At 41.9% G+C, this 72,089-nt stretch overlaps 1 protein-coding gene and 1 pseudogene across 1 annotated transcript; both read left to right on the plus strand.

Annotated features, from left to right (window-relative positions):
• Positions 1–16,039: 16,039 nt before the first annotated feature.
• On the plus strand, positions 16,040–45,669 carry Dbx2 (developing brain homeobox 2). Its single transcript, XM_028869299.2, has 4 exons — positions 16,040–16,601; positions 31,132–31,227; positions 37,987–38,174; positions 44,206–45,669. Exons 1-4 carry the CDS (start codon positions 16,271–16,273, stop codon positions 44,530–44,532), a joined length of 942 nt encoding a protein of 313 aa, XP_028725132.1. The 5' UTR covers positions 16,040–16,270; the 3' UTR covers positions 44,533–45,669.
• A 13,216-nt stretch (positions 45,670–58,885) lies between these two features.
• LOC114693093 lies at positions 58,886–58,973 on the plus strand (annotated as a pseudogene).
• The last annotated feature ends 13,116 nt before the right edge of the window (positions 58,974–72,089 follow it).

Genomic DNA, 72,089 nt, shown 5'->3' on the forward strand with positions numbered 1-72,089 from the left:
ATTTTACCCAGAACCCCCAGTGGCCACAACTATCAGGATCCCAGAAGAATCCCCTACCCGCACAGCCACCACACTCTCCCAAGAACAGAGTGGGCAAAGGAAACCAAGGAACAAAACACCCACCCAACAAAGACAAGACCAAATATCGGCACCTCGATTTACAATCTTCCCAAGCCCAGATGTCTAGATGCAGGAGTAAAAACACAATAACAACCAGGACAATATGTCTCCACTAGAGCCCAGCAACCCTACCACAGCAGGCCCTGAGAATTTATTAGTGTTTTTTTTTTTTTTTTCTTTTTTGGTTTTCTGAGACAGGGTTTCTCTGTGTAGCTTTGCACCTTTCCTGGAACTCGCTTTGTAGACCAGGCTAGCCTCGAACTCACAGAGATCCTCCTGCCTCTGCCTCCCAAGTGCTGGGATTAAAGGTGTGCGCCACCACCGCCCGGCAAATTTATTAGTATTCTTAAGTCTAACCTTAAACACTTACATTAGAAAGAAAGAAAAAAAAATTATTTAGCTAAGTATTTAATCCTATAATTGGAGAAAAGTATAACTAGGAGCTATACACCATAATCGATAATAATAATAATTAATGATTTCCAGCCATTAGGAAATACACATGAAAGAATCATGAAAGCTAAAATTAGGATCTTGGAAATGGAGCTCGGTGGCAGAGACAAACAAACAAAGACATAAACAAACAACAAAGCCCCCAGAATTTATGGCAATAAATTTGAAATTAATTCAGTTTAAATAAATTGAACCAGTGAGTGCAAATCTCTGCCCAGGAAACAGCTGATCTATTTACTTCTACAGAAACACACCTACAAATGTTCCTGAAGGCAGCCTCTCGAATCTTCTCTGGAGACTAGCACAAGTAACCATCAAAAAGCAGAGGAACACTGTGGTGGTATTGTGCTCCCCAAAATATTGTGCACGCTAATAAACTTATCTGGGGTCAGAGACAGAGCAGCCACAATATTAAACATAGAGGTTAGGCAGTGGTAGCACACGCCTTTAATCCTAGCATTCCAGAGGCAGAAATCCATCTGTTCAAGGATACAGCTAAGCATGGTGACTCACGCCTTTAATCCCAGGGAGTGATGGTAGAAAGCAGAAAGGTATATAAGCCGGAAGACCAGAAACTAAAGGCATTTTGGCTGGTTAAGCATTTGGCTGGTTAAGCTTTCAGGCTTCTAGCAGCACAGTTCAGCTGAGAGCCATTCAGATATGAGGACACAGAGGCTTCCAGTCTGAGGAAACAAGATCAGCTGAGAAGTTGGCCAGGTGAGGTTAGCTGTGGCTTGTTCTGCCTCTCTGACCATCCAGCATTTCACCCCAATAACTGGCCCCAGGTTTGATTTTATTAATAAGAACTTTTAAGATTCCTGCTACAGAACACAAAATTATTGCTAACTTGACTCATGAAGATACATTTTAAAAAATCCTAGGCAAAAATTTCGTAAACTAAATACAGCAATGTGCAGGACAAAGTTGCTTTTATTTTAGAAACTGGGTTTGTCTTTGTCTTAACAGACCTTTTGATTGGTCTATTAAAGCTTGTGCACTTTTCAGGATATCATTTCTAAATAAAATAAAATAGAGGATTCAAAAGGAAATCAGCTATACTGCAAAACAGCTACCAACACCAAAACGTAAAAATGCAGTCAGTGGTTCTGGTGAGAGGGCTGGGGGGGGGGGGGGAGCAAAGGTGCCTGTCGCCAATCCTGATGACTCAAGTTCAGTTCCAGGAACCCAGATGGTAGCGGTTGAGCATGACTCATGCAACTTGTCCTCTGGCTTCCACATGTTGCACTGTTGCATGTGTGTCCCCCAATCAACCAACCAACCAACCATTCAATAAATCCATCAGTCCATCAGTGTAAAAAAAATGTGAAAGTCTATTTGTGTTATAGCAGTATAGTAAACAAGGGATTTAATAGTAGATCTGGATGAATATCAACATTCTGAAACAGTTATGGATGTAAATAATGCATGAGATATTTACAGTTATTTACAATTTACAAGACATTTACAGCTCTTATAAAATTGAATTTTTCTATTTTATGGAACAAACCTACTACAAAATTTCAGTGTCTTAAAGCACACTTTGCTCTGGCCTCTCCTGTTTTTCCTGTTGACTGCACAGTCCTCTTGGGAACTCACACTCCCGTCAGATAGGAGCTGTGATTGGAGCCAGAATAAGGCTACACATAATTGAACACCCCAGATTGCTGCATTCAAATTCCTGGTGCCTTGTTGTGTGTGTCTGTGTGTCTGTCTGTCTGTCTGTCTGTCTCTCCATCTGTCCTCAACCACCACCACTCATCAACTGGTAGCTGGTCACCCTGGCAAGACTCCCATGAGAGCTCTTCAGTCATCATCTTGTGTTTCCTCTTGGAACTCTTCTTTAGTCCGATCACCTCAGCCTGGCCCTGGGCTGTACTTTCCCACTTGACCATACTCTACAGGAGTCTTCTCCCTCTTTCCAGGGCCAGCTGTCATCCTAATACTTGACAGTCCTAAATACCATTTTCCTTCTCATGCTTTATCAAGTCACCGTGAACACATTTTTAACAATACATTATTGTAATTTCAGAACAAATGAAAAGCGTTGGTGTTCCACTTAGCAAGTTTATGGCCAGTGACACATTTAGGTTACGAGAAGGATGTGTAGTTGATGGAGAGATAGTGGAGTGGATTGTGGAAGGTCAGTGGGTAGAATCATGAAGGAAGAGTGGAATAATCTCTGAGTATGAAAAAAAAGGAGGGCACTTGACTATTATAAGGATGGTCACTGTAGTTTAAATGGCTATCAGATGATGCTCACTTCAGAAGTTTGTGGTACACTGTGGTTTGCATATAATGGAGTTTCCTAATAAATCAAAGCTGAGAAACTCAACAGAAGAGTACTGGCAGGCTAGAAATAGATGTTGGAGGTTGTATATACGTCTACAATGTCTATTATATAGTGTGACACATGCTTACCAGCAAAATGATAGCCTGAAGCAGTGGTTCTCAACCTGTGGGTCATATGGCCCTTTCATAGGGGTAGCGTAAGATTATCAGAAAACACAGCTATTTATAGTTCGTAACAGTAGCAAAATTACAGTTATGAAGTGGCAAGGAAAACAGTTTCATGATTGGTGGTCATTGCAACATGAGGCACTGTATTAAAGTGTCCCAGCATTAGGAAGGTTGAGAACCCCTGCTCTAAAGCAAGAGGAACCCAAATACATTTGGAGAGCCTCCACCTTAGAACTGCCCCACATAGGATTAGCTTTTGCATAATTTATTTATTTATTTGCAGTAAATATAAAACAACATTCATCTGAAGAGACTATTTTTGTAAATCTAATGAAATTCATAATCCATCCACCCGGTATCCCTGCTTTTTTTTTCCCTAAGTAGTATTTCAGGGCAGATTAGAACATTTGGTGAGATTTCCATTTGAATGAGAGGCACCTGTGACTGAGGACAGCCTGGTGAAAAGCGGTCACAGCCTTCTGCTCGCAGCATCCCCAGTCGCTTCCTCAAAACCCTGCAGGCGCCTCCCACACCCCACTTCGGGCCAAGAGGCAGGAGTGGAAAAACTGGTTCGAATTGATCAATGAGCAAGTGATGCCAGGAGAACTGAATGGCCTGGAAAGAAACTGGGAAGACTCCCAGTTACAGAGAAGACTCGGCAAAGAGAGTTTGCAGGGCACAGCAAAATGACGCACAGAAAGGCACACAGGGCCAGCCAGAAAGGACATGTGCAGGAAAAGGAGGACAATCGGAGTAGGAGTCCTGCCAGGTCAAATCGGGAAGCATTTGCAAACGCCTTTCAGGGCTGATCCAGCTTGCTAGGATTTATTCCAGACACAAGACTATTTGGGGGGCGGGAGGGGGGAGAAACTGGAGAACATTTAGTATAGAATTGTGTAATTTAGCGGATGACTACTGACACTCAGTGTGCCACTGCCCTTGTGTTTGAAGTACCTCTCTCTCTCTCTCTCTGGTTTTTCGAGACAGGGTTTCTCTGTGTAGCTTTGCTCCTTTCCTGGAACTCGCTTTGTAGACCAGCCTGGCCTGGCCTTGAACTCACAGAGATCCACCTGGCTCTGCCTCCCGAGTGCTGGGATTAAAGGCGTGTGCCACCTCTGCCCAGCCGTTTTCCTCTCTTTGGAGGGAAAAGAACTTGAGAATGAAAAGTATTCTGCCCAAGGGTCTCAGTTGTAGGTGCTGGGCTGTTTAGAGAATCTACCGCTAGGAGTTACTGAGATGTGTAGCTCCATGAGTGGGTTACTGTGCATCAGCTAAATTTCCAGTGGGTTGCTCAAAAGGCTACTAACACGATTGCCTTAGTCACCCTTCAGTTGAGGACAGGTTCCTCATGGGCTCATCTTTTTAAAAACACATCTGATTGTTGGAGCAGGCACTCTGAGCTTGTCAGTGATAGGTCAGTAATTCAGTGTTAGGGTTCCCTAAGCAGATTCCATGTGACAGGGGCAGTGAGGAGGCTTTGCTCTCTTCCAAGCACAGTCTCGGGTAACTTGGGGAACATGAAAGACGCCTTCAGATGTCCTTACTGTAATGGTTAGCTTTAGTTGTTAACTTGACACAATGTAGAGTCACCCGGGGAAAGAATCTCAATGAAAAATTGCCTACATTGCCTTGGTTTATGGGCATGTCTGTGGGGGATTGCCTTAATTAAATTAATTGATGTGGGAGGGCTCATTATGGGTGGCACCATTCCCTGGGCTGGGGTGGTGGTGGATCCTGGGCTGTGTAAGAGGATAAAGCAAACAAGAACGCATGCTCTTGTTCTGCTCATGGGTGGGAGATGACTAGCTGCTGCGAATTCCTGCCTTGACTTACCTGCAATGATGGATGAAAACCTGGAATTGTTGGCTAAAATACGCCTCCCTCTTTCCTCATGAGTTTATTTTTGTCCATGTATTTTATCATCATAGAAATGAAGCTTGAACAATTATTGCCGTCCTGACTTTAGTGAAACAGTCACAAACGTGTGCTGCTATAGACAACCCAAGAGACACACCATCCTGCTGTATTTCTTTATTGCTTATGGAACTCGAGGAGACACTAAATTGATAAATATAGCACAAAACCGTAAAGATAAATAAAAGACCTAAAGCCGAAAGGTGAGAGAACAGAAACAGTTGAGAAGCACAGACCAAGAATGTCCCTGGAATTGAGCACTGACGTCAGCTCAGCTAGACGGTAGCTAGAACACAGCAGGAGCCACCATGCCCGTGGTCTGATGCAGTGAAGTGCACTCATTCCTTGGGAGAGGCATGATTTTCTCAGGCTGGATTGAGAGAACAGTGGACTCTGTGCCACCGAGATAGGTGTGAAACTCCCCCGTGTCTATTGTCATTTGCTACAAACCCAGTACAGACGATCAGAATCTGCTATCCAGGTTACTTTAACAGTCTAGTCAGCATCCTTAGGCCCTAATCAGGTTCCATGTTGAACCAGGAATAGCACCTTGTACAAAGCCCCAGTGCGATTTCAATCCAGTCTGCTTCTACAGCCCAGAGATGAGATGGATTAGAAACCTGTGTGCCAAGCAGGTGTTCCCCTTCTCAGCAGCTGGCTGATGCTACCCATTGCTTGTATCCTGGCTGATGCGCAGGAGCCAGATTTTAGCACAGACCATGGAAGTTCTTCTGAGGACCCGAGTTCTATCCCGGGACCCACGTGGTGGAAGGAAAGAACCAAGTTCTCCAAATTGTCCTCTGACCTCACATTGGCATGTGTGAAACACACACACACACACACACACACACACACACACACACACACACACCACCACCACCACCACCACCACCACCACCAACAACAACAACAACAATTACTATGTAAAAAAGAAAGACAAAATGGCCTGAGTGTATTTAGTTATTCTCAACTATGGAGTTCCCTTCCTTAAGTGTCAGTAGCCTCTAATAATAAGCAAGGATGCTGCCGCACAGAGAGGCAATCCTCATAGACTGAAGGTGACGTCCATGCTGCAGTTGAACAATGTATGTGCACGTCGTCACAGAGACAGTACACACTCTTTATGAACTCCGCGACGCCTTGCCTCTCACCTGTCCAAGCCCATCCGCAGTGAGAAGCATTCTGTTGGGAACATGTGGCCCAGTTGACGATCCAGGATGATGTAACGTCCTGGGTGGGTTTAGGAGAGATGGCTTCTCTCCACAGACTAGTAACCAGGCAGCAGCCAAGGCGAGAGCACTGGTCTGCTCCAAAGGCAGATTGGACCTGCATGTTTTAAGGGCAGATGCTCTTTTTGATGGTAAGACTGGTTCAGAATTAGTCTATGGGGCTCCACTCCAGAATCTATAGGCTTTTGTATAAATGTGGGAATACATTTCTCTACTACTTTAACTATTCATAACAGTGAAAAATCACTTATAATGTCCATTGTGGTCATGAAAAACAATCTTCTGGTGTTAATTGAAGATAAAAAAAATACCTCAAGTTCTGTAGTAGCCACTTCTTGATTATTACAAATAACCAGCCCTAAGGTTTGTATAACCTGGAGCTAAATAATGAGCCTGTGCAGACCAGTTCCTTAGGCTGACGGATTTCTAATTATTCAGTACGGCGCAGATACATAGCGTTCTAGAAAGCTAGAGCGAGACTGAAGACCAACTAAAGCCGCACCACTCAGACAATAAGACGATTGTTTTCCTCAGACATACTGTCAAGTGTGGTTTCTCTTAATTACGTTCTTGTCAGAACTTAGACAGACATCATTTCAAATTCTCAATCAGATATTGTCCCATGTATGCCGAAAATGCTTCGCTTTGTGCGGAGTCGGTGGCAAGGCTGATGCTGAACTGTGAAAATCTAGAATTATTCGTGTGTTTGATTGCACAGAGCTATGTGGAGTGAGCCTTCCCCGGGGCAGCCACAGACACTTGAAAAGACTCTGCTAGTGAAGACCATGGCCGGGGCAGGGGGCTCAGACAGTTGGGCCCGGTGCATTTTAAGGGTAAATGATCTGGCTTGCCAAATTCTGTAGAAGACTGTTTTACACAATTAACTAAGTAGACATTTGGTAAAGGGTGAAAATACATCTTCAAGGCCTGTCTATCCATGACTCTAAAATACATTTTATTTTATTCATGAAAGGGTATGCATTTTTGTAGACAGTTTTTACTAATGCAAAAATCTTTGTGTGTGCTTTTTTTTATCTTAGTGAAATGTGAAATTTGACAGGCTAGATTGTAGGTACCAAATGTCCCTTCCATATTTATATACATTTATCATGTAATATTAGAGTGTTTGCTCATAGGCAAACAAATATCTGTTGGATTTACTTTATTTAATTTAACCTTGTCTTATACACGATTGCATATTTCTTTATATGGGATTTGCCATCATGTGTGATTAAGGAAATCTGGGAATATGTACAGGAAACTGTTAGTTGTACCTACTTGGGGAAAATAATTAGTAGCTGAAAAAGTCCTTTTTTATTTTTATAGTGTAATATTTAAAAATATACAAAATAAGAGAAAATAGTTGAATGGATCAATAGTACTGTCTCACTTCAACACTCATAGAATTTCCTGTTTCATTGATCTAGCCATGTGGATTAGTTTGGAACATAATTGTCCTGGCTACACACGCATTCACGCACACACACCTTCATTTGCCACAGACTCTAAAAACAATACATCACTACATCTGAAACCAAACAGTAAGTTTTTAATAGCATCAAATATTTAATCAAGGCTCAAGTGTCCTCAATTGTCTTTTTAAACATTAATTTGTTCCAGTGAGGATCCAAGCCTACCTGTTTCACATTATCAAAGATCCCAGATCTTTCTTTAATCTATAACAAGTCTCTCTCCTTTTTTTTTCCTCAGCATTTATCAAGAAATTGGCTGTTTGTTTCCCAGAAGGTGCTGCATTGTAGCCTCTGGAGACTGTCTCCCCAAGGAATGAATATGCCTTTCTGTTCTATGCATTACCTGAAGAGGTTTGGACAGATCTAAATAGTATTTAAATTTCTCCTCAAGACTACATAAGAGACTGGGATCTGGCTGGTTTAGGATGATCTCAGCTGGATCAGTTCTGTACCATGTACGTGTAACGTCTGTATTGAAGTGCCACCCCATGTTTAGGTTCAAGGATGGGAGAAGAAACTTTCTAATGCTTTCTCAAGTTCAAGCTTACTATTTCCTTGGCCAAAATAAGTCACACAACTGGGTTTAAAGTTAGAATGGAAGGGCCTGTAGACAGAAGGGCCAGTTACTGGGCCTTTGTCAGGAAACATATAAGTTAGCATTGTCTTATAAGATAAAGTTGACTCATATATCAAGTGTCATCACAAAATGCCTGATCCATCCTTCTTTTTTGTAATGATGAGACTCTAATTCTGTCATTACTTTTGCATTGTTATCGTATACAAAGGCTCTTCTGTGGAGGAGTAGTTGCCCATTATCAATTACTTGATTATGCTAAGGTACAGAATAATGTTCTAGTGTGTGTTACTGAATTAGTACCTTAGCACTCAACAATGCAAAGGAAGTGGTAAGTTTTAATATTGTTACTGTTTGTTATTATTATTATTATTATTATTATTATTAAATATCACAAACTCACAATTTTTTTTTAAACTTTTGGTGTGCTTCAGATCACTGTAGTCAATATTTGTCTTAACACAGAAGTCATTCGATCGTTCTAGTAGGAGATCCTTCGGTTTGGTCCCTGTGCCATTTTGATGTGCTCCTAGACTGGTCTCCTTTTGTCTTATGTGACTGGGTCTTCCAAGCTCACTGTGTCACAGAAGTGGACCCAGACATTTCTGAGCATGTGTCTCTATGTGTTATGGGGTGGGCCCTGAAGCCACAGCTGAGGTTCTGAACTACAGCTATCATATAGAGATGACATTATAGTCTTGCGTTTGTGGTGCATGGTGCACACAGTTGCTGTTTGTTTTAATGTACCAACCTCTATTTCATTGTTGGGAAATAAACACCATCATATCTTGGGACACTGTGGTTTTTCCTCAATAATAATTTATATCTAGTCATCACAGCCTGCCTCTCTAGGTCCCAGTGCAGACATGTTATCAAAGCTTTTGCCAACATCATTTGAACTGCAAATGGAGAAAATTAACTTGCCAACAGTCTATTGAGATCGAAGCTTTAGAGCTGTCATGGACCCCGCTTTTCCTACCACATGTAAGAAAGCTGGCTGGGCATCCCTGGTGACTCAGTTTCTACAGGGATATTTCATCTAATGCCTTGACCCCTGATGTCTCTCACTTCCGGAAACCTTAGCTGTCACTTACTCCCTTGACTATATGCTGGACAGTCTCATTAATTCAAACTGCTTTGTCTTTGGAATCTTAGCTTTTTTTTTTTTAAAAAAAATTATTCTTTGAAGATTTCATAGATGTGTAAAATGCATCTTAATTATATATGCCTCCCTTTCTTAATATATCTCCTTTTAGCTTCAAAACTTCTTTAAAAATAATAACCCACTGAGTCTCAACAGTGCTGCGCATTTGCCCATGGCTGTGGGGTTACTCAGTGGGACATTGGCAGTCTGCTATTGCCACTCCTTAAAGAAAAGAGATTCTTTTCCATAATAACCATCACCTGCATATAGCTCTTCAACTAGGGACAGGGATTTGGGAACACCTTTCGATTCCCTGCTGGAACCTTTAACTGGTTTGATCTTGTGCACAGAACCACAGTGGCTGTAAGTTCCTTTTTATAGCTCTTCTGCCCACCCTTTAACTCTTATGTTCTTTTTTTTTCTCTCTTTTTTTTTTTTTGAGACTGGGTTTCTCTGTGTAGCTTTGCGCCTTTCCTGGAACTCGCTTTGGAGACCAGGCTGGCCTCAAACTCACAGAGATCCGCCTGCCTCTGCCTCCCGAGTGCTGGGATTAAAGGCGTGCGCCACCAACGCCCGGCCTGTTCTTATATCTTAAATTAACCCATTTCTATAAATCTATACCTTGCCACGTTGCTCGTGGCTTACCTGCATCTTCACATGCTGCTTGTCATGGTGGCGGCTGGCAGTGTCTCTCACTCAGCCTTCCACTTCCCAGAATTCTTCTCCTCCTTGTCCCGCCTATACTTCCTCCTGCATTTAGAACAGTTACATGTCTCTGTGTTAACCTCTGCCCAGAAATACAAAGCTTCTCTGACCACAGTTAGGAACAGTGCAAATCTATGGATAAAACCACAAACATTGGGCTAAAGGGATGGCTCAGAGGTTAAGAGTACTGGCTGCTCTTCCAGAGGTCCTGAGTTCAATTCCCAGCAACCACATGGTGGCTCACAACCATCTGTTATGAGATCTGGTACCCTCTTCTGGCCTGCAGTCATATATGCTATATACATAATAAATAAATAAATCTTAAAAAAAATGTTAAAAAAACCCACAAACATTTAAAAGACAGTGGGACAATGTGCCCCTGTGGCCAAACAACATTAGCAAGTTCCTCTACCTTGGTTGGGCTGATGAGTCCCGAGCCACAGGTTTTGATAATCTTAGCTCTTGGTGATCATAACCATTTATTCAATAATCCTTTTTATGGTAGTTTTCCTGATACACAAAGCCTGTGTCCCATTGAGATCACTGGTCCCTGCCTCCCCAGGATGTATTCCGCCTTTCCTATTCCCCTCCCCAGTCTACACTATAAGATCCTTATCTTCAGTGACACATTGTGTTATTTAGGTCCCTTTGAAAACATAACTTACTAGAAGAACTCACCATGGGTAGTTTATCACTCCGTCTTCACCTTGTGAGGAAGATAAGACTATAATGGCTCATTGAAAAACCTCCTACAAACTCCTGTTCTCAAGCCTTAGCCAGGCTTTTCCCGCCTCTTCTCCTCACTTACACTGACTCTACCCTCTTGCTCCTCTCCTCAACAAATAACCTCATTTTGAACTTCATGCCAATCACGACTGTAATTCGATTCCACCAATAGTGGCATCACTGCGAAGATGTTTTAAAGCAGAACACCATGCAGCAGCTCTGTGAGTGAGGGATAAATACATCATTACCAATAAGAAACCGATCCCGATCCCAAGGAAGGCAAAACCACTATCCCGAGTGTTCAGTACAATTTGAATAACAGCCCACCCCCGACTTACTGGCTTAAAATCGTAATCATTTGCTGTTTCGCATGAGTTTGGGTCCATGGGCTAGATCTTTTGCTGGATCTGGGCTGTGCTGACTCATGCAACTGTCATCGGTTGGGATCTTGAGATGATCCAACTTTTCTCTCTTCTACCAGGTTTCTTCTCAAGAAAGCACAGAAACTTAAGAGAGGAAGGAGATGCTCTCGACTGCTTTTTCAAGAGTCGCTTCTCATCTGGTGAGGAAAACAGATACTGTGACTGGCCCAGAAACAGAACCGAGGAGAGTGTCTGGTGGAGAGGAAAAGGAAGCCCCATTAGTTTGGACTGTAAAGGAAACAGACCCACCACACAGAGGGAGTACCAGGAACAGGTGTTTTTCACGCACAGCTCTTAGCACATGCTCTGTCCTCTCCACAGCTCCTTTGCCAAGGAGATAGTAGACACAGGCCACAAGCAAACATCCTGGAATCCATCTACGCTTCCCCATTTTCTCTCATGTGAGTACAATATGATTCCTTCTCCCCCAATTTAAATCGTCCCACCTGAACCGTGGATACTGCTCTCTCTCAGCCTTTGGGGACAAGAGCTTTGTTCCATCAAACTCCATCTCTGCTCTACTTCAGTTCACTTCAGAATGACCTCTTTTTCCCCAATCATAGATACATATCTCTTCTTTCTACTCCACAAGTGGTGGATCGCTGTGTTGGGTCCTTGCGTGGCCACTGCCATCCTGAGATCAGCAGCTGTGATCACACACACAAGGGCCTCACAAGACTGAACCTTCTCCCATCCCCTCATGGAGGGGACACATGGCCCACAGACTCACAAAGCAAGACATGCAGGGCTCGTGAGGTGGTCCTACCGAGGGCCCCACAAGTAGCATGAAGCCCCACTCTTCCTGAGAATACACACGTAGTTAGCAGTTGTTGGCAAGAAAACAGACTTGTCTTCAACAGCCCATGCTTCTATAAGTAACTCCTAACCTGTGCCCCTGAAAGTAAACCTACGCAAACTCATCAGTTTACCCAGCTGTGCTTGGATGGAAGCGTGTTTTTGGTCTTTTGGTGGTTCTCCCCAGAAGAAGTTAATCCCATAGTCCCTTTAGCTTTTCTCCTGTTTCCTCTTCCCTTGTACTTTCCTCCCTTCTGTTAAAACCTTCAACAAAATGCTTTCTTCCTCTTGAAAAAAGTTCTTAAGTCTCTAAGGATGAAGCTTCTCCTCGTGGTCTGAGGGGCATTTGTAGGGTTGGGGTATGGATCAGAGTAGTCAAAGATACACTTAGGAAAGTGATCACTAAGTCTTGACAGTGGTACTCAATCAGTCACTCTTCACAACGGTCCTGACCCACAGGTACAGTTGTTCATTGGTCTTTGGTGGACATGGAGGGTCTCAGGCTAACTCCACCTTTGGCATCACCATTCCCTAGGGACTCATGGTCCTCAGCTGGACCTCTACATCCGAAAGTGAGTAAAGAGCTTGTGGGTTGTTAGACAAGGACGAGAGGGCAGGAAAATGAATCACTTCCACCTGGATTTCATCAGCCATGACCCAGCCTGCAAGAGAGATAGACACATTGTTTTCTGACTGTGTTTTTGATAAAGGAAAGTACTAAGCATACAGTCCTTCTTTGCCAAGGCCTCCCATCCTTCTTTGCTGAAACATCTTCAGTGACATCATTGTCTCTTCATTTCTGTCTTAGTCCATTAGACTTTACAACAGCACAACACACTGGGAAATTTGTAAAGAAAAGACATAGTTCTCCGAGTGCTGGAGGCTATGTAGGCAGAAAGGCAAAGAGAGGGTAAGGGATATATAGAGAGAATGTGAAGCCTCCAGTCTTCCCATAATAAGTACTCACATATTCATAAAGACAGAGTTCTAGCCGGGCGGTGGTGACGTACACCTTTAATCCCAGCACTTGGGAGGCAGAGCCAGGTGGATCTCTGTGAGTTGGAGGGCAGCCTGGGCTACAGAGTGAGTTCCAGGACAGGTGCAAAGCTACACAGAGAAACCCTGTCTTGAAAAACAAAACAAAACAAAACAAACAAAAGACAGAGTTCTCATGGCCCCGTTGTTTCTACTGGAGCAATTACTATCTTTAAGTCCTTGCTACTTTTCAGGCTTGCTCATAGCTGCTGTTTGGTTTTCTCTCTTTAAATGTTGGCATTCCCCTGTATTTTCTCTGTATACATTTCTCTTCTCACCTGTATTCACCCCAGAAGTCCTCACAAACACCAGAGCACTCTCTCCACATTTTTGATCACCTCCCCCATCTAAAGCCCGATCCCCATCCTACAAGTCCCCATGCTCCAAAGAGAGTTGTTTCTGAACCCTCAAACACAAGAAGCAGAAGCAACCTTGTCGATCTCTTCGTCCTCCATAATCAGGCTTTCTTGGCTGTGGCACTGGCGGGTATCAGAGCAGACGACTCTTTGCTGTGGGAGTTAGGTTGAACGTTGTAGGATGCTTAGCAGAATCCCTCACCTCTTTATGCCAGTAGACAGTTCTGTCACGTGTTCTGGCAGTCCCCCAAATCTCCAGAAACTACCAAATGTCCTTTGGGGAGTGGGCAACCGGCTCTGCGTCAGAGCTCTGTCATCATCCGGTCATAGACTGAATGTTTGCACCATTGGTCTTTTCTATTTCTTTGTTCTCGTCACTCGTTTTATGACATTCCCTGTCATTTTGTGTCTAGATTTCTCCAACAGTGGTAAGTTGGCTGATGCAACAGTCAGTCTGGACTCAGATCTTCCTTGCTATTATCCACGAAAGGAAAAGGAAGGCCTGCTTCTCATCCTCACGTGCACAAAGAAATGGTCAGGTGATGACTCAGCATGGTGCCTAGGTTCCTGAAGAGGGAGGTGATCCGACTCAATGGTTAAGAGTGAAGCTGTGGAATCGTCACTTGGGATTTAGCTTAGCCCCGGGATAATTACGTATGTCTCTGTGCGACATCAGCAACACTGGGATAAACAGCAGCGCCAACCCCATGGTAGTGTGAAGATATAAATGAGCTAACATGGGTAAAGTATTGGCTACCAAGCTTGCCTGCAAATACCAACAGGAGATGGAAGATACCGTGAAGGGACGACAGTGGCCATCTAGTTTCTGCTCCACCCCTCATCTCAACAGTCACAACTCCATATGTTCCCTTTCAAATACTACTTACTGTCATCCTTGGAGACTCAGTTCTGGGAAGACTTCCAGAAGGTTCTAGCTCTCATATTCCCTCAGGTGTGAAGTCCTTCCTGGTACATTGCTTTGCTGAGAGTTCCTATGGGACGAGGACTAGATCTTTTCTACACATTCCTAGGACCACTGCCATGCTCAAGACATATTAAATATTCAGTGAAGGCCTGTTAACTAAAATCAATAAGTGAATGTACACTGGTGATCTACCTCAGCCTTGCACATAATTTTGCTCACATTACTACTGTGATAAAACTGTCTACTACATTAGAAAGCAATGACAGCTTTATGAATTTGGCTTTTGAGGGGGATCTTTGAGGAGGGATTTTTAGAAAGTATTGTTCATATTTGGTGTCAGTAAAGCATAAAGTAACCAACTCACCAAAAGATGAAACAACAGCAAGAAATGAGTGCTTGTGATGTGTGTGTGTGTGTGTGTGTGTGTGTGTGTGTGTGTGTGTATTCCATGACAGTTGTGTGGAACTCAGAGGACAACGTTTGGAAGTCAGTTCTCTCCCACTGTGTGGATTCCGGAGATCAAACTTTGGTCATCATTTTTTATGGCAAGTGCCTTTACCCATCAGACCATCTTGACAGCTCCCAAGACATGAAATCTTAAAAGGAAAATTAGCTTTCTAACCTGGCAACTCAAGGCAAGCTTTTAAGTAAATTGAAACCAAGCCCAAATTATTTTTAGGGCAAGAAATAAAACCAGACATGTGAGTGCAAACTCTGCAGAAACTCTAATAAAGTCTTATCCTAAATAAATACATCTAAATTAGGGAAAGAGAGTAAGTGTTAATTGGAGTCACAGTTTTAACACTCCATTGACAGTTTCCAAAGTCAGAGGCTTTTGAAGTCTTGTAGTTAAAAGCCCCCCCCCCTTCTCTCTCTCTCACACACACACTCCATCTGGTCCAGTCTCCACAAACAGTTAACTAAAAATACTTAAGTTTTCAGGCAAAAAAAACAAAAAAACAAAAAACAAAAACAAAAAAACAAAAAACAAAAAAAAAAACAAAACAAAAAACCAAAACAAAAAAACAAAACCAGTGTAATTCTAAATAATATAGTACTTTTGTCTCTCTCTCTCTCTCTCTTTAGAAAAGTATCCCACTGGCAATGGATACAGAATAAGAAGATCTTTTAAAAAAAAATTTGTTTTTAGTTAGATGTCCTTTTGTGGGTATGTGCCCTTGTGTGTAGGGGCCGGCGGAGGCCCTAAGAGAGCATCCAGTCCCCTGGAGCTGGAGTTACATGGGACGCTGCGAACTGAACTCGGGGCCTCTGTTGGAGCAGCCAGCATTGAAAACCATCTCTTCAGCCCCAGGCTCTGCTTTAAATCAAAACTGATTACATCATCTCTTCTAGACTGAAGGTGTAGTCACCTCTCTCCAGAATCCTTAAAACGTATCTTACTAAAAAAGAGAGCCTGACATGAACTCATTGGAAACGAATTTTGCAAAAATATCCAGGAAAAACTATCTCCTTTCTCCTTATAACAGAGACACCCAAATGTCAACATTTTCCACTCTCCCTGATGACAACCGCGCTTCAGCGATCACATTTCGTGCCCCCTAGAAGTTCATGATAATCAATACCAGAGAGCCCAGGGCTCCAGCACCAGGGTCAAGGCTTGGCAGGCAGAGTGGCAGCGCCCCTTTCCCGTCCCCTCCACGCCCACCTCCTCAGCAAGAGTCCCCTCCCCTCGCTGGAGCCCGGACTCTCATTGCCCCCATTGTTGGCCGCATCTGTCACTTTGTGGGCAGGATGACATGAATGGATGGGCCGGACACACCTTCCGTGGTGGTGTGAAAACCCTGTCCTGATCTGCAGACTGCTCCCGGACTCTGCCAGAGGCGCCGCCGAGGGCCAGGGACGCACCTCGCCTTCCCGATCCCTTCCCAGTCCCCGTCCCCGCGCACTCGCTCCCCGCGGCTCCCGGGCAGCGGGCGCGCACCATGCTGCCCAGCGCCGTGGCTGCCCAGGCCGGAGCCTACTGGGATGTGGTGGCGTCCTCGGCACTCCTCGGCCTCCCAGCGCCGGGCTTCGGCAGCCTGGGCAAGAGTTTCCTGATTGAGAACTTGCTGCGCGCAGGGGCCGGGCCCACGCACGCACCCCCGCCCCCGCGCCCCGCGCCGGGTCCCGAGTGTCCGCAGTTGCGACCGCTGCCTGCCAGCCCAGTGCCGCTCAAGCTGTGCCCAGCCGGGCCCTACGGCGCGCGCTGGGCCTTCCAGATGCCCGGCCGGGTTTCAGGGGACCGAGACAGTGCCTTCCAACCCTCAACCCCAGGTGAGCTTTGGTCAAGGCAGAGCCTAGGAGAGCCTCAGTCCAGGGGAACCTCAGCTCTGCTGAGGTGCGAGCCTCAGTACAGGAGAGCATTAGCCCTGGGGAGCCTTGGTCCCAAGGGAACCTCGACCTAGGCGAGCCTAGATCCAGGGGGACCTCAGCCCAGGGGAGTCTTGACCCACAGGAGCCTCAATCCAGAGGAGCCTGAGCCCAGGGAAATTTCAGCCCAGGGAAGCCTCGACCCAGGGGAGCCTCGGCCCAGAGGGAACTTCAGTCTAGGGGAGCCTCAGCCCAAGAGAACGTTAGCCCGGGGAAGGGAAGCCTTGGTTCCAGGGGAGCCTCAGCTCTATGGGAACCTCAGCCCCAGGTGAGCCCTGCCGCTGGACCCTGAGCCAAAAGCCCCGTCTTGGTTGGTGAGTTTCACCCAGCTCCGGATGAGTGCTACCCGGGTGGCCCGCTGCAGCGAGCTGAGCTGGGGGTACAGATGCCACTTGTGGAGTTAGGAAGGGGACACCAGTTCTGGTATCTTTCCTCTCCACCCCATCCAGCCCTGTCATTCCAAGCCTCCTTCTTCAACAGGTGGCTGGGCTACCAGGGCAGTTTGATCTCAGCGGGGATACTCCGGGTTTGGCATTTCTAGCTGCCTGGCTCCGGTCCCCAAGGTCAGGACTGCATCTCCGGAAAGTTGTTGGCCGCACTGTGCGGTGCAGCGGGGCTTAGGGACAGGAAATCTTGCCGCTGCCTTGCTGGGGGTCGATGGCTTGAAAAGAGTTGCACAAACTTTGGACTTCTGTTCCCGTTCACAGTTTGGATCTCTTGAGGTATAAAGATCAATGCCGACCGAGGCGTGCATCGTTCTGAGCTAGCTGATAAACTGTTGACTGGCAAATCAAGTAGGAAGTTCACCCATAAACAGGAATTTACTGAAAGAAGGGCACTTTGAGCTTATTGATAATTTTTATATTTGAATATATTTTATTTATATTAATTACATATAAGTATGCATTTATTTTTATTTTTACCGAATAAAACCTAACTAATGGGATTGGATGGAAGGCTGCCGGCAGCTGAGTTAAATACTAGGTACATAAAGCTGAAGCCAGACCTTAACAAAGTCTCCAAGCCACTGGGAAACTGCGATCCAACTGGATTATTATTATTATTATTTACTACATCCTTAGAAGATCTTAACTCATTCTTTTAATTCCGGTGGGCTCGTCTGGAGTGACTAACACGCCTTTCAACAGTTTCCATTGTCCCAGCAAACTGCCAGATCAAATTTATTGCTAATGGCTTTATAGAATTTAGCGTGTTTAGAACCTGTCCTGGTCTTTCACTTGAAATGGCTACTAACAGAACGGAACAAATGAAATTATTAACACCGGTCTCGTCCACAGAGTGTAGAACCTAAGTGCTAGGAAAGCCGTTTGCAGCCTGGGAGAGGAGCAAGCTCAATTTAAGGCAGGGTCTGTGAGCCTTGGAAACGTCTGTGTGCCTAGGAGACGTGAACACAGCTCTTTTTGAAATATTACAGTTTAGAAATGTGAGAGAGAGGTTCACCTGTCCACAAATAAGTAAATAATGTCACACAAGTAACTTTTTTTTTTCAAGACAATTTGGTGATTGGCAGGTTTAGAACTGTGTTCATGGAAGTTATTTTTAAAGAATTCTGAAATGGCTGGTGATTGAGTTTCAGGCGTGCAGAATCACGTAGCTGTACCCTTTGTTGACTTCTCAGTGGTTAAACTAAGTGCAAATTAGCATGGGTAGCTCAGTAACCCACAAAATAATTTTGTACACATACCCATTTCACTCCAAATACTGTGATTAATGGAGAAGGGGTTCCCAACATTATTTATTTTACAAGAACATACTCATTTTGGTATACTTACTCAAGTGTCCAAATGCAAGAAAAGGGTGAGTTTTTAAAAAAAGTAATTAAGAGAGCATAATTTGAAATATTCTACTATAGTTTACGTTTTACTAAATGATTACTTCAATCCTCATTGAGGAGTCCATTTTTCCCCCAGGTTCATTTTAATATGAACAAGCAATCCTTTGTTTCAAAATGCATTTTTGTGAAGGAAGCATCCACATTTTCAAGCTAGAAAAGTATCTAAAGAGAGGGAGGGAAAACCTGTTGTAAATCCATGACCAAAAATATGCTGCTTCAAACTGGATCTACACTCATTTATGTGTAGAATTTAGGAGAGAATGCAGTTTTCTGAACACTGCCTTCGTTTTAAATGGTGCTGCCCTGTCTTAGTAAAGGCAGGAACTCCTTCATCTAGCACTTGTGAAGCTGTTAAGTGACAGTGGCTTTAAGGATCATCTGGGGATCAGGTGAGGGGGTGTGGCCGATGTCACTTCCACAACTGGGGGCTGATCTCAGGGTCTCATACATGCTGTGCAAGCAAATGCTGTACCAAGGAACATCGGCAGCCTGTGACTGACATTCTGTAGCGTTCTTAGAAGAGCTGTTCCCCCCTCCCCCAAAGATAACAATAACTCTCTTTGGGAAATAACCAGTGAGGTATCTGTTTGTTGTGGTTTTGATCAGTGGTGGAGACTGAATTGGGGCGTTATGCATGGTAGGCAAGCATGTTACCATCAACTCACATCTGAAACCCTTCAGTATAAGTTCTGAGCCTTTTTATATATTGACTTGGGAAAAGAATCATAAAATGTGATTTAAATAATTTTAACACATTGACTACACTTATTTTTGTCGACCTTAATTTGTTGACTACTCTCAATGAACTACTAACTGGTCAGAAATGACCACAGTTGCTTTATATAGATCACCCCGTCTAAAATTGATGATCTGTTTCATTGTTTGTATTTTCACTTTGTTATTTTGGTTATATACTATTAATTACACCATATAACTCATCCATTCAGCAAAGCGTGGGGTCCATCACGTGTCTGGCTCTGTTCTAGGTGATTGGCACAGCCATTGAAAAAGCAGTGGCTATTTCTGCCCTTGTGGAGTGACAGGTCCCTGCTCTCAGGGTCCAATCATTTTCACAATGCTGAGCTTCTTTAATCCTCATAGGAGGCCAGAAGGTAGCTGTTGGCATGGCGATTGTTTTCTATGATAAAATTATTTCACTTGCTAATTTTGGTTTTGTCCTAAGTGCCACTTTAAACGTGTATAAACTCCAGAAAGAGGAAAAAAAAATGTCCCCAATCTTCAGTCCACTGCCTTGGGTTAGTCATGTGTTGATTCTAAGGAGACCTCATAGGGAAGACTTCCACAAGAGAATAAATCAGGAAAGATTCTGTGGCTGCAAAAGGGCTTTACCTACCTTAAAAGGCTCCACTCCTCAGCTCAGGGGGGAGAGCAGAGCTTTGTTGCTCAGTCCCCAAGAACCAGCAAGTTGGAACAGTCTGGCGGAAGAGACTCTAAGCAATAAGCTGTCTGCGCCAAAAGAGCATTTCTGAAGGCCCGAGGGAGACACATTTACTGACAGCAGGTAATGAGGAGTCACCTCTGCTTTTCACCTGAAGGAAAGATGTCTCTGACCCATTACAGTTTATTAGTGGGGCTCAGGAAGCTTTGCAAGTGAAATCTAAATATTAAAGGTAATATCCCTAAAGCTCGTTATCCTCATCATTTATAAAATAGTGCGCATTTTAGAATATTCATGTCTTTGTATACTTAAAAGGGGGCTCTTGAAATTTATGAAAGAAAAAATATGAATTTTTCTTAGTTATGAGACTGTCCTGTGAATTTCCCTGTTGATGGCTGGGTCATCAATTCTCTTCAAATTGAATGTAACAGGTAACTTTGCATTTTAATGACATTTGTTTAAAATATTAAGAAAGAATTTGATACAAAAGTAGCTTACTGTTTATTAAATCCACTTGTGTGCATTTAAAAGGATTAGAAAGCAAATGTTTATTCTGGGTAAGTGAGTTAAACATTCTTTAAGTTGTGTTAACATGTATGTTCTATTGTGTAGCCCATAAAAGCAAAATTGGTGCCTTTTTTGGTTGTGGGTTTTTTTTTTTTTCTGTAACTAATCTGGGGTTGCTTTTTACTGTCAACATTTTAACATATTTTCTGACTATTCCATCCATCTGTCATCCAGAAAATCGTTGGCCTACTAATTCTTGACTCTGTCTAACTTCCTTGTATTTGTGTCCTGCATTCAGAATGGCATTTTATTTTCCCTTCATTGAGACACACCAACACCGTGACTGTAAAACTGTTTTAGGCTTTTGGCAAAGCATGGTTCTGAAATCTTTATTGATAAACTGTACTCTAGCTTTGTTTTTGGCAAATTGAAACCTTGGACCCTGGAATGTTAATGATGCTGAACGGAACCAGGGCAACAAGAATGTGGGATTCAGAACGGGACTGATGGCCCCCGTGAAGCAGTCCCTTGCTCTGGCCATTGCCTCTGCCGTCTTCTGCTGGGAATAGCAGAACCATATTCTTAGTATACCTGCATATTTTATAACCTGATTAGCATGTCTTTGTAGTTAACATATACATGCATGACTTAACACAACCCATGAAAAATTCTGAGCAAATTTGGTTGCATAGTCTCTAAGTTAAGCAACGCCTTTAGGTTCAAGAAGCAGTCTTTATCATGAGTAGTACTCACAGATCCTTCACTTTAATGGGGATGGAGACAAGCCACACTATTTACAAAATAGCATCTGACTTGGAAACGGTCCTCCAACCTCAGCGCCTATGCACCTCCCATCAGTGAACATGCGTGACTTGACTCCGACAAGTGAATCTTAATGGACACTTGTATTAATAGCCATTGCTATTTCCTAATTCAGTTCTACTTTCCATGTAGTTCCTACTTTCAGTGACTTCAGGGATTAAGAGGTATCATGGCTTGAATGCCCAGAACTTTATGAATATTACATAGATTTTAAACAGTATTCAGGTTCGTGGCTCTGCCAGATAAGGAGGCCATATGGGCTAAGGCAACTTGCAATGGTCAAAGGTGGCTTTTGTCTTTCCCCCAGGGCTGGGACTTTACCAGGACCCTGCACATGCTGGGCAAGTGCTGTATCCCCGTCTTCAGTATCTATTTGTGTCTTCCTCCTCCTGTGCTGCCCCCTTTGGCTTCTCGTGCTCACCAGAAAACGTCTCTGTTTACTACAAGTTGTTTGTACTTAGCCAAGTAGATATGAGGGCGACTTGTTGGTAAAGGACTGCTGTCTGTGCCTAATTTCTGTTTAGTAATTGTGTTCTAAATTTCTTTCTGATTTTTTGGTTGTAAAAGCCGGTACACAAGGGAAATTTTTCTTAAAATGTTTAAACAAATGTGTCCCCTTTTTAAAGAGAGTATTATTTTATTCTGCTATCTACCTTTTAACTACTGTCTTAGTTACGATTTCTCTCACTGTGAAGAGACACCATGACCATGGCAACTCTTATAAATAAAACATTTCATTGAGGGGGCTCGCTTACATTATCATCATGGCAGAGAGCTTGACAGCATGCAAGCAGACTTTGTGCTGGAGGAATAGCTGAGAGTTCTAGATCTTGTAGGCAACAGGAAGTCGACTGAGACACTGGGTGGTATCCTGAGCACAGGAAACCTCAAAGCCCACCCCCACAGTGATACACTTCCTCCAACAAGGCCATAACCCCTCCAACAAAGCCTCACCTCCTAATAGTGCCACTCCCTGTGAGATCATGGGGGCCAGTTACATTCAGACCACCAAAGCTACCAAATTTGCATTGTTGACATTGCCTATAACTTCAGAATCCATCTTACTTCTTTTGAGTTTTGAAACTGGATCTCACAGTATGGCCTATTCTGGCTTGGCACCTTTTCAACTTTATCTAGAACTTTTCTGTTTTGTCCCGATGTCTATCTTTGAACTCCTGCTCCTCCTGCCTCAGCCTCCTAAGAGCGGAGGTTATAGTCATTCACCATCATGCCTGGGATAATAGGGAGCTCTTCTTCATCTTCATCCCTGCGCCATCTTTTAAAAAATCTGATTCACCACTCTTCAGAGTTTTCTCTGACTCACACTTCCCCACACCCATGTCTACACACAATTTTAAGTCAGTGTGAATAGGTTTTCATTCAAATGCACCTGGCATTGGCCAGGAGTAAAAAGGGAAATGGTAAACTGAAACAATATGATTCTTATCTAAGAATGCTTGTTAGAGCCTTCATTTAAAACTTCGTTAGATCATTCTTCTGTTTTATGCACTCTGAGTAAGAAATTGGATTTTCACCTTAACATGGAACATGCTTACTGGACCCTTGTATATTTTATTTCAATGTACTTTATTTTACTTCCAGTCATGTTTCCACGTTTAATGAAATCTCCACCTTTCATTCCTTGTAGCCTCCAGTCAGTACTTAACTTGGCAATGCTGAGCGATTCATCACTTTATATAAAGTTACCATAACTCATTTCCTTTTTAATAGTATTATTCATTTTGTCAACCGGCTATTAGTTATGGATAGATCAGGGGCATATTTTTGTGAGTTATGTGAACAGTAAACTTTAGGTCCTAAAATTCTCTCTGAAGTCAAAGATCAAAAAGCTGCTATAAGTTTTTAGACCTTTGTTTCAGAACTACAGCATTTAGGAGAAGAAAGGAAAAAAGGAAGAAAGAAGAGAAGCCAAGAAGCTTGAGCCTTTTTGTGCATATTGCTAAATATTTAATAACTTTCTTTTAATAACGATCCCTGAGAGGGCAGGGCTTTTGGTTTTCTGTTTTGTGAGCAAGTATCTTGGCATCCTTAATTTTGATAACTCTAAGTGACCATTGGAAGTAGAATGTGTGATATGTTTTTACAAATCCTACTGAAGTCTCCGAATTTCTTGTTTTTTTTTTTTTTTTTTAAAGTTTAAGTCTTGAATACTTTTTAAATTAAAGTATGCAGTGGAATAAGTTCCCTTTTGACACAGCTTTTGTACCTCAGTGAGAGAAGAAAGCCATGACTTTGGGCAGGTTTCTAATAGACTACTAGCCCAAACTGGATCTAGGCACATCCAACAACTCTGTAGGTACACTGAGTGTGAAATCTACAAAGCCCTCCAAGCCTTGAAAGGAGGGGCATGATTGCACTATATGTTTATGTATCTTCTCTAGGTGCTTTGCATTATAAACAGAAACTCAATGGTTGTTGTAGATACTGCATGACTCACAAATCCTAGAATGTTTACTTTCAGGTCCATGAAAGTTTGCCAATCCTTCATCCAAAGCATAAATGGCAAGTTCAGGATATTTTAATGTATTGTATCATTATTTGAGCCCTAAGCAACCACCCATGATTTCAAGGTCTAGATTTAAGTGCTTTGCGTTAACTAATTGTATAGTCCAGAGTGGTTCAAGATGCCTCATTTCAAAATGAGAGCGGAGGTTAGCATCAACATTTAACGTTCAAGCATGTGCCTCAAAAGCTTACTGGTAAGAGACAGGAAAAGATGTGAGAGGTGCTTCCTCTAGTTTATTATAGGTAAAATACTATAAGAATCCACATCGGCATTTTGTAGATTAGAAACAAGCAAACAAACAAGTTTGTTCATTTTCCTTCCTTCTGTAGGCTGACTGAGCTCAGCTGAGAGTTTCTCACTGGGAGTGTCCCGAGGTTGTCGCTGGATGTCCAAGCTCCATGCGCTGCATGTCCAAGGTGCCGCCCACATGGCTGGCAGTTGATATTGGCTGGTGACTGGGTGCTCAGCTGGAGCTTTTCATCCATCTTTGGATTCTTTAATGTCTTGACCTTTTTATTGCATGGTTTCTGGGCTCTAAATGGAGAGAGTTCTGAAAATAAAGCCCACATGGTTTGGGAGCTTGGGACATTCTGGAGCCGCTAACTAAACATGGCAGGTCTTGGAAGTTCTAAGATGCTGCCCTACCAACAGCATGATTGAGAAGGTCACCAAGACCACCTGATGTTCCGGATGAAAAAATTGATTCCACTTCTTAGTAGTAGGGAGCCTATCACACCACTGTAGCTGTTTAAATCCTGCCAAGAGGGGTAGGATGATTCCTGTTGGAGCCAGCTTCTGCAGTAGACCGGCATAGGATTCCATCACGAGTGATAAATAGCGGGAGCTCAGGGAGACTTCACAGAAGTGACATTCTGGAAGCTGTGGATGCCATTACTTAATAGTGTTCCCCTATAGTGTATACTTTGTAGTATAAAAAACTCCCTCAAATTCAGCTCACTTTCTTAGAGCTGTGTAATGGACCATGGTGACACAGCAGAGTGACCCTGGACTCCTATGAGGGTCACCAAGATCTAGTGTGCTACCTTGAGGGGAAGCCAGGCAAATCCACTTGTTGATCTTGGATCAAGATGTTGGTGGAAGTATCTAAATATATTCTTATTAGTACCTGTTGCCACAGTGTGGTGTCACCGACAGGACATTTGGACACTTGCAATGCCCAGCCCCCTCTGTCCAGTGAGATTTTCAAATGTAGCTTTCTTCCTATTACCAAGCTAGTCTGGAAAACACACATTCATCCCTTTTGACTTGAGCTAGAATGAAAATACTTGCTTTGGGACCAGGGCTTTCATCTCAGCTATATAGAAGCTATAACTGTTCTTAGCTATATTTTGTACTGTTTGCGCCTTTGACCTTGTCCCAGCAGCTAGACTGGTGTCCTTAACCTGCTCTACCCATTCCTTTGTACATGTGACCTTTTGTAACTAGAACGCCTTTCTCTGCTTTTTGTTATTCTGAGGGCTTTTCAAAGGGAGGTCCAAAGATGTTTTTTTATGCTTCAAGACCCCCTTAGCCAAACCTTCCTAATTAACTAGGTAACTAACTAACTATATATGTATATTTGCATATATATGTATATATAGTACTCATTTGTACTCATATGTACATATGAGTACTATATTATATATTATATTTTATATATATTATTCATTTGTATATTTCAGAATGCAGGGATTACAGCTGTGTAACACAGTCTAGCTACTTGCTTAAATATTGCAGCGGAAGTCTGGGCTATACAGCTTCTTTTCCTATGTTGTCTTAGTATTGCCCTCCACTTACACGTGATCTGGACAGGGGAAAGGCTAACATCAATTGAACACAACTATCTACTAGGTGTTGTTTTATGTTCTTTTCAGTGACGTCATCCTGGCTAGACATTACAATCACTTGTGGAGTTTTTGAACCAATATCGTACGAGGGGCCTCTTACAAACCAAGTGTGACTTAACCCAGTTATGGGGTCCAGGCATCAGTATTTTTGTAAAGTAGTATCCCAGATGACTCTAATGCATATTCATAGCTGAGGACCATTGGTTAGGGAAATAAGATGAAATTCTTAACTTTTATCTTCTTGGGGAATGCATCAGGTTTGATAGAACAGGAGTAATTGGAGTACTGGGAAAGTTTTACCTCCAATCTGTAAGTTCATACAAAAACAAAAATCAAGTTTTTCAAGGAATGGGAATTTTCCCTTTTTGTCCTTGTAGTCCTAGCAGACAGTGCAGGGCTTAGCACTAGATAGAATGCCGCTCATCTTGGACATGGATTTAAAGGACAGGATTAAGCAAGTAGCATTTATTTCACGGAGAATACCTTCTCACCAGCCATCCTCACACACTGTTATTTTCTGTCTGTGAAAGACTTGAGGAAAAACCCAAACTACTCACTTCTGTTGTTTCCAGAGGACCAGAAAGGTAAGGAAGGGATGGGCTTTCTTACTTCCCCGCTGACTGACAGAAAGTTTGCAACCGGATCACACGAATGGATTGCTTCAAATTGGCTGTGTGACAGCACACAGGAGGCCTTGTTAAAGGATGGGTAGTCCTTAGGCCTGACTGCTCCAGACAGAGGTTCGCCATCCTTTAAAGCTTTGTCTTTGGGTCCACTCTAGTCTAGACAGTCTCTTCAACTGTGGGCGATTTTCAAGTCGCAGTTTGGATTTCTTTTTATTCCAAGTGCCTGAGAACCTGGCACTTGAAGGATGTCATAAAAACGTTGGAAATTTAATTCTCCATCATGTTTTTTTTCTACACGTTTTTGTTTGGTTGATTTTACATTTTGGCTTAGTAAGTGAGTTTTCCCCACTTCTTCTCAAATGTACTGTGCAATCCACATCCATTGTGATGGTTCCTGAGATTTATTTGGAAATCTCACTGGCGACTTTTTGCATTCTTTCTCTGAGACATGGTCTTAAGTCAGTCAGTACATATCTTGCAGGAACTGCTTTCACACTGTGTAGGTGGGCATTGTTATTCTCTATCAGTAAAGAAGAACGAAAATAGCAAAAAGCCATTAGAATGGAATGTTCTAGACAATAAAAGTTTGAAGGTTATTTTTCTGTAGTGGGACTAATAGCTGTCTTAGACTGGGGGACACTTAATGACAAATCCATGTGCTTAGTAGTGTTCTCTTTTAAAAGGATATTTCATCATTAAATCAGCTGTAAGTGCTTAACTGAACATTGTTAAGTAATTGATCACTGTGGTGAATTTGTTTCTTCAAATGAGCAGAATATTTGATAAAAGTGTGGAGGAGAGAAGGGTGGGGAAATTTCGGTCAGGATGTAAAATAAATGAATACATTTAATTAATAAAAAAAGAGTGTGGAAAGAAGGCTCATGAGTTTTGTGTGTGAATGTTTAAACTTTGGCTGTTTGGATGCAGATTTTAGGTTCCAGTTCAAGTTTAATTTATTTTGTTACTAACGGAAGTTCCCCATAGAAACAGGAAGTTAGGTGTGTTGGTGTGCTATGGACTCAGAAGCCTCGTACTGATAAAGCACAGTAAAGCTGGACTACCTGACCTCAGGCCATTGGCTTTTTTCTCCATCTTCTAGACTCCAGCTCTTAGCTAGTAACTGGTCACATCCCTACCCTCTTAGCTAACAAACAGTTGTTATGTGAAAATCAAGATGATTTATAATCAAGATGATTTATCTTGCTCATTTTTAACATTTTTGAAAGAATCCAGTCACGTTCCAGATGCCTGTGCCTTTGAAGTCCAGTGTCAATGAGTGGAGAGAGAATGTGCTAAATTCATGACCAGTCCAGGGCCAGCCTACACCAAGTACTCTACAAACACCAGGACTCCAGCGACCAGCCAGGGAGCCTGCTGTGACAAATGGTGAAATAACAGCATCCAGCCTCCAGTGATTGAATCTGAAATGTTTATCGAGGATTAAATTGCCCTTTTCCTGCCTTTTTTTTTTTTTCAGAGCATCTTCAAAGCAGTTACTAAGGGCTTAAAGGTTTTCACACATCTGTCAGCCTCACACTTGTTCTCCTCAGCCTCAGTTTGCCTTTTCCTCGAGGTGTTGAAAAAAAAAAAAACCTATGCTGTTTACAAATATTAAAAGTGTGACATATATTTTGAGCTCTTTGTGCTATTTTAAATGTGGGTTGCCTATGACCGTTCAGCACGCTCGCTGTCGCAGACTCAGATGGATTGGTACTTGACTTCTGTCAGATGTGAAAAGAGGAGCACTTAATTGGAATTTCACAGCAATTTCCACATAAACCAGCTTAAATAAGGTGTATTTATGTATAGCAATCAAGAGCTGACTAATCTCCTGCTAAGTCTGTGTGTCCGAGAGATGATTTGAATGGTGAGAACATTCTGCACAATAGAACTGCTAGTCCAGCCATGTCACAACGTGAATGCCAGTTTCTATTGCCCCAATTAGCATTGTTACTGTAGACTTTGATTATATTCTTGTAATTACAGATTTGGGTGTCATTTTGTTTACAAATTTCAAATGGAGCAATGCATGGCAGTATAGCAGACTGTCAGTTAAAACCATTTCTGGTTTAACATCTGATCACATGCTTTCAAACCATAGGAGTTTAATTGGTGTCCTGTCTCATGTAAACTAATGCTTTCTAACCATTATTTTCCATTGTTAGGGCTGTATCTTAAGACAGGAAACCTTTTTTTTTAAGAATTGGAAAATGTACACTTTATTTATACCTTGCACTGTTTTGCTCTATGTTCTATACTTGAACAAAACTCAAATGGACAAACACAGTTTTGATGCTCCTAGGTAGCATGATAAATGTTTAGCTTTATGTATGTAATTGCAACGTTGCTGAATCTTTTTTTCCTACCTAGTAAAAACAAAGAAGAGCCTAAAAGCACTACAGCCATGATTAATTATGTAAAGAATGCTCATTTTGGAGAAGTAGTGAGTTAAAAATGTTTGAAAACATTTTTGTACCTAGGAATACATTACCGTTTTCAAAGTGTTTCATATATGCATGACAGTGATGGAAATGTTACTTAAAGATGCCATACTCTTCGTTAAGTTTTTTTTTTTTTTTGAGAATTTTGTATATGGCTACTGTATTTACATCATTTCCAGCCCATACTCTCTGCCTTCAGCAGCTCCCAAATCCTCCCTGTTACATCTCAACTTCATGACTTCTTTAATTATTATTGTGATTACCTCCACCTCCCCCACATATGTGGAGTCCCATCAGTGCTGCTTATACACTGTGTGTCTTTAAGGTTGACCACTTGGGTCTGGACAACATATCAGGCAGCTTGTCCCTAGAGAAGACCGATTCTTCCTCTCTTAGTGGCTGCCATTGCCTGTAGTTCCTCATTTAGGAGTGGGACCTTGTGAGATTTTCTCCATCCATGTTGGAATGTCAGTTGGTGTCTATATGCAGATCTTGTTCAGGTGGCCACATTAAGATTCCATGGACGACTCTTATAATACAAAATGTAAATAAAACTCATATAAAATTATTTATCATTTCTGTAATGGTTTATGGTCAATACTAGAACAATTCATAATAGTAATAAAGGTATTTTTAATTAATTTTAGAAAATTAAAATCACTTGTCATTTCTTGCCTTTGCTTAGTTTCAAATTTTAAGAACCCTTAACTTTTTTTAGAAATTTATTTAAAAGGTAAAAACATTAATATTGACATCTCAAGATCGTGTGATAGGAGGGATAGGTACTGGTTCCTAACTAGTTTTTTACAATTTTGAGGCCCTCAAGCTTCTACAAATGCCATAAATATTTTTTCTTGGGCAATCTATTTGTCTTATCATACCCTTTAAAGAAATCAGTTCAAATAAATAACTGCTTTTTTGGTTGATAAAAGTGAATGTCTGAAAACACTGTGTTTAAAGCGGTGTATATGCACATCCAATCCAAGTCAGATTCCCTGGTGTGATCCAGAAGAGGAGAGCTGTTGCCAACTGAACACAAGAGAAAATAAAAAAAACAAACTTTATTTTCATTTGAAATTTAGATTTCAAGGTTATCAATCTCAAGAGATACCATATTTGAGGGTGTTCTGGGGGAGCAGAATAAAGTTAATGTTTTATCCCCATTTCCTTAGAAGACCTGTTCTTTATTTTAAAGATCATTTATTCAATTCTTAAAAATCTGGCTGTTTATAATATGTCAGGCAATGCTGCTTTGTATGTCAGGGTAAAAGCGGGTGCCCACCTTCAGGAAATGGTGACCCCCCATATTTATGCCGTACTAAATGCGTTTTATTAAAGGACACGGTATGTAGAAGACATTTAACCAGACTTAGCACTTAGTTCTCAATAACAATAGCTATTAGAGTCTATGATGGTCTTCATAGCTGTTTTTCTATGGAGTTCAAATTTTTTTCTTGAATATTATATATTGAAATGATTATTATGTCTGTGATGGTGTAGTCAAAATGTCAGAACAATATATGATCATAATAAAAAACCCTCATGACTGTTTAGACACCCAATTAGGCCTCCTCCTCACACGTGCAGGGTCCCATGAACATGTCTTAACAGCTTTATGAATCATGTGCTTGAGTAAACTAAACAGGACAGAATTAGGGGATGCCTCACTACATTGTAAACATGCTTTCAGGTAACTAGATTTACCTTAAGAGGCAATGTAATCGTTCTTACATACTTTAAAACAAGTGACCGGGATCAGAAACAGTACTTTTACTAAGGAACTGTTCAGTAAATTAGTTCTTACCACCTTGGGAATCCAGTTAATTACATCTTTCATATAACATGAAAATGAACACCGATGTGATATAATCTCTTCAAAAAGCCAGGCATTTAAATTGTTTCTTGGTAAGTAGAACGTTTAGAACCTTGCCATTTAATGTTGTAATCCTTAGCCACAAGAGCCTCTTTAAATTTAAATTAATTTTGTCTGAAGATTTAGTACCTGCTCACGCTAGCCGTATTTGAGCTTGGCAATTTCGTTTGGCCAGAAGCTGCCGTGTTGGCCAGGGCAGATGCGGATGAGTCCATCATTGCAGATGCCCATTGCACACTATCACTCTAGTGTGCCTTGTATAAAAGAACAGTCGCTATTCATTATTTGTAATTACAACCACACGGCCTTGAGTCTTTCCACAACATCCTCCAAATCCTGAGGAAAGTACTTGGCAAGTACCTTTGACACTTCCAAATGACTTTAATTTCAGCACAAGTTAGAACTGAGGTAAGGTTCAGCCATGGAGTGCTTTTACCCGGGGCCTTGGCAGGGGCGGGGGGTGGGGGGGAAGCTGGAGGTTTGGAGACTGGGTCAGAGGAACGGTTAATCAATGAGATCCATGCTCTCTCCCCGCAGTGCCTTCCAAACCCTTCCTCCTGAGCGCCCTGCCCTTCTACTCTGCGTGCTGCGGTGGGTCCTGCAGGCGCCCCGCCTCCCCCACAGCTTTTCCAAGTAAGTTTTAATGCTCCATCAGCAATGCCTCAGTTATTCTGTAAACCGAAGCAGCAGGGTTTAATGTGCTCCGGGAAGCTAATTGGCAGTGCAGCGGCAAGGAGCTAATTCCTCACTCAAAATCACAGCGACCCTATTCAGGAGGTTTCCAGAGATTATCAAACCTCGGCACAGTGGACGATTGTGAGACGGTTTTCGGCCACACTAAGCCCGGAGCTGACAGGCCAAGGCGAGGGCTTGTTTTCCATGTGGTATAAAAGGTCTTAGAGGGACCAGTTTGGCTCTTTCTTTTAAAGAAGGGGCAAAGTGGGTAAAGAGAGGGGCTGTGTGGCGTTTCCATTCGGTTTCAGAAGACTCAGAAAGTTACAGGTCTAGAAAACACTTAGAAACTGGAGGTTATAAAGAAAGAGGGGGGTAAATTCTTGTCTCTGTCTTCCTGGGGGAAATGTTTTCAGGGAACTGCTCTCTAGACGTTCAAAAAGCAAAATGCATTCGTGTCTGGCCGAGAAGAGGAGGAACCGAACCGAAAAGCAGCGCCGTGCCCGCCCTCTCTCGTGCATACTGGTGTCCTGGGATGTCAGTAGAATCCACAGGTCGAGCTTTAGAGTGAGGCAGGCCGTGGAGGGAGGAGAAGGCACTCCCACGGGTACACACCCACGCCAGGGGAGAGTGGATGGAGCCAGGGCGAGTCCCGAGCCACAGCCGCACGGCCGTTTTCAACCCCCACCGCCCCGTATGTGTTCGTGCGTTTTTATGGATGTTTCAGGGAGAGCAGTTGCCCCACAAAAAAATGACTCCCAACAAGCGAGGCAGCAAATGCTGCTGTTTAATGAGCTGCAGGCTTCTGAGCTTCTCTTTAGGGGGCTGATACTTTCCCACAGAGCGCTTTACACGGCCGGGACGTGGCTACAATGGGTGACAGACCCGTGACCAATCCTCACTTTTGCTGGACTCATCCACACGCGACCTCACCACGATTTTTCACTCCGCCGATGAACTTTAGGGACCATCGCACAGTGAGAGGGCTTGGGCAAGGGTCATTTGTCCTTTTGTGTGGTCATAAAGCCAGGCTCTGTGTGTCAGTCTTTTCTCCTGCTTCACATTCCAAGTGAATTTCTGGACACCATTTAAAGCCCTTGACTGAAAATAAAGCAGTGAATGAAACTGACTTTTATAGACTCATTCTAGCTCATCTTCCCATATAGCCCTGTCCACCTGAAAGGGGATTTAGTGCCCGAGCTGACTGTATATAGGGACTTGCTGAATACACAGGGCCCATTATCAACTGTGGGGATTGTTTATTAACCAGGACTGATACACGGCTATTTTGGCAGTGACCTATTAATTGTCGATTTAACTGGAATGTATTGAATTTGAATAGTGGGATAGAAACCATGACTAAACCTTTTACTCGCTCCTTCAAGGTGGTCCCCTACGAGGGCGATTGAAAACTTGTGCAAATTAAGGGACCATTTATCACCAGATATTAGAGTGGCAGGCAAAGACGTCTGAAGGAGACGCAAACCCAGATGTTAAGAACCTCATATCAGAGGCACCTCTGTCTATGAACGGGGTCTCACACTGTGTTTCACTTACTCCATCTTGGAATCTTTTCCTTCAGAAGGTTGCTAGTGCTACAGTTCAGGTGTGTGGAAAGAGGCATCGAAGTTTCATGTGACAGGGATGTTCAGGCATGTGCATGTACATGGCCGGCACGGTGTACTTATTTTATAGAGGTGTTTTAAAAGAGTCTCTAACCCATAAAAGTTTGGGCCAGTTTAATAAATAGGGGAAAAAATCATCAGGCCAGTGTAATAGAGCACGTCATTTTCTCAAGAGCTCAGATGATTACTCTAAGCAGGTCCCATTTTCTCTCTTTAGTTCTCAGTTCTTCACACTCGATGCCCTCTGCTTAGCTGTTGGAAATGATGCTCATCCCTCAGGGCTTAAAGCCCTGTGTTTATGTTGGTAAATAAATAAACAAACACATGGCTTGAAAGATCAGTGCGGTTCAGATCAAGGCTGGAAAGTGCTGCCCTTGACTTGTCTGTCATCCTAATGCTGGCCATTTAAGACCATTTAGAGATCCTACATGTGTTTTTAATAAGTGGTGCTGTGTCACATTATTAGTTATAACCCTGAAATGAATATCTTATTTTCCTGTTTATAATACTCATTTGAGTTGGCAACCAGCTAATAATATGGTGGGATCTCGCTGTCCATAAAGAATTCTACAAAAACAACCATGATAACCAGGGCCCAGCTAATGAGCTTTACATCTGAAGTGCTTTTTCTACTAAAGGAATTTACTAGATTTTCTTTTTAAAAATAATAAGTGTTTATGTCCAAGTTGCTAAATAATTTTCCATTGCAGAGAAAAAAAAGAGAGAGAGAGAGAAAGAAAATGAACTGTTCAAGTAAACTTGTGTTAAGTTTCCGCTCGGACAGCCAAAACTGAGGTTTATACTGAAAGTTTTAACAAGTGATGAAACTGATGGGTGCCATTGTTATTTCACAATGTTGACTTCACTTTTTCCCAAAGCCCAGGATCGGGTCAGCACATCTGCGGCTAAGCAAGTGAAATGCCTTTTCCACTCATAACGTGATTCGTTTGTTTCATGTCGATGGGGGTTTTTCTGGATGTCTCAGATTCAGGCTTGACTCCTTATTGCAATGTGGAAGGCATCATTCCCCCGGTGCCCTTCTCACATGCAGTAAATGGTTTAATAGGCTGTTTCAGCATATGCTAAAACACTGAGAACAGTAGAGAAAATTGAAAGGCACCAGTAAAAGCTGGCCCCTCCCCTAAAGCATTGCATGGAAAAAATCTTTGATATTACATTCATAAACTTATTTTCAAAAATAACACATTTCTCAGGTAAAATGAAAAGGAAAGTTAAAGGAAAGTTGTGGAAATGATGTAGGTAATGACTTTTTTTTTTTTTTAAAGCTACCTTGAAACATTGAAATCTTAATTAGGGAGGCTAGCAAATTGAGTTAATTAGATAATTACTTCATTTTGCCTTTGAGTACCCAACTTGACCTTTCAAGAATTTTATGCCCTAGAAAACAGAACTTCAATTTGGAGCCAACTTTATGTAAGTCTGAGCAGAGAAAACCTGTCACTGGGACAAACTGCTCAGGCTTTTCCTAGAAGATGCACTTAGATTTGACATTTCCAGCTCATTATTGCCTTCTTTTTTCCTTGTTAAAACTTAAGGGAACATCATATCCACTCCAAGTCTGAGTGGAAGGCAGCAGGGAAGGAGCATTATTTTTACTGGGTGGATGTAGGTTGGCTCTGTGGGTCTCCCTGTCAAAGACTGGTAATGGTCTGATTAATAATATTGTTGCCACCTGCCCTGGGGGTTGGTTTTACTGTTCTCAGCTGGAGGGATGGATAGTCTGAAGAAACTGCCCAGAGCTGTGAAAACCTAGGAGAGACTGAATGCAGTTCTGGGCACATATGCACATGAGTGTAAAATATCTAACATATACAGAGATTTGACTTAACCATGCTAAGATCTTCAGAGGTATACATTTCATTTTAATTTAGAAAGAAGCCTGATTATACCACTTGGAAGATAATGGAGTTTGTAGATAATTTGAATCTAGGTATTGACTTCTCAAAAGTGGTGGAGCGGTGTTGCACAGATAAATGACATTTGGTCAACCCAGAGGAATGTTGGAAGGACCAGAGACGGAAAACTATAGGCTTTCCAAGTTGATGGCCCTATTCAAAGCTCTAGAGAGGCAGAGGCATTTTCTGCCTGAGGATTCAGCATAGTCAGTAATAGTGGGGTCTTCCTAGGCCTGTGGGATGCTTGCCTATAACCCGATCCCTGAATATCACACGAAGTCAAATATAGGGTTGCTTACAAAATCCTGATTTTCAGTTCCCTAATCAAGGGCACAAATACAGAACAGGAGAGGGGAGGGTGGACTGGATAGAGCAAAGTGGGGCAAAAAAAGTGCACTGCCATCTCAGTGTGTGTCTGCAGAATCTAACTGGGATGTGGGCCGTGCTCTAGCCCTAGGCTGTGCAGAGGAGAAGACCGAATTCCTACTGAACTCTGAAAGGCTTAGATTGCCCGTGAATGGTTCTGGAAACCCTCTAAAAGGCACATTGAGTAGTAAAAACCAAGCTAACAGGAAGGCAGACAGTGAAAGACCTCTCCAGTTACCACATCCAACTTGGTGAAGAAGGTCTAAATGGAGTAGAATCGTAAATTCAAATCCTGGATTATATGGAGGCTTGAGGATAGGTTTTAGATTCTCCTAGGACAGGCCAGACAGATCTACAGAATCCATACACACACAGGCACACAGATGCGTACACCCGCAGATGCATACATGCATATTTGAAAATAGTGGTGAGGAATCTCTTCACTGGAGAGATGAAGGATAGAAACCTCTGGAAGAGGGAGCTGAGCAGTTAAGGACAGTGCAGCAGGAAGACACAGGCCCGCAGACAACACCACACCCTCCTCAGTAGGGGAACACTGGCGTCAGGCCCCCAGAGACACAGGCTCCAGGTTTTCATAGAGAAATTTGAGGAAACAGTGATGGAGGCTGGTGGCTCTTTAGCTGGCCTGCTGGAGAGGCCTGTGTGGAACAAGCGGCTCTGCCTCCTCCAGCTCTGAGAAGCGACTGAGTTCATGAGGAGGATGAAAGCGTTTTCCTCCTCGAAGGGCTGTTGGTGGCCTCCAGCTCCAGTTATCCTGAAAGAATTTTCCTGAGAATCCAAAGCTGTCTAGATTCAATGTTGTTCCCTATCCTGGTGCCTCTGCCTTCCTCACAAAGCCGTGGGGGTGGGATGAGGACTAGCAGTCTATAGATTGGTTTTTAATGTGGAAACAACAGGGCTTCTTGGAAGTGGGCTGGGCTGTATGACCCTTGGGCAGCCCACGCTGGAAACAGAGTTTGGAATGAAGCATGGCAGGGTTAGGGACTACAGGAGGGATGCAGGAACTCTGCAACCCCTCCCCCCCCCCCCCAAAAAAAAGGTAGCAACAGTGGTTCTTTTTCTACTGGAAAATGGATTACTTGTCCATACTTCTATAATGGCCTACCTTAGGGCTTACATTTGCCGCTCTGTCCTTACTCCTCTGTATTTTTACCGACTTGTAACCTTCATGCATATTGGAGGTCAGGGGGGCATGGGGAGCATATGCCCTTGGAGAGGCCTATTTAGGGCCTCCTGTAACAATAGTCACAGGGCAGCGGCCCAGGGTGAGGCCAGGAAGCCAGAGAGGCTAAGTAAACCTCACATGGACTCCTGGTGCATTGTTAATGGAAAAGGTTTGTGTTGGGTTGCCGAGGTAAATGACACGCGGGTGAGATGCGGCATGCGGGTGGGGGTGGGGAAGGGGCACCCACGAAGGATATAATGGCCTTTGTGTTTGCCATAGCTTTTGCTTGTTCATTGGTTGCTACTGTTCATTTTAGCGCACCGAAGCCTGAGAAACTGAGCTTTCTCAGTTATTACCTGAATTTAGCTATGGGTTCAGTAGGTCTGTTCTTTGGAGGGTGAGGTCTGATCTCAGTCCATGCCTCCCTCCCCAGAATGTTAGAACTGCACCTTTAGATCATCTGTAGGAATCTTTGCTCCTTTTTTTTTTCCTAAAAATAATTTGCTAGGGGCTTCTCTTGAAAGTTGTAGGGATATTTGAATGCGTCTCATTCCTACATTGCTAATTGGTCTCTCCTGCTTGTTGGCTGTTTGTGTGTTGTCTATGGTCTCTCCTGCCCTGGCTATTGCTTATTGGCTAGTTGATCTCTCCTGCTCTATGGCTGTTTGTGTGTTTTCTGTGGTCTCTCCTGCCCTGGCCATTGCTTTGCTGCTCTGTGCTGTCTGTGATGCTCACGGGTCATCTTGCTGTCAGAGCCCCTGAGCCTCTGCTCATCAACTGTGAGCACCTTAAGGACATCCCTCACTCAGCGCCTCTGCAGCACCTCTGCCAAGTTGTTCCCCACCGGGTAAAGGATACAAGCTTAAACTGTAGATGGTGGGCATGAGTTCTGTGTCCATGTTTCTGCAATGACTCACAGTAGTGTTCCCCTTGGTCCCTTCCACCGATTCTCCTTGGCACTCTTACCTGGTTGTAAGCGCAGTACACATCTCGCTGCCATGCTTTAAGACACCATGTGTAGTTCTTCCTTTGTTGCTGTCTGTCCTTAGTCCTCATCATTAATGGGTCCTCAAGATTTTATCTGTTGGGTAGTTTATCCATTTCTTTGGGTAGTTGCCTTTTTCTCCTAATGTTGAATACATTTGGTTGCATGGTTAGATTGGATATAGTCATAAATAAAGGGTGCCAAAACACAGAGGAAAGAGCCAGGCTGAACCAAGAACATCAGAGTGGCATCAGAGTTTTGTGTCCTTTGCATAGAATTGGACCTGCATCACTCCAAGCACTTTATCTAGGGAGTGACTGGTGTGGCATTTATAGGATCCATGTAAGGACCAAGAGCTACCAAGGGGGAAGCAGATGGGACTTCTTCATGGGACTCTTGCTAGGGCTGGGCATTGAGCCAACTTTTGTGCTATTTTATTGACTCCCTGGAGCATAGTCCATGATCAGCATTTATCAGGTCCTCAGAGAAGTCTGGGACCTGGAGGGCTTAAGCAGCATAGCTCTTGCTGTAGAGAGGAAACAGCCAGCCACTGTGCTCACTAGGAGGTACTACCACTCTGGTAGGCAGAGGGGCTAATTTTCTCTAACCTTGGTGCCCTTTTGCATTTTCCCTCTCTGCCAGGAGAAGAACACGGGTTGCCTCTGCTCACCCAGGACTCAAATTCCAAAGCTCGAAGGGGGATTTTAAGAAGAGCTGTGTTCTCAGAGGACCAGAGAAAGGCTCTGGAGAAAATGTTTCAGAAGCAGAAGTACATCAGCAAAACAGACCGAAGGAAACTTGCTGTCAGCTTGGGACTGAAGGAGTCACAGGTACCGATGAGGAGGGAGATGCCTCCTATTCCTAGTTTCAGCAGGAGCGTGATGAAGTTTGTTCTTTTGGCAAGAATGTCTTGTGCCAGCTGTGATACTGTGCCCCGAAGTGTTCTGAAGTGTTTGGTCTGAATTTTCAGTAGATCGAGACGCATGGGACAAGTCCTGTGTGGAGACAGATCCACACACTGAGATGGCAAGGCTGAACTACAACATGCATTTTTCTGAAATGAAGGGAAGCACCAAGGATGCATCACATGATTCTCATCCCCCCTCGTGTGTGTGTGTGTGTGTGTGTGTGTGTGTGTGTGTGTGTGTGTTCTTTATACCCAGAGAAGCAGACTAAATAATTCTCTTCAAAAGCAGTAACCACTTTTCCTGTCTTCCTTTTTTTTTTTCCAATCCCAAATCGGAGAGTGAATGTGAGGCTCCTGGGCCCCTCTGCATGGGTATCATTATTCTGTATGTTTCATATCTGCAGCATCTGCATCTTCCTTGTTCACTAATGTTCCACACAGTTGTGAATGCAAATTTTGGGAGTGAAGGATTCTCCCAAGGTGGCCAATTAGCTCATAGGACACGAGCGTTTTTCTGCCATCTTATGTATAAGCTCCCTCTTTCCCTGCAGTCCTGTCCATCTTCTGGATGGAGAAATGCAGAAGATTGAATGTAGGTCCAGTGCCATGCGGCAAAACTGTGTGGGATCTAGGTTTCCACCCCAGGCAGCCTAATGTGGACTCTGTGGTTTCCTTAACCTTGAGCCACCATCTACAGCTGTGCAGGCTGTCTGCCATATAAATATGTCTTAGTTCGGGTTACTACGGCTGTGATGAACCAGCAGCTTGGGGAGGAAAGGGTTTATTTGACTTACCCTTCCATATCACCGTTCACCATTGAAGGAAGTCAGGACAGGAACTCAAATCCAGCCAGAACCTGGAGGCAGGAGCTGATGCAGAGGCCGTAGAAGGATGCTGCTTACTAGCCTGCTCCACATGGCTTGCTCAGCCTGCTTTCGTACAAGACGGAGCACCGCCAGTTCAGGGGTGGCCCCATCCACCATGAGCTGCACCCCCCCCCATCAATTTCTAGTTAAGAAAATACCCTACAGGCTTGCCTACAGCTTGATCTTATGGAGGCATTTCCTTAACTGAGGTTCCTTCCTCTCAGAGGGCTGTAGCTTGTGCCAAGTTGACATAAAAACCCAGCCAGTGCGAAGGCATCTAGCTGAAGGGGATGGTGGTCGCTGACATGCAACAGGCGTTCCACTTCCCCAGTAGACCCACATCCACTAGGACATTTTGAACTGGTGTGAAGGAGCTGAAGGGGAAAAGACACTGTGTCAAAGGTGTCCTAGTGTGTGAAATTCCTATTGCCCTTGATTGCTTTCCCTGGGGAAGTGCTGTGTTCCACAAGCTGCCATGCCGTCCCCAGTACTTTGTAGTTGTACGAAGCAGTATGCTGTGTGGTAGGGGGCTCTTAGTCCATAACCTTAGTTGATTGCTCGGTCTGAATTTAATGAGCGTTGGAGCTGTTTTGCATATGAATGGATCAGTGGCTATAGTAGATTCAGTAGATACAGTAGATCTAGGGTCTACTTTGTTTGTGACCCTGTGCTTGGTGGATGGTCACACTCTTGGCATCCCCGGACATCACTTACCCCGTGGAGGTGAGATAGCAACATTGCCATGATGTGTGGGTCAGTGGTTGCCAAAGCTATTTATAGAGCTGCAGCCTTCTATGCCTCCCATGCTGTCCAGAGGCAGCAGCCTTGTCAAAGTCCACAACCCCAGGAAGTCAGGTGACACACCTCCCTCAGGGGCAGGAGAGTGGGTGGCAGAGGCCTCCCTGGGCTTGGCTGGAGTGCCACAGGCAGGGATGAGAAGACCCATGGTCAGGGCGGAGAAAATCCGCAGGTCAGGATTTCAGGGGGAGCCCAGGGCTGTCTGTCAGCTTGAAGCGGATGCTGAGAGATGGAAGGGGCTGCATTCCACCTTGCCGAGTGCTGAGTAAGTGTGAGCGTCTCTGACTGTCTGTGCAGCACTCTACAGAGACACTTGATATCAAATCCCAGTCATTTATAAGCTGTAGGGAAGGCTACAGTCTCCCCACACCAAGGAAAACAATGGCTCGTAAGCCCAAGCACATAGTTTCACTTAATTATATTGTTTTGAAAGTTCAGGTATCTCAGAATGGATGCTTTTTGTTGTATTGAATTTAGGGGAGCATTGAATAAATAATTTAGCATTTTATTAACTTCCATGCTTATCAGCTATGGCATACGGAAGGGAACTTAAAGTTACAAATGAAAGTCCACCTTACATCTCTTCAATCCAGCTTCATTTTTACTGCTATTTATAAATGCTCCTTGGTTCAGTTTACTGAAACAACAGACTCAAAATAAATTTGTATATAGGATGGGCATGCACAAGTTGCAATTACTCTCATGCTTGCATGATGCTTACTGGTGACCCAGCATTTGATGTCCTTTAATGCCTGCAAGGATCCTAGGAAGTGTTTGCTATCCATTGTATTATCCTTGCTCTGCAAAAAAGTTGGTACCTGGAATGTGTATGTGTGTGACTAACTGTATTTGTCAGTGTGATGGCCTCTGTGTGTCCTTTTTGGCGTTTCACAAGTCAGGGAAGCTCTGATAGCCCCTCCTAGTCAGCCTGTGTTCTTCAAGGTCACACACCATCCCGGCTCCCAGCGAGGTAGATGAGTGTAGAACACATTTCTACCCCTTGTGTAAACAGATCCTTTTAGTACGAGTTCTTTGTATGTGGCTTCTGCAGCATTTTCTTAGGGGAGATTCTTTATACCATGGCAAATGTTTCTGCACTATTTTGCTGTATCGTCACTGCATGGTGACACAAGCCATTTTGCTGATGACAATCACATGCATTCCTCCCAGCTTTGGCTGTCAGGAGCAGCCACAGTTGGCCATGTGTACTGTTCTGCTCCTTTTCTCAAGTGTTACAAGATGGGTCCTTTGTGCCTGACCTGTAGATCTTTTTCATTTTATCTCATGTGAACCTCACTATATATCATCCTGTGGATATGTAAGACATTCCAAGCCTTGAGTTCCTTCTGGGTTTTGGCATTGCATTTCTTTGTGTACTTAAAAAATAAGTTTTGTAGCTGGGTGGTGGTAGCACACACCTTTAATACCAGCACCCGAGAGGCAGGCAGATCTCTGAGTTCAAGGCCAACCTGGTCTGTGGTTCCACGACAGCCAAGGCTACACAGAGAAACCCTGCAGAATTTATATATTAAAATGTCCATGTATACATTGCAAATTCTAAAAGATTAAAAGTCCTTCCAAAGAGTCTTAGATCAATCTAGATACTGATTTATATAAAATTTCCAGTCATATGAGTCCTTTTATTGCAAACCCTTTATCTTTTATTACTTTGAAAAGCCTTATCAACCTTGTAGATGGTTGTACTTACTATTTTTTAGTTTGAATTTTCCTAGCTACCAGAATTTTAGAGGCTTTGGATAATTTATTGGCAATGTGCAGTATATGAATTGGCTTTTATGGTTGTATATTTTCCACTGGCTGTACTTTCGTTGGCATGCAGCAATTATTTGGGATATTAATCAAGATATTTAGAATATTGAGGTTAGCTCCACTTTCTTGTTACAGATATTTCAGCATCTCTGTCCACACTTGTGTGTTTCTTTACTGTGGTAAACTATGTATACAAAACACAACATTTTAACCTTTCAAAGTTCTAACTTCAGTGTCACTGTGTGCATTTACACCATCGCATAACTGTTGCCACAATTCATCTCCAGAGCTTTTTTCATCTCGTAACATTGAAACTCTGTATCAGCTCCCAGTACCTCCTTATTACCCTACCCCAGGCCCCGGCCAACTACCCCATAGCCAACACCTCCTCCTTCCCTCCACCCCAGGACCCTGCCAATTACCATTCTATTTTCTGTTGTAGTATAGAGACATATTGAGTATAAGAATTTTGTATGAGTGGACTCATACAGCATTTTATTAATTGAATTAATTTCCTTAACAATGTCTTCAAGGTTCATCTATATTGTTCCAAGTTTCAGAATTACCTTTCTTTCCAAAGCTGAATCATATTTCGTTGTATGGATTGCTATATCTGCATAACCATTCATCTATTGATGATCTTGATTATTTCCAATATTTGAATATTATAGATAATACTGCTGTGAAGCTATGTATGCAAATATCTCCCAGATTCCTACTTTGAATTCTTTTGAGTGGTTTTTTTGTTTCTTTCATATGTTTATAGTGTGTTTATTTGCACAGAAATTTCTGTTTTATGTAGCCAACTCTGTCTTCTCAGCTTTGTTATCTTTGTTGTTTTATGATTTGCTTTAAAAAGAATTCGTGTCCTCAAGACTATAATTACAATCTCATGTATTTTCTTCTGGAACCTTTGTAGTTTTCTTTTTATGTTTAGCTATTTAATCCACTTGGGGTTGTTTTTGTGTCCACTGAGAGAGGTTTGACTTCTGTATGTTCCACTAAATATATGTATTTCTCAATTGATTGTGAAGAAACTATTTCATGGCTTTTTATTAAGAGATTGCTTAAATCAAGCTCTGTTTCTGTTTTGGGGTTCTGGGGTTTGATTCAGGCCTTACACATGCTAGGGGAGGGCTCTGTTTACTGAGATGTGTCCCCAGCCCTCTTGGTTGCTATATTTTAATAATTATTTTCTTGGGTAAATGTTTTTTTTCTAGTGGAAGTCTTTTACAAATGATGATTGAGTTTTTTGGTGATAGTTCCACACATGTATATAATATGCTCTGATACCTGTCACGCCCATCCTTTTTTAGTTTTTCTCTTCCCGTTATCCCCTTTATCCTAGAATTGCCTTTCAAGCATTCATTTTTCTAGACTCACTGAGTTTAACTAGGGTTTTGTTGTTGTTTCAAAATGAAAATGTAAATTGTCAGTGCAAGGATGTAGTGTAGTGGCAATGACTTTTTCTGCTTTTGAAATGCCGGGGAAGTAGTTGGAAACTCTCCTCATCAAGGATGGCCGAGTGTACAGTGGATAGGGTGGTTGATCACAGAGTCAAGTTGCGGTGTGGTGGGGGAAGTTATGATTCAGATCAAACTACCTTCTGGGTTAATTACAATCATTTGTTATTTATTGGAACTAATTATCATAGTTTGATAAATCCTGGGAGTAATCAAAACTTGGAAGCTGTATAAAGCCCACATTTATCAAAGCATTACAAAATGTATTGCTAATTTAATGTTAAAAGCTTGTGGTGAGGTCTGCATGTCAACACAGCCTGATACCAGGGGCTGAAGCTCTTCCCTTTGCTCTGCTGTGTGCTCTTGAGTTGGTTAATCCCTCCAAACCTCAGCATCCTTAGATGTGAAATGAATACCTCATAAAACCATAAAATCGCCTGTAGTTCACACACACACACACACACACACACACACACACACACACACACCCCACACACATACAAACACCCTGCAATGCACATAATACATGTATGCAAACATCATATACACATACACACACACAAGCACACACAATAGTGTATACATACACATGTGAAAACATACCACACACACACACATACACCCTCCATGTCAACCAACCAACTAAACCTAATACCCCCAAATCAAAACACACAGGGCCTATACTAGTAAATTTTTCTTGCATATATGTATTAGCATAGATTAAATAATGTTTTAAAGTTAATTTCAAAACCCACCAAAAATACAGTATGTGGTCATCATCCCACACTCGCTCTGTTTAGAAGAGTACATGGGATGTTATGTTGATCTTTCTGGTGCTTTCCAAGGAACCCACAGGAAAATCCACAGGGGTTTTTCAGTAAGGAATTCTGCAGAATGTGTAGCAGAAGCAGTGGACAGTTGAAAACGCAGAAGGAAGGGGCTGACTATGTGGTCGCCTAGCATGTATGAGGCCCGAGTAAAAGAAATAAGTAAAACACTAAAGCTCTGTACCTGGAATAAGTGGATTTTTTTTTTTGCCTGATTATTTTATCGATAGGTGAAGATCTGGTTTCAGAACAGAAGGATGAAATGGCGGAATTCCAAAGAAAAAGAAGTGCTCTCCAACAGGTGCCTCCAAGAAGTGAGTCTTCAAGAAGAGAGGCTCGCGCGGCCCGCGGTGGGTTTCCCTCCTCCGTGCCCTGCCCTGTGGGAAGTCTCCCAGCCGCACTCAAGCCCCAGCTGGAGGGAGAATTCTCCAGAACCCGCAGAAAGACTGACCCAGGAGAACGCAAGGGTGCCAGAAGCAAATTCACTCCGAGGTGCCTTGTACTTGGGTCCTGAGAAGGACGCTGGAGACAAGGATGGACTCACTAGCGCCATCTGAAGGGAGCATGCGCCATGCTCATCGAAGGGAACCCATAGCCTGTAACATTGGGGTTAAAGCCAGTTAGCGTGTGTCTCAACCCTGCCTTAAACTAACACCTTGGCACGATACCTGAGCGGATGCCTTAGGAGAGCCAGTCTGCTGTTTCTTATTTAGCCCTAGACGGAGGCTCAGTGTCTAAATGGAGTAGAACCTCCCAGGAGGTACAATAGGACTGAAAGATAAGAGCCAGTGTCGGTCCACGGCCTGTTCTGAATACGTGTATGTATATATGCGTGTGTCTGTGTATATGTATGTAAATGCTCATTAAATACATTAGCAGAAACCAGTTCTCTCCAAGTTTTACATGGCGCAAATTTCTTTTTTTATATGAAGAAAAAAATTGAGCAAATATTCATTTTTCCAAATAATGCAAAACTTTGGCTCCAATGCCACACAATGAATTATGTTTGCAAAAATTCTCATCTTCTGGCTTTTTTTTTTTTTTTTGGTATCCAGGTGTAAGTGAATTTTAGCAAGCTCCGCAGTCGTAATCAAATGAGCCACAGCTAGAGACACATAATGATGACAGAGAGGATAAACTCAACAGGAATCTACAATTTTTGAAAGTAGTTATCAGTATTTCTAGTTTCCAGGTCTGAGATAGATGAGGCTATCAGTGAGGAAGGTCTGCATTTATCTGTGAATTGGCTTTTTGATCTCTTCTCTGTAGGGGTTATCCTAAACCAGGGTTTTCTGAATAAAATAAACGCCTGAGTGGAAGGTTTGTCAGACAGTGGATCAGCCAGCATTCAGTAACTTTTTGATTATCTCTGCCAACTAGTTTGTAATCAGTGCCCCAAAACCTAAGCCTGTGTCTCCATTCTTAAACTGTCTCTAACAGGATGAAAAATCACAGCACCAATGGGCTCCGTGGTCAGTGCTGATCCCACACTACGGTCTGACTTTTCCACCTAGCTGGTTCATACTACATATGTTAGGTGGTTTTATAAATTAACAGACACCACCCAGATGTTTTATGATTACTCTGAAATAGTCTTTGTATAAAATCATATTTCTGGTAATGATTTTCTTAGTTATCCAAATATATTAATTCTAAGTTCATGAAAAAAATGTTTCACTTTGCAGGAAATAAAGCAAAAAAAAAAAAAAAAAAAGGAAACTGTGATTTTGAATGAATCTTTGGGCAAACAATGCAACTAGGAGAGCTTTATGGGACATTTTGTTCGTGAGCAAGTGGGGAAGTGATGGGGCTTACCTTCTCAGCTCTGGGCTCCGAGGGTGTAGTGTGCAGAAGGGAGAATATTTGAGAAAGCAACAGTTGTGATCAACACCAGGGAATTCTGTTTTAATGAATGGCGCTTGCGTTGGTACGTTAGCTGGTGCCTTTGCCACCTTTATGTTCCCTAAAGGTCATGTTAGAAGGTTGTCTTTGAGCTTCCTTGTGAGAAGTGGGAGCCAGGGATCTGATGACTCTGACAACCTGTTTGCAAAGTGAAAACACAGGGTACTTCCTCTAGTCCTGACCTTATTGCATCTGTAGGCTGTTCTGTCTTGCCCGACACTGTGTTGAGCATCTAGGGTCTGTCGGCTCATTTATCCCTCGTGGCCATAGCCCTGTGATGCCAACGGTCTTACTGACCAGGGTTCCTGTTTCTCCACCAAGGCAGCTGAGGCACTGCATGCAGAGGTGATCACCCAGAGTCACGGCATTAGTAAAGTAAGGGGTCTATGCCCGGGCAATCCAGTTCATGCCGTAAGGTCTTACCAACCCTGTGGGGTATGTGGCACCGTGCATGTATTCCTATAGCTACAGGATGCTGTATGCGTGTATTCACACAGCTACGGGAAGCCCTGCAAGAGAAGCCTGAGGGACACTGTGATAAGGTTTGCCGAAGGAAGTCAGGAGTACATTGTATTTTGCAGCCTCGGGGTTGGGGAACAGTGTTCTCATCAATATTCTCCTTTCTATTAGATTTTTAAGTTTGGGTAAAGAATTGCCAGTCTTCAACTCTGAGGCCCCTGTGGACTCTAGTTCAGAGAAGTCACCTCAGTGCATGATGAGCATGTCTTTGTTTTCATCATTTACTGATGAAAATCATAAAGTACTTACTTGCACGTGGCCATCGTTTCTTGAGAATAACTTGAAACTGGAATGAGAGAGACTTGTCAAGGGCTTTTGATGGTCCAGGTTATAGAAATGGGTGAATTATGGCTTGAATGATTTTCCCCCAGGAGCTCTGAGACTCAATAGAACGTCTCCATGTAAGAATGGCCTGGTGCTCAAATATGCAGGTCAGGATTTCAATTGTCTTCCACTCTGGAATGTGTCTAGGCTTAGGAAAGACACTTTAGAAAGACAGTTTACTGGGGCATAGTAGTAGTACACACACGTGTGCCCTCACATAAGCATAGCCATATACACACTGTGCCCTCACACACAAGCATAGCCACAGTATACACACTTGTGCCCTCACAAGCAAGCATAGCTGTGTTACACACATGTGTGCCTGCTGGGACCGCGGGGCTGGGCGGGACCGGAGAAACCTTCCGACTACACGTGCCTTTAGAGTATCTTCCGCAGTGCACACACACATGTGTGCCCTCACAAGCATGGCCATGCTACACACATATGTGCTCTCACACGCACACCATAGCCATGGTATACACACGTGCCCTCACACACAGTATAGCTATGGTACACATGCCTTTTCTTTGCATTATCTTGTCTGGATTGGAGTTTATGGCTGGGCCCTTGCTAGAGAGCTCTCTCTTCTTATTCTCTGCTGACCCCACCCTTATCCTAGCTTTGTGTGAGCATTTTCTGTTGAATAGTTGCAGATTCTTTTCTGGAAGTGATAACATATTAGTATACTTCTTGTCCACTTTCCAGAGAAATACTGATTGTAATTAATACCAGGAACATAGAATCCTGGGGAATGAAATATTGAAAAAAAAAAAAAAAAACACCTCAAAAGGCATTTTCAATTGGTTTGTAAGTAGAAGTAGATGAAATGAATGTATTTTTTAATATTTAGGGATTAGAAATATATAAATAGGTTAGAGATGATCATAGGCTTTGGAGACATTGAAGATGATTATCACTAATGTTTAAAAGACAACTCTGTCTTTTTAATAATAAACAAGAAAGCCAACTATTTCGTCAAGTGATTATCAGGATTTAAAACCCATCCACATGACCACACTGTAACTTTCAGACTCCCCTAGCATCCAGATCCCCACCTCCAGCATCCAGACTCCCATTTGACTCCCCCAAATCAATACATTTTTTAACTTTAAATATAAAATTATAAATATTCTATACCATAAGCCGCCTTTCCGATATCTCCATTTCTAAACTGCATTCTTCCTAGTGTTCAGCAAGACCCAGCCATCCCTAAGGCCAACGATTCTGTGAAGATCTTGCAGCCATTGACACAATGAAGCTTATTCCACATGTTCTAAAGTTTGCTGGACTGTACCTCCAGGCACTTGGAATTTTCTCCCCATGTTTTCTTTCTATTTCAGCATCTGCTGGACATTATGATTGAGACATTTTCCTCTATGTAGATAAATATGAGGAAGAAAAAAGGTCCTTGTCCTCAAAGAGCTTCTAAATTAGCCGCCTTGCCATACAATTCTTGAAATATCTCCTATTACTCCTGGAAGGCTCCAGCAATTTTAAGGGAAGAAACTAGCATGCTCCAGACCTCATCTCCCTTTGCAATGGGAGCCTTCTTAAAGCTCTACTCCTCAGAAAACACATGGCACCTGCCATTCCTCCCAGACACTGTTGTCACAAGAGTCAGGAGTCAGAGAGGCTTCCAGAAGAATTCACTAGCTTCCTTTGTCCACAACAAACCCTGTCTCTTTTTTTAGTCTGTTTGTTTGTCTAGCTAATACTTTATTTACATTATGTTATTTTTTTTATTTTTGGTTATAAATAAATGCACCTGAAAACAGCTAACAAAGTAAAAGTTGTGAAATTGCAGTAGACGGTCCTCTTAGGGGAAAAAAACTCAGCTACTTTTGAATGTACAAGCATGTAAATACATATGTCTAAACAGATTTGGATTGTAGTGTCTATCCAGTTTCCCTGCTTTTCTATTCTGTTTGTTCACAGACCATCTTCCCACATCATTAAAAATTACTCAAAACCACGATGGCTTCACTCTTCTATTGTAACTCTTTTAGTTCTTGGGGGTACACCAAGAAGATGCCAGGGTATGGGAAGAATGACCACAGGACCCTGTTCTTCAGTAAAATAATCTATTGTGTTTATAATAAAAAAAATTCTCGGCGGATGAATGGAAGTTGAGCAAATTTGGTATTACTCTCGGGAGCGTTCAGTTTCAAGGCATATCAAACATACTAAAGGGACAATGTCTTCTAAAATGCCACTAGGAAGCCTATCAGAATGTTCCCTATGCATTTATAGTCCAAGCATATGTACATGCTTGACCTTCAACAGAGCCAGCAGCAAAGTAGTAATATGGGGTGATAGACTACTTCCCTCGGTTTGTGCCCTTCTCTCAGATTTCTACACTACCCAGATGTCTGCATTATTGAGTCAATGTTTTGAGTCTGTATTGCTGTCCTCAAAGTGGATAGGATTCAAACTCAGAGAGCTGTGTCATCTGCCACCACTTTGAATGATTATATAAGGTCGGTACGCCCACATCATCTACAATTATCACAATTTTATGGTTCTTTTCTCTAGGTTGATTAAATGATAAAATTATGGGTGTTTTGAGAAGTGTTTGAGGTCAGAATATTCCAGGGTTATCAGAGAGCCAGGAAACTTTGAGTATTATTCAAACCCAAAACAGAACTATCCAGTTCTTCACGTTAATTGAAGCTGAAAAAACAGGCATGTCATATTTGAAAAAGATATAGTGATATAATTACTTCATAAGGTACACACACAAACATACACATACACACAGTGGTATTACTAGAGGAAGAGGACCCTGTCAACTCCTGGTGACTCATGATTTAAATTATATGACTCTACCTGACTCTCTTAAGATGGTGTCCCCCAGATGTTCTCTTCTGTGTGTCACAGTTTTTTCTCTGTATTTCCTTTGTAAGGACACCTGCCATTGGATTCAAACCAAATCCAGAGTGATCATGTCTCAAAATCCTTAAACTCAATTGCATCTTCAAAGGCATTTTTCTCAAATGAAGTCAAATTCACAGGACTCGGGGGTTTAAACATGGTAGATCATTTACAGGACCAGTACATTTTATCCCAATGTATATCATAGTAAAAGGCCCGGAATTAATAAAAGTGAAGGACGGCCTCCCTTAGCATTCTTCTAATGCTATTTAAATTACATTGCCAAGAAACTCACTACTTGTAAGGATATTTGGACAGGATATTTTTTTGTAAAATTACCTTCATTTTGGATTTTTTTTATGCACAGGAAAAATTTAAGAAAATGCAACACTAATTTTTTTTAAAGCCCTCACATGGATTCCAGATGTTGACGATTTAATCCAAGAAGGTGTTTCCTTATTATACAAATGTGGTACACATAAAAAAAATTGGCATTGTTTAATTTATGACTCACCCATGAACCATTGTTTTTGCGATATAGTTATTTTAAGTAATTCATAAACTAAACAATGCCAATATTTTAGACACATACCACATTTGTGTAATGAGGAAACACCTTCCCGCATTAAATGGCCAACATCTGGGATCCATGTGGGAATTTCTTTGAAATTTTAAATAAAGACAAATTAGTATGTCATAAAACCAACATGGCCAGTCAGAGGTGCAAGGATCTGGTAATCAAAGATGAAGTAAATGTGGTACCATACTGTGGCTCAGAGAATGTGGATACAATTGACAGAAAGAGCCAATGGTGCTTTTCCAACATTGGTGTGGGGATGAGACAGAGAAATGCAATGTGGCAAAGCTTATGCGGAGATCAAAAATCAGCTTAATTGCATTCTTAGTAGAAGGACTCTTCTTTCAAAAACCATAACAGAGAAGTCTGGGAGGGATTTCAAGTAACGCCAAGCAGTTTCTAAAACAGACAGTGAAAGGTGTCATCAGGAATGAGGTAATCCAGGTAATAAGTCAAGGAAGAAGAACGGGACCTCCTGAGCCATGCTGCTGGCGTGTGAGCCGAAGGCAGAGGGACAGTGTGCAAATCCAGCAATGGGGGAGAATGGCGGTGACTTGGACAGAAACAGCCTTAACTAGAGTCATAAGGAGGAAAAACCAAACTACTGTGGCTGAAGAGAGGATGGAAAGTGAGGAAGAGGATGGGATGAGAGACACAAAACGTGTGAAGAAGTTGGTCTGTGAAGGAATGGAGAGAGGGAGGGTGGAAGCTGGATGGGTTTGTGCAGTAAAATCAGACAGATCCCTTTCTTTGTTTCAAGTTGGGACTGACTAGAAAATACTGTGATGGTGATGATGATGGGATGGTTTTGTTGGGAAGGGATCACAGCACTGCAGGAAAGGATAAAAAGGAGTCTGGCTTGGTGATGGTAAGAGCCGCTGGATGAAAAGCCCCCTGTGTGGACCAGACCTTCCTTAGGAGGGACACACCCACATATTTTCTTGTACTCGTATATAATTGCATATATGAGAAAGGAAGATGCACAGCTTGGTTTTGCTGGCAGTGGAATATAGCTGGGTAAGAAGTAAGGGAGATGAGGGATATGGTTAGTAGACTCTGGGAAGGTTGCTGGACAGAAGTGTTGACAAGCAGGGGCCGATTGTTAGTGAGAAAGTGCTGGGTCCGTGGCGTGAGGGTTCTGGAGAAAGTGAAGACTGTGAGCTGTGTGAATACATACACTGTGATCTGGCAATTGGAAAAGTTAATGCCTGAGATTAAGAGTGCTAGAAATAATTCAATATCTGGTGTCAACGAGGTCTTCAAATGAGACCATGGAGAGAAGTGGCTAATAGGATGGAGAGGAGAGTTCCCCATGGCAGAGAGAGGTAGGAGACCTCTTATCACTTTTATTTCCGGTTCTTATGTGTATGTGTGGTGTGTGTGCAAGTGGAAAGCCTACTGTGGATGCTGAGAATCTTCTTTGATTACTCTTCCATTTTGTTATTTTGAGGCAGGGTCTCTCGGTGACATCCAGAGGTCACTTGTAGCACCTCGCTCTGTGAATCCCCCACCTATGCCTCCCAAGGCTGGAATTAAAGCAAGGCTGCTACATCTGCCTAGATTTTCCATGGCTTCTGGGGATCTGAACTCTGGCCCCCTCATTTTCACAGACAGATCTTTAATCATGGAGTCATCTCTCCATGATTATTCTGTCACTATTTTGAAGTCTAACTTTGGTAATTGAGCCTACACAGGTGTTTTTGTTTTGTTTAGTTTTGTTTTAACTGTCTCTATTGAATTCTCATCCCACCTTCTCTATCCACCATCTCTCTTTACTCCAAGCCATATTAAATGCATGTTCTCTTCACACTCTTTGTTTTGTCTTTAGGGCTTTGCCTGTTGTGGGTTTTGTTTGTTTTGTTTTGTTTTTTTCCCCATGCTGCATAACGACTTAACTTCAGTGCACCTTATTTCAGTGTCATGAAGATTTCTGAGGGAAGAGCATTTCAGACTGGATAGTATCTTTCCTGGCTAGTTTGATCCGTCAACTTGATGCAATTAGGAATTACCTGGTTAGAGAGTCTGAAGGAGGAATTATCTAGATCAGATTGGTCTGTGAGAATGTCTCTGAGGGACTATCTTTGCTGTTCCTCCCCACCCCCATCTTCACTGTTAATTGATGTGGGAAGGCCAACTCTATGCTGGTAGCACCAGCTTACGGGCTAGGTTCTACAGGCTGAGTGCTGATCGAGCAAGGCTACATTTTATTTCTCTCTGCTCCTGAGGGTGGATGTGATGTGACTGACTGGCTGAATTCCCACCTTGGGGCATCCCTGAAATGATGGATTGTAACTTGGAATTGAGAGCCAAATAAATCCTTTCCTCCCATGAGCTGCTTCTGGTCAGGACATTTTATCACAGCAACAGAGTGAAACTAAGTTCAATATCTAAGAGAGAAAATGGAGTCCATAGAAGCAGGTGTCAGTGGGTAGGGATTTTATGATGTTTGGTTCTAAGGACAGCAAAAAGGGCAGTGTGGCTGTAAGGTGTGATGAGTACCTCATGGAGTGTGGTAAGGGAGGTCAGAGGTTAAGGGACAGAGTCTAGACTAGTGTAAGGTCTTTCTCTTTTACTATAAATGAGTGAGAGCAGGAGCAGGCAAATGATGGGAGCTTTTAAGTTTTTCAATGGTCAATTCATTTAGAACAGACTAAAAGGAGAAGGGACGTAGGAGGTTAGTCAGGAGGATCATGGGAACAACCTTCAGAGGAGAAACCATAGTAACAACACTGTGGGTACCAAGAAGTGGATAGATTTTTAAAGACAGAGCCAAACATGCTACCTGACATAATAATGGTGATATGGGATAGGAGGGTCAAGGGTCAAGGGTTTTTCCTGTGCTCGTGGCAGGATAGAATCATCATTGGAGTGCGTTAGATTTCACAGGGGAGACCATCAGCTAAGTTTTAGACATCCTGGGTTTGCAATGCTGTGTAGGAGGCAGCAGAACATACCAAGTTAGACTTCAGGAGACGATCCCATGTTGGAGGTAGATTTTTTTTTTTTTTTTTGAAGTCACGGGCATACAGGTAGCATTCAAGTTCTGAAACTGGAAGAGGTTGTTAAAGGAATGAGTGGCTACAAAAAAATGGGGAATGAGGACTCGTAGCTGAGGCCCGAGCCTCTCTCCAATACCTAGAGGCTTGAGTTGAAACCCAGAAGCAGGGAGAGACTGAGGCTGAGAAAAAAATGAAACTCTGGTGAGAGGAAGGCCAGGGGACTTGGTGTCCTTGAATGCAACAGGAAAAGTGACTGAAGGGAGATGGATGGTCACCTGGGTCAACACAGTAGAACAGGAGTTCAAGAGCCGCCTCTGGATGCAGCCGTGTGTAGGAAGACTTGACAAGAATATTGTCAGCGGAGTGATGATGTCTGTGAGAGGCCAAATAGTGACAGAGGGGAGGAGAGCAGGGTACGCACCCCGTCTTTCACCAGGGTTTCCGAGAAGGAGCTAGAGAGGCAATGCAAGTTTCATACCTCACGTGACACCCACGACCTGCACACGGGGCCAAACCCACATGGAGCCAAAAAGAATCCATTGCAAAGGAGTCCAAGCCCACAGTGCAGCAGGGGCTGGGCGGACTCAGTCACCTCTGGAGTAGATCTCCCAGGTGATAGGTTCAGAATAAGCTGTCTGGGAAAATCAGGACATCAGGGGCACACTTTCAGAGCAGTCTTCCTCCCATGAGGTGGTGAAGAAGGAACTCCCACCCAGAGTGTGGGATCACACTTCATTTAATCAGATTAGACAAGTCCAGCCATGGGTTAGGGACTGGAGCATCAAACCAAGACGGGAAAAGTGGAGTCCTTGATTCCAACCAACCTAAGAGGTTAACAAGGCTACTTATGTTTAAATGCAACCACTAAACGCTTTGAAGCCTTTTGGTAGTTGGGAGATTTGAAACACAAAAGATCCTAAGGAACGGACCTGTATACACCCCATTTCTCAGGGATGTTATAGGAGTACCAGTAATGAGTTGGGTTTTTATTTTTGTTTTATTTATTTATTTATTTATTTATTTATTTATTTGTAAAATCTAGGTAAATGTCAATGAATAGATGATCACACATGTCTGTGTGGTCCACACTGAAGCTGATGCCTTTCTTGACCTGCTTTGAATTCTGATAAAAGCTCTCTGAAAATGTGCTCTGGGGATGTTGTAATATTTAGAGACATCTTTGATAGTCATGATTGGAAGTGTGCTAGAAACATCAAAAGGCCAGGGGCCATGCTAAATACTCTACAGTCATCTGGTTCAAAATTTCAGTAGTGCCAAAGTTAATAATTCTGCTGTGAACACATTTTCAGGAATTTTTAGGGACTTCCTGAGGCTTAGTCACCCACTTTGAGTCAACTGATCCCAGATCAAAATGTTCCAGTGATGCTCTCTATCCAGTCTTCCTCAGGTTCCCAGAGCCTTATTCCAAACAACTGGAATCACTTTAGAAGAATAGCAGAAATATGTTTGATGGTTTTGATTTTTGAAAGAAGTAAAAAATTTTATAACTTCCTATGCATTTTCAAATCAGTGTGCATGCTAATGTGAATATGATAAGCATGTTTTTATTCAGATACTAATAAATCAAGGTGTTATTTTCAATAGGTCATCTGTTGTAAGCAAAGCCAAGTAAGTCTTTTTTTCTAGTAAGTTCTCAAAGGGTCACTTAATTTTAAGAGAAGGTTTTATTTTTATACTAGGAAGTTTTCTATATGTTTAGGCCCTGTTCACATGTACACCCATCAGGGTTCAGTGAAATCTCTTCACTGTCTCTTCCTAATTTTATCATATTTATTCTGAAAACAGATGCGTGGAGAATGAGTCAAGTGCAGATTAGGTGATCTTTGTTCTATTAAACCACCAATAGAGCAAAAATTGTAATCGTTGCCTCTTTATAGCAGATAAGACAATCCTGGAAAATAGTGTGAAGTCCACAGGTGAACAACTGCATTATTAACATAAAAATTTCACTAATTTGGAATTTACAAAACTTTCTGCTGTGGTTTGGGGATTCATTAAAAGGCTGACGATGTCATACAGCTTTCTAAGTTAAGGAACACATTTTAGCAGGCAGTAAGTACTATATTAAATCATCCTGTTTATTATTTATAATAATTGAAAAGTCAAAAAAAGAAAGCTGTACTCTGAGTCACTGATTAATCTACACTTTAAATGCCACTGAGCTGCTTAAGTGACATTTCTCATGTTTCCACTTTGGTTTGTGGGCACTTGTGTGTTTCTGCATGTGTGTACATGTGTATGTGCATGTGTCTAAGAGTGCAGGTACACATATGTTGCATGCATGTGTGGAAGACAGAGGTTAATATCAGGTATCTTCCTCAATTGATCTCCACTATAAGTCGTGAGACAGGGTCCCACACTGAACCTTGAGCCTGTAGATTCAGCTAGGCTGGTTGGCCAATGAGCTTTAGGGGTCCTCATGTCTTTGTCCTCAGCTTTGGGGTGACAGGTACATAGGACTCCATTCAGTTATTTCATAGGAACCCTAGGATCCAACTTAGGTCTTTATGCTTCCACTGATTGACTAAGCTACTGCCTCAGCCCCTGTATATATTTTGATTGAACTTGGAAATATATCACGTTCACCTTTTCCCCTCTTAACATTAAGCTTGAAGTCCTAGAAATTACTACTATGATTACGGCTAAATGTTCATTTATCGCTTCTCTTTCAGTGTTTGAGGAAGGAATGAGGCATACTGAGGCATTTGGATGAACTTTGTCCACTCTGAAGTTGATTCAACAAATCTCCCTTTGTTCTAGGCTATGGACTAGGAGTTTGATGGCACAAAGAATGAATCACGTGATGATTCTGTCCCCAACTACTCATCTATTTGGGTTGGGAATCAAGTAGACAATCCTTAGACACCTGTCAAGCATTTGTTGTGTTACAAACATAGGCTTAGGTTCTGCATATCTGTTAGAGAAGTCCAGTCAGTGTAACTCCTGGCTTCCCAGGCACACTGTGAAGGTGTTAGGAGGAGCTGGCATTGACACAGAGGGGAGGAGGCATTCCCTCCAAAAAACCATGAGCAAGAAGCTGGCAGCACTCCCTCGGTTCCCTCCGGACCCAGACAGACTTTTTCTTGCAGCGTCCACTGAAGAAAACGTGATACTGTAAATCCCAAACAAGTAACTTAGAACTTAGAGACAAAAGTAGCTCTATTTGGGCATAATACATTTCTATCATTGACTGAATTTGAGTACAATTCTGTCTGTATTTAGAATAAGAATTGGCATGTAGGTGGAGATTAGTCACTATAAGTTTTCAAGCAGAGTTTTAGGAGGATTGATGAGGCAGTATTTATGGAGTATGAGGAGCAAACAGGGAGGCAGAAACTATTAAGCCCTCACTTCTCCGTGTGTGTTCATTGGCACATCTCCTCAAGAGGCTTATCTGCCTATGGTGCTAAGTTTATTTGTCTTCCACATGTTAGGCCTGTGTGTATTTCATGTCACATTTTGCTTTACACTATATGTTGATGAGTATTTGAGAACCTTTTCATTTACCTGAAAATCTTTAGAAAGGATTGGGGCATAATATGTCTGATTTCTGTCTCATGACAAATTCTACCATTGGTGTCTCCATCTCTCAGGGGCAGAGAGGGCATGTCCAGGTCTGCCTGACTGTCCTAGTGCTCTGACTGTCACAGAGGAAGGGTTGTCCATGGCCATTGTCAGCCAGGACTATCGAGAACACTGCTTCCTGTCTGAGAAGCTGCTAAGCGATTAAAGAAAGAGAGAGAGAAGCAACAGATTTGTTTAAAAATTGTGCTAAGGAGAGATTTCCAGATTGACACATCAGAGTTGGTGTGATTATTTGTGGAGAAAGGGTGGAAAGCCACTAAAACTAAAATTAATAGGTGAATTTCACACACAAAATGCTGAGTTTATAGGCACCACACTGGAGCCTGGAAGAGAGCTAGCTCTCCATGGAGTAACAGTGAGAGCCATGATGAAGACATGGATCCTGTCACGGCCAAAGCTAGAAACCCAGAATGCTTTCATTTATGTAAGTTAATTACGTCTAGTTAAGTTGGCTTGAGTTGAGGTTTTACTAACAAGCAATGAAAAGTGTCCTGGCTTATATATAATATGACTGTGTACCCTTGTAACACATTTTTTCAAGGGAAATTTAGAAGTCAGTATATCAGAATCATGATGGAGATGGTAGAAATTTGGTTTATAAGAAAAGGTTTAATTAAGGCATTTGGGTCTTGAACCATAGAACATATTTGTTTTTTTCAAGGAAGAGAAATGGTCTCTCATGAATTTATAGCCCCTGGAGAAGTCACAGAGTCACATTCATGAATGCTACGAAGACAGGTATGCAGCTGGCTAAGGACTCAGAATGGAGCCCTGTATCAAAAAGCCACCATAACTGTGGTGGAACAACAGATGGAGACGTAGAGTTGAGCCATGTTTGCATAAAATCCCTGCTTTCTGTCATGCACAGTAGCACAAATACTACATTGGTGGTCAGTTTTCATCATGAATGACTTGATCTCTGCTATACTTTGGTGCCTAAAAATGGGAGGAATTATTTCTCTATGAATTGGGAGTTGAACAAATACCACAGAGTCTTTACAGGACCAAATGATCTCTAAAAAGAGATTCAAGAAGGTTTCTATGAAGTCAGAGACCATGTTTTTCTCGTAATCAGTAGAATGTCCTTTCATCTTTCTATAAATGACCTACCACTTGTGATCTATAGCTGGCGATATGTGCTTCCCATAAATTACATGTACTCCAGTTTGTCTTTATCTCATTGGTTCCATCCTCAAATCATGTAATATGCAAGTTACATATTATTTTTATTAACTAGTCAATACAGTGCTATATTTGAGCCTCAGCTGGCACTAGGCACTGTGCTAAAGGCTCATATGTTTTCTGTTTTGCAGGTCAGCCCTGAAAGATTGGTTTTTGTCTCCTTTTTGAGATTGGCGCATTCAAGGATTAGACCTGAAGGCATCACCACACCTGACTTCAAACTAGACCACAGTGCTACAGTGACAAAGACATCACAGGAAGGACACAAAAACACATACGCAGAGCAGTGGAACAGAGCAGAAGGTCCAGAAACAAACCCACACAACGGTAACTACTTAATTTTCGAGGAAGGTATCAAAATAACCTGGACTGGAGAAAAGACAATGTATTTAATAAAAGGCACTGGCCAAACTGGATACCTAACTGAAGAAGAACGAAAACAGCTCCATAACTTTCACTTTGCCCCAAATCAATTCAAAGTGGATCAAAGACCTTAATTTCAAACCCCAAGTGCTGGACCTTCTAGAGGAAAGCAGAGGATGCACTTCAAGATATAGGCATAGGCAAGAACTTTCTGAACACGACTCCAGCAGCACAGAAAATAGGCTCAATAAGTTACAAGTAAGACTTCTTGAAATGGAAAAAGAATCCTACACAGCAGAGGGGACTATCAAGTGGATAGAGCACACTGTCTGCAGAACGGGAGAAAAGCTTTGGCAACTATACTTCAGATAGGGTTAATATCGGAAATAGATCGAGAACTGCCAAGATTAAATACTTCACCCCCAAATCTGTCAGTCAACAAATGAGCTAATGAAATGAATGGACAGATCTCAATAAAAGAAACACAAATGGCCAATAAGCACTTATAAAGTGTTTGAGACCTTTAGCCACCAGAAAAAAAATGCATATTAAAACTACTGAGAGAGGGCTCACTTTGACAGTGCATATATTAAAATTGGAACAATATGAAGAAAATTAGGATGACATGCAAATTTGTGAAGTGTTCCATATTTTTTTAAAAAAGAAACTACTGTGAGATTACATCTCACCTTAGTTAGAATGCATACCATGAAGAAAAGGGACGACAAGAAATGCTGTTGAGGGTGGGGGAAAGGAGGAATGTTTACTCAGGGGTGATGGAAGTGTGAGCTCCAACCACAATGGAAATCAGTACAGAGTTTTCTCAAAAAACAGAACTATCACTTCCATAGACACAATTATAGCACCCCAGGGCACACACTCAAAGGAATCTATAGTCCACAGCAGAGACAGACATCCCTGTTCATTGCTGCATTATTGACAATAGCAAGGACTGAATCATGTAGATTGATGGACCATGAAAATGCGGTACATATACACAGTGGGATTTTATTCAGATGCAAAGAAAAATAGATCATAACATCTTCAGGAAAATGATGTCTCTGGGAAGTATTATATATAAACAAGATAACAGATTAAGAAAGACAGAAACTTTGTGTTTCTTTCATATGCAGACCCTAGCTTCTATTACTTAGATGTATATAAATGAGATTGAGTCTGGCTATAGGTCCTGAAACTAGAGAAGAGACTATGAGAAGGGAGAAAAGAGGTGCTGAGGAAGGGAAGACAGTATAGGACTCAAGAGACATGAAAACAGAAAGGAAGCCATAGGGTATGCAGAGGCATCCAAGGGAAGGATCAGGGGTGGAAGACAAGGGTGAAGAATCAATAAAACACATTGAGTTTGAAATTTTCACAATGAAACCTAATAATGTGCATGCTCCTTTGATAGGATAAAAAGGTAGGTTATTGAATCTACTTTTTAGAAAGCAACTACTAGTTTTAAATATTTTACATTGGATTGGATTTTTGTATATTATATACAAATTATGCATATTGATAGCAATTTGAGATTGATACTTTGTACATATATTTCTAACCTTGTTCAAGATATTATACCTATATAGTTCATTTAACAATGTAATGCAGTTTATTAATCCTTGAATGTTATTATTACCAACCATTAGGATATAAATAAATGAAAATTAGTAGTTAGACATTACAATTGAACTTGTAGTCATATTAGGTATGTTTCCAAGGTCAAGCAGAGATATAATTTAGATAGGTCATCTTCAAACCCTTAGGAGATCTACAGAATATGACATTTAAGATGTTTAATAACATAGCTTTTTTTCTGTTTTTTTTTTTTTTTAATGATTATGAGACATGTCTGCTCCTGGTAGCACCAATCTACTTCAGAGAAGATATGGGCATTGAAGAACCTCCACATGGATTTAACTTTCATTGTTAGCCACTGGGCAAGAAAGTGCCCTCGCATCAACTGCTGACAGTATGCTGTCCAAAATGGACAAGCAGGACCCACACACACACACACACACACACACACACACACACACACACACACGACTGCCAATTCTTGACAAGATCAGGAGTGTGGTTACAGCTTTGGCAACAGGCATACTCTGAGGCCAGGACAACATGGCGCCATCGCTGAAGTGGCTTTGCAATCCAGAAAAGGTACAGTGCCCCTTCCTTTGAAGGCAGCTGAACAGGCAGTGGACCAATGGCTCCTGGTATGCAGTAGAACAATAGCTGGAACAGTTACTCTTGGAGGAGTAACTAGGCTGACAGAGTGTAACCTATCAATGGTAGACTGGCACTTAATAAAGGAGATGAAGCCACCCACAAACTGAGAAGAATGGGAAGCCAAATTTCAAAAACACCGGCAATTTCCAGAATTTAAAATCCTGAATCATGACATGACACTGGTGGAATTCAAGTTCATCTGGTACATGGAATACTTGCACTGAATGTGGGGTCAAGCTGCAGGCCTTGCGTATATCCTGCTCCCAAATGAGTCTGTCAGATATTAGTTATAAGCTTCTTTTATTGTTTTAGACAAAAAAGGGGAAATGTGGTGATACTGTGTCTCCCAATATATTGTTCACCCTAATAAACTTATCTGGGGTCAGAGAACAGAACAGAATAGCCACTAGGTAGACATGGCACACACACCTTTAAACCTAGCATTCTAGAGGCAGAGCTCCATCCGGATCTCTGTGAGTTCTTCTAGGGAAGAACTTTCCTAGTTCCTAGTTCCAAGAGGCAGAGACTTATCAGACTGTGATGTTATGCCATGAAAATATCCTAGGATTTATAGCAGCAGACCACAAAGACAATGGCACATGGACTCAGCTGTGGCTGGTGTCGGATTACTGTGAGCATGGATCCCTTTTTGATTACTTGAATAGATACAGTGTTACAGTGAAAGGGATGATCAAACTCACTTTGTCCATGGCAAGAAGTCTTGCCCATCTTCACATGGAGATTATTGGTACCCAAGGAAAGCCAGCTATTGCTCACAGAGATTTGAAATCAAAGTATATCTTGGTGAAGAAGAATGGAACCTGTTGTAATGAAAACTTGTAATTGGCTGTGAGACATGATTCCACACAGATACATTTGTCATTGCTCCAAACCACAGAGGAGGCACACACACACACACACACACACACACACACACACACACACACACACATACACACACACACACACCACACAATTTCTGCAGTGAAACGTGACCATGCTTAACAGAGACTTTGAAGTTTCCAAAAAGATGATGGAACCCCACAAGGATGACTCCACAGGGACTATAAAAAAGCCATTAAGCTGATTCATTAATTTGATTAATACCACCCAAAGATTGGCTTTGGACTACAAACTACTCAGGACAATTTTGAGATGGCTAGCTAAGATGATCCAGATTCACAGACAACTCGAGCAAGGACTTGAGACAAGCCCTCCACTTTCCCATTGTGTAGAGACTGGGCAACAAATGATACAGCTGCCTCTCCCAGGACTTGACAATTAACCCTCAAATTTTCTTTTCAGGATCTGCTAAAGATGTCTTCACCCCCAGAAACAAAAAGTAATTTTAAAAACACGATGTCCACATTCCCAAGAGGTGGGGTGGGTGTTTTTCTTTGTCATTTAATGAGTTATGGATATTGTCATTGTTTACAATGCTTGGTTACAAGTTGTTAATTGTTAATGGTCAGAAAAAAAGCTAAACAAATGAGATTAGATACAGGGTTCTTGTTTAAAAAAAGAAAAAGAAAAAAGAGGATATAGAAAAGGGTAGATTATTGAATGTACTCTGAAAAGAAAAAAGAGAAGATATAGAAATGATAAGATAAAAGGTAGATTTTTGAATCTACTCAGAAAAAAGAGAGAATATGGATATGATAAGATAAAAGGTAGGTTATTGAATCTACTTTTAAAAAGGAACTACTTGTTTTAAAGGAGGCCATAAAATGGTGGCACACACACCTTTAATCCTGGCATTCTGGAGGCAGAGATCCATCTGGATCTCTGTGAGTTCAAGGCCACACCAGAAACAGAGCCAGGCATGGTGGCACACACCTTTAATCCCAGGACTTGAGATCTCATGTCTTACTTGGGAAAGACACATGCCTTTAATCCCAGGAAGTGATGGCAGGAAGCAGAAAGATATATAAGGTGTGAGGACCAGAAACTTTGGCTTTTAAGCTTTTAGGCTTTTAGCAGCATTTAGCTGAGATCCATTCTGGATGAGGACTCAGAGGCTTCCAGTTTGAGGAAACAGGATTGGCTGAGAAGTTGGTGAGGTGAGGTAAGCTATTTCTTGTTCTGCTTCTCTGATCTTTCAGAATTTACCCCAATAGCTGGCTCCCGAGTTTTTTTTTTTTTTTTAATTAATAAGACGTTTTAAGATTCGTGTTACACTTCTTAAAAGTTATTAACATAAAAATTCAAAAGAAAAGAAATTAATTACATGGAAGATAAAAGAACAATAAATAAAATATACCAAATGAGAAGTTGATTGGTCATAAAAATAAAACAAGATTGACAAATAGTTAGCTAAACTAACCAAATGAAAGAGAAGACCCAAATTAAGAAAAATCAGAGATGGAAAAGTTGAGGTTCCTATAGAGTCCAGTGAAATACAGAGAATCATTGGAGAATACATTGAAAATGTACATGAAAAAACTAGAATTTCTAGAAGAAATGAGTAAATTCCTAGGCACATAGAACCTATCAAAATAAAACCGATGAGCTGGGCAGTGGTGACGCATGCCTTTAATCCCAGCAGAGCCAGGCAGATCTCTGTGAGTTCGAGGCCAGCCTGGTCTACAGAGAGCTGCAGGAAAGGCTCAAAGCTACACAGAGAAACTCTGTCTCAGAAAAACCAAAAAATAAGTAAATAAATAAGTAAAAAATAAAACCGATGAAATTAGAGCAGTAGTAAGAAGCCTGCCAGCAAAGAAAACTCCAGGAACAGATGGACTCACTGCAGAGTTCTAACAAATGTGCAAAGAAGAGCTAATGTGCATGCTTCACAAACTGTTCCATAAAATATAAAGGAAAGGAACACCACCAAAATCATCCCACAAAGACAGCGATGCTCAGATACAAGAGTACAAAAAAGAGGCCAGGCCGTGGTGGTGCATGCCTTTAATCCCAGCACTCTGGAGGCAGAGGCAGGTGGATCTCTGTGAGTGTGAGGCCAGCCTGGTCTACAGAGCAAGATCCAGGACAAGATCCAAAGCTACACAGGGAAACCCTGTCTCGACACCCCCCCCCAAAAAAAAAAGTACAAGAAAGAAAGAACTGGACCAATTTCCCTGAGGAACATAGATGCAAAGCTTACAAAACACCTTGCAAATTGAATTCAGAAGATTGTATAGTGTGTCCAAATTGGTTTCATTCCAGAGATGCAAGTTAGGTTTAACACACTGAAATCAATAACTAATTCTGTACATAAACAGACAAGGATAGAAACCACTGATCATCTCAAGTGTTGCAAGAACAGCCTTAGACAAAACCTGTACCAAGAAAGGGACAGCAGATTCTGAAGCCAATGAACTGAAAATTTCTAGTTACATTCAGGATGTTTCACTTGATAGCGAGTTGAGTCTAATGTAGCAGGCTGGCCTACCTACAGATGTCCATTATGAAATCTGCTTTTTGTCAACAGTGGGGACAGTGAGACTTCTATACCTAAAATACTTTGTCCTATAAGACTCTGACACTCTGGCTTGAAGTGATAAATTCAAAGGCCAATGTGTGACTTGTGGTCAAACATCTAGGCACACATACTTCCAGGCTGTCCAAGCAGATCTTTCATTCTTTAAAGGAAATCGAGTGCAATTATACACATTTCATTGGTCAATGTCACATGTAAGTCCAAACAAGCCCAGAGAACATTCTGTGAAGCACATATGTGCACAAGTAAGAGGGGAAGCATTTTGTGGCAAGCATTAATGATGCTGGAGAAGGAAGGTGTCCAAATGAAATTGGCTTTCTGCCTTTTTGAAGCAGTGGGATGCCAGTATCTGGGATATATATTCATAAAGGGGATCCATTGGTGTTATGGCTCAGAGATCTTTTTGCCAGATTGATTATTTTTCTTAAAAGAGTAGTTGTATTCGGATGGTATTTAGAAGGAAATTGGTGACCAACCCTTCTTGGATAACATGGGGTCCAAGCAATCTTTGCAGAGAAACTAAACTGCTATCTATTTTCTTGAAAGATGAGCACTTCATCAACGATTAAGTTCATGTTTGATGCTTAGGTTTTGAAAACTCGGTGCTGTGGTTACAGATAGTAGATATGGTTTAAAAAGTAAATAGCTGAAGGAGTAAGTATGATCAAATAAAATGATCCTTTCTAACATGTTAGAATTAGCTTAACACTTCAGTAACCACATCTTAAAAAATACTTAGTTCACTTCAGATTTAAGGAGATAATAGAAGTATCACATATTTTAGACATTATTCCAAGATCATGTAGTGCAATAGAGGAAAACCAGCTTTTAGATATATTTTAAGGTCACACAATAAAGTGGAAATTCAGTAATTCATGAGAATTCCAGTGTAGGGAGAAAAACAGGTTTTCCATTCTTTCCACTGTTTGAAGTGTTTAATGAATAACGATCAGAGATTATATGTTCCTGTCTGTAAACTGAGTTCATCATCATGAAAAGAAACTCTGACTTAAGTATCAAAGATCCAGCCTTTCCATGTCCCATCTTTAGCAGACCTTTTTGCTTTCATTCTTTATTGAATGCGCCAGATGTTGTCTGCATGTGTAAGCCACACTGGCATCATAATGCTTTACAGTAAAAAATTCTTGGCACAACCTCACTCCTTTCTTGTGCATGAGAGATCTGGGGAGAAATAATGCAAGCGAATTTCAACCACGGACAATTCCTCACGATTTTCTGCCTAATGATTTTTATACAAAATTTCCCCCTTGTTCCATTCTTACAGAGATTACAACTAAAAAGTTGTTTTAAAAACTTCAATCCCTATATAACAGGCCACAAGAACATTATAAATTTGAGGCATTTCAAAGTGCTTCCATTAATCAGGAAGCTATTAGAATGCTTTGAACATTCACTGCTTAGTTTCCTAATTACTTCAGTTTAAAATTTAAAGCAAGATTTGCTTCTGCTTGCAAAGTTCACACAGATGTTGAAGAAGACGATTGGCTTGGGACTTATGAAGGCCAGCGACTTTGGGATATTTTATCCCATTCACAAGAATGCCTCAGGTTGATGACAATGTATCAAATAGGTATTTCCGTTGGTGTGTGAGTCTCTACATTTAAGGGGCTCCGTGCTTGTCTCAGACTATATATTATCTTTACATAGTCTGCATGTTTCCAAGTTGAGAGAATGAATACCTGTGGAACACCAGCTTGGTGCGTGGATTGCTACTTCACTCTTTTAAACTTCACACGTGTGTATCTGTTTGCTTTTGCTGTAGAATATTACTGACCAAGACTTACCTCTCTGAGAACTGACATTTTCTGCTACGCCATTATACCTACAGTTTCAATATTGACAGAACATTAATAGCTGATGCAGTCAGAATCCAAATCCTCAATGGTATCACTAATGTTCCTTACAGGTCTTTTGTTTTAAATCTAGGACCCTATTAGAGGTCATAACTTTATATTTATTTATCTTAGTTCTTTAGTGGTTGTTAATGGAAAGTCGTTCTTAGGCCATTGTTTATCTTTCACGTTTGATGGTTTAGCCTCAGAGAATGTGCCTCAGTCTGATAGGGTTTGTTGATTTCTTTGTACCAAACAAGACTAAATTATCAGGTATGTGCCCAGAAGACATGAGTCTTTTATTAAACATTACTACCACTTGTGCATTGCTGACATTTCAGTACTCTGTAGGAGAACTGGTTTAACTAGTCCCTGGGCTAGAGGTAGGAGTCAGGGGAGTCTTCCAGAGTCAGTCCAATAGCTGGCATCATGGCATTTTCCCTCACACCACTCTTTTCTTCAACCTCTGAACTTGTGCGTGTATGGCACACCAGTTAAGGGCTATGCAGCAACACTGAAATCAATTTGAATTCCAGCCATATCCTACATTAACATAAGCAATTAACCTTGACAGCAACCTTGGGAAAATTTCATAATCTCCTTCTCTGCCCCTCCACTTCTCAAGACAGGTTCTTATTGTAGCCCAGGCTGGCCTTGAACTCATTCTAAGCCCCCTGTATCAGTCTCGTGAGTTCTGGAATTACAGGTGTGAACCTCTATGCTAGGCTTAAGGGTCTTTATCTCATTGAACTTGTTCCTTTATTCTTGATGCAATATTAGTCTGATGGCTGAATGAAACAGTGTGTAGGAAGGGACACAGGAAATAATATGTAATTATGGCTGGTAAGCCATTGAAAGCGATGGGTCACAAATGACGAGTCCTTCTACAGACTGCCCATCTCTGCTTTGGCAGCTTGCCCTTCCGCCTGGCCCTGCTGAGCTCCACATAGCTCCTGGGCTCTTCCACACTGTCTCCATTTCTACATTCTTCCCGCACTTTTCTTTTCACTAAACCCGAGAGATCACAAGAACTCGGCAGATGTTGAGGTAGTAAGTGAATTTATTAATTCACAGCCATACTTGGTTTTATTTACTACCTAAATAAAATACTCTTCCATATTTTATTCTCTAAGAAATTACCAAGAGATACTGATTAAATTCCAGGTAGTGCCCTGCAGGGAAAAACAAGGTCCAGCATATATATTTTCTTCCTTTTCTCTTCAGACTAAGTTTCTTACTATCTGGGCACAGTGTATATTCCCAGCAGTTAACTCCTGTGCTGTGAGAGAGATCCGAATAAATTCCACGGAAGGTAAGAAGAATAAACTATGTTTATGTGTATGTTGGCTGCAGAGGTATTGGAGAGTGGCTGTACCCTTAGACACTGTGCAGGAGGTTCAGTGAGGAAGCTGGGAGTGAATTGCTGCCATCCTATGGGAAGAAGCATCAGGGTGATTAGCGGGACAGCGAGGGAGAGAGGAAATGTTTATAGGGACACAGAATTCATGGAGGAGCATGGTGGAACATTCCAATGGGAAGACTATTTGAATCTGCCTTGACTAGCTCCACCTAGCAGCTTCAGCGCTGAACTCTCTAGAAAGGAGGGAGGGAGAACCAACTTGGACTGAGTGGATAACTTCCTTCCCTTCCAAACCAAATCTGTATCCTAACATTTACTTGAATTATTTACACTCATTTGCTATGCTTACCAATAGCTTTTCAAAATCCTTTATGTGCCTAATGAGAAAATATTTGAAAACTCACAAACGAATGAATCAAATTATTTGCCTGCTTGCATTCCTCATAGAATGGTTAGTTGCAAACAGAGATTCAGGCAATATACATGGTTGTGACATTTTTAGAAAATACAGCCTACTTTCCTGGCATCTGTCCTTATCAGCTAGATAAGCCTGAGGACAGGGAAGTAACTAATCAAAAGTTTAACAGTTGTGGCTTTTAAACAGTTCAATTCTTATACAGGAAATTATAAATTAAAAAAAAAAAACCACGCAAGGCAGATATGTAGCTTCAGGATACATGGATGAAACCATTGAAAGACTACCCAAAGAGGGCACCATGGTCTAAGTGTGCACATCATCAACTCAAATGTTCTTAGTATCCAGAGCTGTCACAATGCTACAATGAAAATGCTAGAGAACTCCTTCCTTTTGTTTGTTTGGGTTTTGGTGGGGTCTGTGTTACCTGGGCTGCCCCGAATTCATGTTTGTGATTTTATTAAGTAGCTGGGCCTATAGTTGTGTACCACAGTTCCCAGTTATCAAGTATCAAGTACCTACGTCTTGCCAGAAACTATAGATATATTTTCTAGAATTCTAAGCTGGGATGCCCCAAGTAATCTTGGCTGCAAAATTCTCAGCAGCAACTGTGTCTTGAGCATTCTTATTCCTGGGCTCCTGGGTTCCTTTGGTGGAATTGTCACCTTGAGCTCAGATGCCATGTTTCCATTTTTATTTCTGGCTGCAGGTGTTTTTACAATCTGCTCTGGGGTCTGATAAGTCAATTCAGGTAGCAGTTTATTTGCATGGAGGCTGAGCACCTTTGAGGACTTATACAAAGCTGTGTGTCCTCATGACAAGGTCAAGATGCAAGAGAAAATTCCATTGCTTTCTGAGAAAAGAATTAAAAAAAAAAGTAGTGATTTCTGTATCCCAGAAGAGAGAGAAAATTCTGGAAAGAGACCATTACTATCATCTGAATCTATGCTGGTGTGACTCACTCGATGCTCTGTTGTCTATTGATGTGACTCATCGACTCAGCCATGGAGTCTCTAGTTCCTAAGACTCACCCTGGTAACAACAGTCAGAATGGTGAAGGTGCTGAGCTATAGCGATAATGTCATGGAAACTCACTATTGTGCTTCATAAATTTATCTGCCCCGAATAAGGCCAGAGTTGTGAGTAGCTGTGCCCTGAATAAGACTGAGAGTTGTGAGTAGCTGTACACTGAATGACTCATTTCAACGTTTGGCATCTTCTTTCCTCACAGACAGATGGGAAAGTTTTCATGCAGAATTCTTAGGAAATATTTTTCAGTATTTTAAGAAACAACTTAGTTATTTTCTTTTAAAAAACTTGTTTATTACTTTTATCCTCTCTTCAATTAAAAACAGAATTTTTATTTATGAGAAAATAATTTGGCACACATATAAGCAGAAGAGAGAAAATAATGACTCAGAATCTCATTAGGCAAATGTAATACAGTAACTTCTTGGTATACTATGTAATCCTTCCTGACAGTCCTATTTACATTCAACATTCTATCTGTCTATCTGTCTGTCTATCTATCTATCTATCTATCTATCTATCTATCTATCTATCTATCCATCCATCCATCTATCATTTATCTATCATCTATGTAACATAAATCTCTAAATGGTCTTATTAATAAAAAAAAAAAAACCCAGAGCCAGATATTGGGTAAATTCTGAAAGATCAGAGAGACAGAACAAGCCACAGTCATCCTCACGTCGCCAGCTCCTCAGCTGATCTTGTTTCTTTAGACTGAAATGTAGAAGTAACTGTCTTATTCAATAAGAAACACAGAGCCAATGCAAAGAAGAAAGCCAAGAGGTCAGAGCAATAGCTAAGAGCTAAAAACCTTACCCTTCCTCTCGCGGTGGTCCTACCTCTCCAAAAGAGAGCTACTTCCTGTGTGTCTGTCTTTATAAAGACTTTCTGTTCTGCCTTCTCATTGGTTGTAAACCCAACCACATGACCGCCTTGTCACTGCCTGTCTGTACAGACCTCCAGGTCTTCTATGGTTGGTATTGAGATTAAAGGTGTGTGTCTCCAATGCTGGCTGTATCCTTGAACACACAGAGATCTACCTAGCTCTGCCTACCAAGTACTGAGATTAAAGGCGTGCACCACCACCACCCAGCTTCTGTGATGACTTGCTATTAGCTCTGACCCACGGACAACTTTATTTATTAACATACAAATCACATTTTAGTACAAATAAAATATCACCATACTGAAAGCCTCTGGGTCCTCACCCAAATGGATCTCAGTTGAATGCTGCTAAAAGCCTAAAAGCTTAAAAGCCTCTAGTTCCTGGTCCGCACATCTTATATACCTTTCTGCTTCCTGCCATCACTTCCTGGGATTAAAGGTATGTGTCTTTCCCAAGCAAGACATGAGATCTCAAGTCCTGAAATTAAAGGTGTGTGCCACCATGCCTGGCTCTGTTTCCAGTGTGGCCTTGAACTGACAGAGATCCAGAAGGATCTCTGCCTCCTAAGTGATTTAAGGTGTGTGTGCCACCACTTTCTGGTCTCTATGTCTAATATAGTGGCTGTTCTCTTCTCTGACCCCAGATAAGTTTTATTAGGGCACACAATATATCCACACTCTATCTATCTATCTATCTATCTATCTATCTATCTATCTATCTATCTATCTATCTTCTATCATCTATCAATCTATGTATCTATGTATCTATGTATCTATGTATCTATCTATGTATCTATCTATGTATCTATCTATCTATCTATCTATCTATCTATCTATCTATCTCTACCTACCTACTGAGAGAGAGAGAGAGAGAGAGAGAGAGAGAGAGAGAGAGAGAGAGAGAGAGAGTTTCAGTCTGTGTCACCCGACTCTTGCTTCTGTTTTGTGTTGAGGCAGTTAGTTCACCATGGTGGGGATGGCATGGTTGGGAGGAAATGGCCAAAAGGGCAGAGCATCTACTTGACAGTGGCTGGGAAAGAGGTCAGGGGAAGGGAGGGAAGGATAAAGACCAGAGCTCTAGAGTTTCACTATTTCCCTCAAGGTCATGACCTCAATGACCTCACTTCCTTCCACCAGACCCTATTTCTCAAAATTTAAAACATAGTAACACCACTGGCTGGGGATCAAGACTTTTGAGGTATATTTCAGAATAAACTAACACAAATATATGTATATATGTTTATAGATATCTATACACACCCATGAACATACATATAACCACTTTATTCTGTTTGTTTGGGTTTTGGTATGATCTATGTTGCCTAGGCTGACCCAGAGCTCATGGTCTTAAGTGATTACACTAAGTAACTAGAGTTATAATTGTACACAGCAGTCTCCAATTATCAAGTACCTACATCTTAATAGAAATTATAGATTACATATATTTACATTTACAGATATATTAAAAGGACAGATACAAATAAAAAGATAAAAGGCTTAATTCGATTGAAAAGGGAAGAGTCTTCTACCATTCCTTGTTTACCTTATCAAACTGTGCTCTTCCTCAGTCTCGGAAATGTATACAAGTCCTTTTGGGACTACATGGAGTCTTGTCAACTTTCTGATCCAGATGTGTCTTTCTCAAAGAGTTGACAGCCATCTTTTCACAGACCTTTAGGGAAACAGCATCTCTATTTCCCCTGCAGAAGGAAAGAGGCTAATTTTGATGGTGCTTTGCTCTAAGCAGCAAAACTGCCTCCTGTCAGAAAGAAATGAGAAGCTTGTTTTTCCTCTGGACAAAGCCAGTTAGTGAACACAGATGGTCACCATGGTCACCAGGTAAATTTAGGATGAATAAATGCAATGCAAAATTTTAAGGCAAGTATATTTTCTTCCAACCCAGAAATCCCCCATCGATATAATAAAGAAAACAATTTTATTATTTTATAATGTATTTGTTTATTTATTTTGTGTGCATGTGTGTATGCACATTGACATGGAGGGGTCAGAGGGAAACAGAGGAGTGTGTGGCAGAGTGTGTGCTTATCAACTTGAAAATTGCTGTTTTTCTTGAGAACATGTAAAAGCTTAGTTGTGTATACCTGGCTGTCTAAAATGGCAAAATATCCCGTCCCTGTAATCTCTTAGCAGATTGTCTATGATATGCATCACATGCATGTTTAATGCTGATTAAATAACAAGGATGGGGACAGTAAGATGACTTGGCTGGTTAAGGCATTTGCTGCCAAGTCTGATGATATGAGCTCCATCCCTGAGGCTCACAAAGTAGGAGAGAACTGACTTCTCTGAGATGTCCTCTGACCTTCACATGTCATGTTTTTGTGCTTCCCAATAAATAAACAAATGCAATTTTAAAATTTATTTATTTAGTTATGTGCATATGTACGTGTGTGCATGAGCGGACCATGGTGCATGTGTGTGGGTCATAGGAAAACTTAAGGGAGTTGGTTCTCTCTTTCCACCATGTGGGTTCTGGATATTGAAGTAAGGGTTTCAGAATTAGTGGCCAACAACTTCCACATCTTTCTAGCCCCCCAAAT

The sequence above is a fragment of the Peromyscus leucopus genome, chromosome 20 (assembly GCF_004664715.2).
Source record: "Peromyscus leucopus breed LL Stock chromosome 20, UCI_PerLeu_2.1, whole genome shotgun sequence".
Classification (NCBI taxonomy): domain Eukaryota; kingdom Metazoa; phylum Chordata; class Mammalia; order Rodentia; family Cricetidae; genus Peromyscus; species Peromyscus leucopus.

Coding starts and splice junctions, on each gene's coding strand:
- Dbx2 (XM_028869299.2), top strand. CDS start 16,271: ATGCTGCCCAGCGCCGTGGCTGCCCAGGCCGGAGCCTACTGGGATGTG. Junction 16,602..31,131: donor CTTCCAACCCTCAACCCCAG/GTGAGCTTTGGT, acceptor CTCTCCCCGCAG/TGCCTTCCAAACCCTTCCTC. Junction 38,175..44,205: donor TGGGACTGAAGGAGTCACAG/GTACCGATGAGG, acceptor TTTTATCGATAG/GTGAAGATCTGGTTTCAGAA.